This window comes from Cervus canadensis, chromosome 29 (genome assembly GCF_019320065.1).
Source record: "Cervus canadensis isolate Bull #8, Minnesota chromosome 29, ASM1932006v1, whole genome shotgun sequence".
Lineage (NCBI taxonomy): Eukaryota > Metazoa > Chordata > Mammalia > Artiodactyla > Cervidae > Cervus > Cervus canadensis.
This window is the reverse complement of record NC_057414.1, coordinates 26,105,775-26,166,722: the sequence shown is the minus strand read 5'-3', so window position 1 is coordinate 26,166,722 and position 60,948 is coordinate 26,105,775. Positions and strand designations below refer to the sequence as shown.

The 60,948-nt window shown below is 42.9% G+C and overlaps 3 protein-coding genes across 6 annotated transcripts in view; 1 reads left to right on the top strand and 2 right to left on the bottom strand.

Moving 5' to 3' along the window:
• Nucleotides 1-666: 666 nt before the first annotated feature.
• SPA17 (sperm autoantigenic protein 17) lies at nt 667-13,176 on the bottom strand. The gene is made up of 5 exons (XM_043451722.1): nt 13,042-13,176; nt 11,807-11,987; nt 6,230-6,300; nt 4,375-4,449; nt 667-980 (listed from the first exon to the last, which is right to left on the bottom strand). Exons 2-5 carry the CDS (start codon nt 11,958-11,960, stop codon nt 837-839), a joined length of 444 nt encoding a protein of 147 aa, XP_043307657.1. The 5' UTR covers nt 11,961-11,987; nt 13,042-13,176; the 3' UTR covers nt 667-836.
• Nucleotides 13,177-13,240: 64 nt separating this feature from the next.
• SIAE (sialic acid acetylesterase) lies at nt 13,241-49,273 on the top strand. 4 transcript variants are annotated; one of them, XM_043451720.1, is made up of 10 exons: nt 13,241-13,367; nt 17,752-17,913; nt 26,419-26,591; nt 34,852-34,990; nt 38,800-38,977; nt 40,615-40,724; nt 41,466-41,599; nt 45,361-45,518; nt 46,497-46,689; nt 48,607-49,273. In XM_043451720.1, the coding sequence occupies exons 1-10, from the start codon at nt 13,301-13,303 to the stop codon at nt 48,856-48,858; spliced, it is 1,566 nt and encodes a 521-aa protein (XP_043307655.1). In that variant the 5' UTR covers nt 13,241-13,300; the 3' UTR covers nt 48,859-49,273. The 4 variants fall into 4 exon arrangements, with proteins under 4 accessions (XP_043307655.1, XP_043307654.1, XP_043307653.1 ...); XM_043451719.1 differs by having other exon boundaries at nt 26,416-26,591; XM_043451718.1 differs by having other exon boundaries at nt 13,243-13,357.
• A 3,400-nt stretch (nt 49,274-52,673) lies between these two features.
• TBRG1 (transforming growth factor beta regulator 1) overlaps nt 52,674-60,948 on the bottom strand; it is a 10,857-nt gene continuing 2,582 nt past the window's right edge. The window contains exons 3-9 of the mRNA XM_043451721.1: nt 60,698-60,930; nt 59,974-60,110; nt 59,532-59,678; nt 55,862-55,959; nt 55,520-55,630; nt 54,990-55,132; nt 52,674-53,030 (exon numbers count right to left, since the gene is read on the bottom strand). Coding sequence (XP_043307656.1) covers nt 52,885-53,030; nt 54,990-55,132; nt 55,520-55,630; nt 55,862-55,959; nt 59,532-59,678; nt 59,974-60,110; nt 60,698-60,930 — 1,015 coding nt within the window. The 3' untranslated portion in view covers nt 52,674-52,884. The remainder of the gene's footprint in view (nt 53,031-54,989; nt 55,133-55,519; nt 55,631-55,861; nt 55,960-59,531; nt 59,679-59,973; nt 60,111-60,697; nt 60,931-60,948) is intronic.

Here is a 60,948-nt window from a genome sequence, read left to right as displayed (position 1 = left end):
AGCCTCAAAAAAGGAAAACTAAACTTTCCAAAAATAAGGCACTGAGAGCCTGAGTGGTTCACTGAAAAATAAAAGGCATAGGCTCCTGAGTTTGTGAAACATGTACTATCATTTACAATTTAAAGAAACTTGGGGAATTTTACCTAAAGAACAGAGCACCTATGACATGATGATAGATTTTGTTTTTTTGTAAATATTATATATTAGTCTAGTTCTGTGTAGTTCTGGAGAGCAAGACAAACAAAAAACTGCCAGCTACATGAGTGTTAAGAGCAGATGTTTACTGCTAAATCCCAGCCCATGAATTGTGCTCAATACATTTTTTTCAATAAAAGATTGTCTGCATGCATGACAAGTGAAAACCAATTAGTGAAACTTCCAGGGAGACAGGGTTTTTGACTCAGTTTATCTTTCAAATAAATTTGAGTTACTCAAAAACTAAATGGACAATTCCAGAAAGGCAGTGAAATTCTCTACTACTGGGAGTGAAACAAGAGACAAAGGACTATTTTTCAGGGATGTGATAGAGAATAGTTATTCATTAGATAATGGTTAGGTCAGACACTCTAAATCCATCTTTGTAACTCTAAATCCAAGGGTCTCTAGACATACACTTGGGAGAAGTATAAATAAGACTCATGATACCAGAGAAATCTTCAAGAGGCATGTGTTCAATGGCATGTTTATTAAACAAATGCTCACGACAGATTTTTCACAACAGCAACAAATGCTACTTCACTACATCAAATCTCACTTACTAAGAAAAAAAGACAATCACAACAAGGTTGATGGATTTGGATTCTTTTCTTGTTTTCTGTGGGGTAAAGCCAGTCTCCTCACTCGTTTTCCTCTGTTTTCTCCTCTTCAAGATCACTCGATTTCATTTTCTTTACCTCCTCTCTGGCTAAGTGTCCCCGGAAGGCTGCCTGGATTTTGAGAGCAGCATTCTCTTCCATGTCCTTGTCTTCTTCAGGAGATTCCTTCCCGGAAAGGAGAACAAGTAAGAGACTTTTAAACATCCCCCATATTTTGATGCCATAAAAATAAATGCCTAAATTTAATCAATTTAGGGATGTAACAGTCAAGATGGGTCGCTTCCTGAGGGAATTTTACATGTCATCACACTGTATATGTGCCAAATGCTGTCATTGTTGCTTAGTCACTAGCTTGTGTCCGACTCTTCGTGACCCCGTGGACTGTAGCCCTCCACGCTCCTCTGTCCATGGGGTTTCCTCGGCAAGAATACTGGAGTGGGTTGCCATTTCCTTCTCCAGGAGATCTGCCCAACTTAGGGACTGAACCCTTGTCTCCTGCATTGGCAGGCAGATTCTTTACTGCTGAACCACCAGGGAAGCCCCTATGTACCAAAGAGTGAATGCCAAGATAGTAGGCATTTTGTTTTGTCACTCTTTGATGTGTCTCTGCAATAAAAGATTGCTGTCAATTTTTTCCTCCCTGAAATAGCTCCTATTTAACAGCTTCTTATTTAACATTTTTTTTTGAGGGGGAAATAACTCAGAATCCTTGAAGCAGGGTAAAAATGCCAAGAAGAATAGTAAGTGTGCTGTTCAAAAGAATGGTGATTACACAAAATGGATTAAAGTATTCTTATATTCTCAATGATGAGCTAATCAGAACCATATATTTAAAATGAAATGCCACAGAGGAATCCATTTAATTCGACAAAATCAGTTTTAACATGATTAGTTGAATTTTTGTATATAGTTTTCTTCTTTAAAAAAAACAGGTATAATTTACAGATAGTGAAATGCACACATCTTCAGTGTACAGGTCAACATACAGCTTTTAATATGATTTTTAAATTTTAAAAGTGATACATATACATTTAAAAACTTCAGTACAGTGGTCGTGAAGGTTTCCTTCGTCTTATAAAGTTCTACACCTAAGAGGAAACCGTTATTACAGATAAAGTAAATATAACCTTATAAAATTTCTCTATATATCAAATGTAACCACATGGGTATATATTTGCCTTTTTATTTAAAGAAATGAGATCATGCTAATCACAATGTTCTGCAACTACTTTTTCCATGTGACAGTGAATCTTGGCTCTCTTTTTCTATGTTATTCACTACATAATTCTGCCCACTTTCTAATGGCATCATTGTATTCCATTGCATTGACGTACTTTGATTAATTTACTCATTTGCCTACTAATGGACCTGTGGGCTATTTAAACCCCTTCTCCCCCCATGACAAAGAGGCAAATCTAGCTCTTGAAATTTATTAAAATGGAAACAGATTGGTATAAAATCCTCTGAAATGATATCCTAACATGGGCAAATGAATTATGCTGAAGTCAAAAATCAATGGGATCGAAATTCAAAGTCAAAAAACCTGTGTAAGGGCATCTGTTAGAGATGTAAGGAAAGGATACTCCCTCCCTTATTTCCTGACCTCCTAGTGTATCTTATGCTCATGTTAAGCAGATGGAGTTGCACTGAAATGAATTATAAAGGTTATAGCAAAACTCATACCCCCCTGGGGAGGGGGATGCCCATTTTGGGTGTCAATTACTGGGTAATTAACTGGGACATTAATATATGAAAAGAAACTCGGAAGTCTGGCTTCAACACTGTAGACAGTGAGTTCTTCTCACTAGGCTTGGTCCTCTTCGATCTGGATGATGAAGCATATAGACAGTGATATGTTTATAGTAAATGTTTAACAAGTGGCTCTTCAGAAAAAAAATAGTCCTGATCTATAGTTTTTATGATGATCTTAATACTCCCACTGCAGCTGATTTCAAATATCAAAGTGATATTTGGGGTGGTTATATAAGCTGAATATAAGCATTTTGAGGGTGGACAGAGCCTAACCCACCATCGCTTGGATAGGCCGTCAGGCAGAATTTTGTAGAGTGAAACGCATGGAAGATGAGTAGCACTCACTGAGTGAAGCCATTTAATTTGACTGTAATAAGTAATTCCCCATGAGAATAATTTCCCCATAACAAAGTTCCTTTGTTATGTCTGAACCTTTGCCACTGTGTGGTGGGGACAGCCTCGATTAGTGAAAAGTTTCCCAAGTGGAAGAGGAATCTGAAGGATCAAGGCTTAGACTATGATTTCGGTCTGTTCTTCTCCTTGGGGAGATTTTCCCCATCTGTTGAGAATCTTGGAAAATAAGATTTTCTTTATAAGGGGAAGAATAGTTTTCTTTATAAGAGGCAGGGCTAAAAATGATCCAGCAGTTAGTACATCATTGTTGCTAGTTATCTAGAAAGCAAAATCATTATTTTCATTTCATTTTAGTTCAGTTCAGTTGCTCAGTCGTGTCCACCTCTTTGTGACCCCATGAACCGCAGCACGCCAGGCCTCCTTGTCCATCACCAACTCCCGGAGTCCACCCAAACCCATGTCCATTGAGTCGGTGATGCCATCCAACCATCTTATCCTCTGTTGTCCCCTTCTCCTCCTGCCCTCAATCTTTCCCAGCATCAGGTTCTTTTCAAATGAATCAGCTCTCTGCATCAGGTGGCTAAAGTATTGGAGTTTCAGCTTCAACATCAGTCCCTCCAATGAACACCCAGGACTGATCTCCTTTAGGATGGACTGGTTGGATCTCCTTGCAGTCCAAGGGACTCTCAAGAGTCTTCTCCAACACCACAGTTCAAAAGCATCAATTCTTTGGTGCTGAGCTTTCTTTATAGTCCAACTCTCACATCCATACATGACCACTGTATGGATCTAGCCTTGACTAGACGGACCTTTATTGACAAAGTAATGTCTCTGCTTTTTAATATGCTGTCTAGGTTGGTCATAACTTTCCTTCCAAGGAGCAAGCGTCTTTTAATTTCCTGGCTGCAATCACCATCTGCAGTGATTTTGGAGCCCCCAAAAAATAAAGTCAGTCACTGTTTCCACTGTTTCTCCATCTATTTGCCATGAAGTGATGGAACAGGATGCCATGATCTTAGTTTTCTGCATGTTGAGCTTTAAGCCAACTTTTTCACTCTCCTCTTTCACTTTCATCAAGAGGCTCTTTAGTTCTTCTTCACTTTCTGCCACAAGGGTGGTGTCATCTGCATATCTGAGGTGACTGATATTTCTTCCGGCAATCTTGATTCCAGCTTGTGCTTCTTCCAGCCCAGCGTTTCTCATGATGTACTCTGCATATAAGTTAAATAAGCAGGGTGACCATATACAGCCTTGACATACTCCTTTTCCTATTGGGAACCAGTCTGTTGTTCCATGTCCAGTTCTAACTGTTGCTTCCTGACCTGCATACAGGTTTCTCATTATTTTAGCAATATGGATAAGAGACTGGATTCATATTTGGAGTATAATTTTAAATTGAGTGAAGTCATTTTTTTGGGTAGGAACCCAACAGTACATGGAAAATATAACTTACTAAGGCTGTCTTCTCTTTCATAGATGTCTGTGAGTTTTCTTTTCCAGGCTCATGTTTTTCAGGTGATTCTTGCTCCTGGATAGAGGGGAGAGGTCCAGATAGGTAATGTGTCCAAAACAAAAAAGTCTTGGATCAAACTGTTTAAAGATGACTAAAGATTAAATTATTGATAAGTACTAGAGATTAAATACATATTATTTTTAAACAAGGAAAGCTGGTTGGATAAAAACAGAAAACTCTCAAGGGAATAGCATAAACAAATATTAAAGACCAAGGTACTGGTTAAAAAAAGTTTGACTTTCTGCCTTTGGAATGTGTGTAATATTGTTTTATATTAAAAACAAACCATTGTCTTATACTAAAACTTGATATGATGCTGTAACGAACCTTGAACAAAGAATAAAAAAGAGATGCCAATAGTTCCTCAAATAGGAATGAAATAAATCCTATTTTGTTCCATAATGTGTGGTCAAGTTGACCTTTTAATGAAGTTTGTAAATTAAAAACTAAGTCAAAGAAGTAAGTTTTGCTATGGGGAAGGATTTAAATAGAAAAAAAAGGAAACCAGTTCTATCTTGACATTGTTACTGAAATCTTCCTCCCGAAGAGCAGCACTGTTAATTCACAACCTATGGGAAGAGCTTCTTTAATTCATAAAACATAAATTTAAGGACTTATAAGCTCATCAAATAAAGCCTTTAGAATTCAAAAGGGAAGAAAAAACACTCTAAGGTTGCTGTGACTTAAGATTTAAAAATTTTCAACATTATTCCTTTGCTTTCAAAAAAACAGGAACACAGAGATTCTAGTTAGATGGAAATAAAAAGAACACCCCTGTGTCTGGCAAGCACAAATGGATGGAACTTCACTTTTGAACTCACAGAATAAGTCTCAGTGGGATTTGCCCAGAAAATCCCCCAATCTACTCTGTAACATCATCAAAATTGGACCTTTGCTTACTAATTCAAGTACCTGATGCTTCATGGCTAATGTATTATCATAGTTGTCTAAAGTAGTGCTTCTCAGACTATATCCAGATTCTGGCGTACCTACAAGTTACTCTGTGGATCCTGTTAAAATTTAACTTCTGATTTGGTAGACCTGGTGTAGAGCTTGAGACTGAATTTCCACCAAATTCCAAGTTGGTGCCAGAGATGCTGGATCACACATGGCCTTTCTCAACCAGTGTTCCTCACTGGAGTTACAGAACATAGAATGCTTTAAGTGATTATTTTCTCAATTTTCCCAAGGATGGTACAGAAACATAATCATTCTGGATACAAAGGAGAGACACTGATTCCTGACATGCAATGGATGCCTTGGGCTTAGGGCTTAATTATTTTGAGGAGCCTTGGTTGAGAAAGGCTGGTTCTGAGAATGCTACTGAGAAGAAGATGGGTTCAGACTCTGAATGGATTGGCTTAATAGAGAAGGCTCTATACCATCTTTAATTCTAATCAGTCTTTTGTAAGATATCACCAATAATGAATAATTGTTTTATGTGTTTTATTTTATGAAATAGCACACATTAATTCAACCACTGTTTATTGCACATCTGCTATTGATAAGCACTGTGATACTCAATAACATTTGCACAATAAGTGAAAGTAATTATTCTATCTCTTTCAAGTACATTTTTCCCGTTGATCATCTGTAAATTTAAGCTAAGTATGGTACATGATTCAGATACCTTAGAAAAGCATTTCTTTCCAGAAAGAATAGCACAATTAAAAAGATTTCATAAAATATTTGTAATGCCTTTCACAATACACATGATTATGGGTGATCCCAAGGATCTCTGTATTGGAGACAGGGAGAAGTATTAACCAAATCCAGAAGCTTATTGGGACCATACCTTGAATGCATGGTTGTTATAGAAGCGGTCATCAACCTTAGCCCCCCATTCTGCTGGATCAAAGCTGGTTTCTAAATAACAAAAATATAATTCCAGACTTACTTTGAAGTTCATTAAAGTACATGCAGACTAGTAACATAAAATGCTTTCTTTTTCAAATTATAGGTCCTTTATTGACCCTTGAAAATTCTATTGACATTGTAGAGAGCCTAGTGCTGTGGATATAACCAGTGATGACGAAGAATTAAACATCAGATGAACCCTTGAGGATATTTAGAAAGGCAGTTAAAAAACCTACTTGATGACTTTATAGAAGTTATAATAAAATGGGAGTGGTAGAGAACAAATGCCAATACTTACATATCAGTATAGAAATGTATTATTATATATTTATAGAAACTTATTATGTGTTAGTAAACATAAGAAAAATGTATAAAAATAAATGCTGAATAGTGAGGAAATTTGGAAAAATGAAAGCTGGGAGAAGTTTTTTCTTAAAAAAAAAGTGGGCATATTATGTAGTCAGGTAGAAGTATTTATATTTAAATAGAATTTTTCTTTAACTTTTCATTATGAAGTATTTCAGACTTAGAAAGTAGAGAGAATAATATAACAAATTGCCACGTGCACATTACTCAGATTCAATAATTACAAGCTCATGATTGATCTTATTTTATTTGTAACTTCATTCATTTTCCTGCCCTTTCTGATTATTTTCAAGCCAACCCCAAGCATCTTACTATTTCATCTATAAATACTTGCATCAGTATGCATCTCTGAGATATAAAGCCATAATGCCATTATCACACCTAAAAATAATAGCAATAATTTCTTAATATCATCAACTATCCAAATTCCTCCCATTATCTGGTATTGCTTGCGCTCAGTTGCTCAGTCATGTCCCACTCTTTGCGACCCCATTGACTGTAGCCTGTCAGGCTCCTCTGTCCAGGGAATTTTCCAGCCAAGACTACTGGAGTGGGTTGCCACTTCCTACTCTAGGGAATCTTCCCGACCCAGGGATCAAACCCATATCTCTCGCATCTCCTGCATGGGTAGTCATATTCCTTACTACTGAGCCACCTAGGAAGCCCCATTATCTAGTATTTTTATTTATTTATTTTTACTGTTGATTTGTTCAAATCAGGACCCAAACACACAACCTTTTGTAATGTCTTAAATCCCTTTTAATTGAAACCTCCCTATCTCCCACCCCACATTTTTTCCTTGCCATTTATTTATTGAGGAAATTAAGTCATTTTTCCTTTGGAGTTTTCCACAGTTTGGATATTTCTGATTCCATTCCCATTATGATTTTTAAACAAGTTCCTCTGCCTTTGAATTTCCTGTATATTTCCGGTTAGATCTACAGGTTTGATCTGATTCAGGTTTGATTTTTTTTTTCCCCAAGAATACTTTATAGTATAATATAGTATAGTATATAGTATAATTTATGGTATAATTCTGTTAGGAAATGTATATCTGGTTGTTTCTCTTTTTCATAGTTTTTATGGGCCTGTTGATAATGACTCGCTTAGATAATTTCTTTAGTGATTGCAAAATGGCAATGTTCTAATTTGATTATTACTTCTCTCTTTTTGGAGTATGCAGCCAAAAATACTTTACCTATTTGGTTACCCTGAAATACAGTTCTTACAGTAAAGGCAGGTTAGAGGTTTGACTATTTACCAATTTTTAGATTAATAAGTAAGTTCCTTAGGATCCTCTCAAGGAGTTTTCTGTTGTTTGTTTCGCTTTTCAGTAAATAATTATGAACTAATGAACATTTAAGAAATGGAATGAATTTCAATCCCCTGCATTTATTCATCTTACTGATGTTCTAATTGTCCAAAATTGTCCAGTATGAGCTTATTCAGGTGTTCAAATGTTCCTGAGTCCTATGGAAACAACTCTAATAATCTTTGATAGTTTTCTTACTTTCTGGTACATCAAGGTGATGAGGCTAATCTTGCATGTTTTCTGCCCAGTTCATGGGATTGGTTCGTTCTCCAGGAAGCCCTGGTTTTTGGAAAATGGTAGTTATAGGCCACAGTCTGGGGACCAAGGGCTCACGGGTACTGGGCTGGTCATTGTTTTGAGGACTTAAAAAAAAAGTGTATAGAGCTAGGAAATAACACTGTCACTTTTTAAAGAGAAAATCTACCATGAAGTCACTCTGACACTTTTCAATTCAAATTTAGAATTATAGGAGTTTATTAACTTCTTTCATTTTTATATTTGTATGTACTTTTTCTTACACTAAAAATCCTATTCCTAATAGGATAGTTAATTATTTGCTATGTCCTACAATGTATAAACAATGTATAAAAACTTCAAAATAACTATACTGGAATATTATTAACAGTGATAAATGAAAACAATTTAACATATTTTTTTAACATCATTTCATTTTTAGGCTATATCCATCAGGAATGCTCAAAGCACTGTGTTATGAAGTAACATAAAATAATTCTTTTCTCTGTGGTCATGTTACCCATGTTAGGTTCATTTATTTCATTTTACTTCTAAATTTAGAAATTGCTGAACAATTTTAATTCTATTTTTATAACTATGTTAAACATACATGATTTGATTTAAGATATAGTCAGAGGAGTCTAGCTTCTATGCTATTCTCTCCACTTTTCCTTCTCCTGGTAAGGGTAAAAAATAATTTTTAATAAGATTTATTCTCCATTTAAAAATGTAAGTGAACAAAAATGTAAGTGAACAGTTATGTGTTCATATCAATACCTCTGTTAGATAATTGGTACATACTAAACATATTTTCTTCTACCTTACTTTTTTCACTTAATATGCCCTGAAGATCACTCTATAGCATCATAGAAATCTTCCTCATTTCATTTTTGCTTGTTTTTTACAGCTGCACATTTATCAGTAGTGTAGACTTACTCAAGTTTATTTTAAAAAACCCCTATGATGAATATTTGGATTGCTTCCTCAAGTAACAATACAATGAAAACTGAATAAAATATGGGTCAAAGGTAAAAATAGATGTAATTTGGTAGATATTGCTAAGTCCCCTCCTTGGGATGGTTATCATTTTGCATCTCCTCCAGCAATGTATATGAGTGCTTATTTCCTCTAGTGTTGCCTACAATAGATTGGCACACGTTTGGCTTTTTGTCAACCTGATGAGTAGAGTTCTGTTGGCGGGTGGTGGGACTTCATTGTGGTTTTGGTTTGGGCTTCTGTTATTCTGTTATCATGGGTTATTTTGAGTACATTTTCATATGTTAAGGGTGAATCATTTGCACTTATTTTTGTGCAAATTGTCTGCTCATATCACTTGCCCATTTTTAATATAAGGTTGTTGTTTTCTTTTCATGACTTTGACAAGCTTTTTATTCACTACATTTATTAACCCACTGTAACAGAATTTGCAAATATTTTTTCCGTCATTTGTAGTTTTATTTTCCATGTGGTGATTTTTGTAAAAGTAAAAATCTATTTCTATGTTGCCAATTTTATCAATATTTTCTTTAATTGCTTTTGGATTTTTAAAGTATAGTAACTTAGCTAGCAAAAATTTTTCCTCTTTTATGTTACAGAGAAATTCATCCATGCTTTCTTCCAGTATTTGTATGGTTTCATTTTTAAAAATATTTAAATCTCTGATCAATTTGGAACTTTATCCTGGTATGTGATGTAAGAAATAGATCCAATTTAATCTTTTAACATCTTTATCTCAAGATCATTTAATAAAGGCCCACCTTTTCCCTAGAGGTTGGATACCACTTTATGTCATATACTAAAACATTTCCTGTCACAAAAAAATCTTCAAGATTAAGATGAGTAATTACCTATGAGGAATGCTGGCAAGGGAATTCTTGTACTCTGTGAGAGACTAGGCTAGAGGACTCTTTTCTGTCTTTTTGGAAAGGTTAAATTCTGATCCTTGTATGATCTCGTTTACAAGAGTGGAAATGGGTGTGGTACTTACATTTTTCAAAATAGCTTTACCCATTTTTTACTAGTTAGAAAGTTTGTATTCTGAGACCATTAATCTCAATCACCAGTTACTTTAATTATCATGATCTGGTGACAAATGACTCACATGGTTTTGTAATGGGATGTTTCTGAGGTCTAAAATCAAATAAACAAAGACTTTTTGTCATGAGTTTGTAAAATTAATGTTATAATAAGAAAATTAAAGTTCATTGCAATTCACCTCTTACTCTAAAGGATTTCTCTTAATAGCTTTTTTAGGCATTTAAGTCTCAGATTGGGTAACAAATATTCACACTGACCGGAAATGGAAAAGACCAGCAATTCAGAAAATTGGCAGAGATTCTGAGCTTGGTTAAGGTAGAGCAAAGAGGAGAAGGAGGTGGAGCTATGTAGTGTGTATGGGTGTTGTTTCAGTTCAGGCCTCATGGTGGGTTTCCTCCCTCTGTAAAACGATTAAAATGGAATGTTTACTTTTACGTGCTTGTGACTATTTCTTGTTTCTTGTTGTTTACTCACTAAGTTGTGTCTTTTTGCGACAGCATGAACTGTAGCTTGCCAGACTCCTCTGTCCAAAGGATTTCCCAGGCAATAATACTGGAGTGGGTGCCATTTCTTTCTCCAGGTGATCTTGCTGATGCAGGAATCGAAACCAGCATCTTGTGCATGAGCAGGAGGATTCTTTGCCTTTGAGCCACACCAGGGCACCTTTACTACTCTGCTGGAATACTGTTATCAAAAGTAATGATAACAGCTTAAACAAAATGGTTGTTCTAGTCAGGGTTTTTAATAGAAACTTATAGCTGAGAATTTGGAAATTTTATTTATGGAATTTTATTTATGAATCTTAGTCTTTGGACAGTATGGGACCTTGGAAATACAGAACCAGAATATACATTACTTTCCCTAGCTGGAAGTTCACTTTTCAAAGCATTTTTTCTCTGTACTTTTATTGAGGAACAGTTTCATACACCCCTGTGAATACCAACTTATTTAATCTAAGGAGTATAAATTTTTTTTTTTACAGCACTTAATAATACTTTCAAGTAAGGAGAGACAGGGAAGAAGACAGTCAACTGCCTGGGAGGCATAGGAACAATATTCAGGAAAAGAGCTAGGCTGGGTGTTCTCATGAGTTCCCCTTCCACCCCACGTGTCCATGAGAAATACAAAGAAGGTCTGGGTGATAAACTAGTAATCTTCAATAATGTGAAATAATGTGATTCAAGGCACCCGCGTGTGTTCTAAGCCACTTCAGTCGTGTCAGACTCTTTGCGACCCCATGGACTGTGGCTTGCCAGGTTCCTCTGTCCATGGGATACTACTAGAGTGGGTTGCCATGCCCTCTTCCAGGGGATCTTCCCAACTCAGGGATCAAACCCGTGTCTTTTAACTCTCCTGTATTACTGTATAAAGTTGGGTACTTTACCACTAGTGCCACCTGGGAAGCCCCTCAAAGGCTGTTTCAAATAACAAGAACTGTTAGTTGAAAACTCCCTGCCTCATAAAGGATTTCTGTGGAATGACACTGGTCTTAAGCAAGTCTCACCATAGTCAAACATTTAGTCTCTATCTCTCTCTTTTTTAAATGCCTATTTTTAAAAAGCTTACTTTCTCTTTTCTCTAGAAGATTCTCAAAATATGCTGCGGCAAAAGCTGGTATATTGTCCGGTTGCTCCCTCAGAATCTCGCGTGTGAGCCCTTCAAGAAGATTTCCAAATCCTTGTGGAATTCGGTAGTGGGTGTTGGAAAATGGAATCGACATCTCCTTGGGAGGAACTGTCTACTGTACCTAGAAATGCATGAAAGAGTACTGTCTTTAAATTTGTCTCATTTCTCTCAGATAATCATAACTAAGACCACAAATTATTTCTGAGACCCCAAATTTCTGGACTTCAATCCTTTCCCCCCCAGTACAACCCAAGTCCGTCCATTTCTTCCAAAGAGTTTTGAAATTTTCCATTATTAGAACATTAAAAATCATCTTAAAAAATTACAAAAATCACAGATTTTCAGTATGATACTAAGTACTTTCTCCTCTCTCCCTTTCCGCCTTTAAAAGGGTAATTTTTCCTATCCCACAGGAATTTAGAGAATGATTGCTAAAATTTCATCTTAAATTGCCAAAAAAACCCCTTTTAAGGTCTTAAAAAAAAAAAAGTCAGTCATTGAAACTAACTGGTCGAATGAATATGTTTCAGACTTAAGTCGTTCCCCTGGCTTCCACTTCTGAAGTATGACCTAGGATGCCTCGTTGAAGCATCTCTATACTTGTGGAAGAGGCAGTGCGGCGACAGAGCCAGCCTCAAAAGGTTTTGGGATTCTTACTTTTTTGTTTGTTTGTTTGGTTTTCTGTCTTAGCATACAAGGGCCAGACGAGGATAGCTGCTAAGCAGCGGTTGGGCTACTGAGTCTGCAAACAAGACTCAGGGACCTGGTCTGTTTGTGACAGAGTCACTGCCGAATAAGCCCGGAAGTCGTGGTAGGGGTCTCGGTGGGGGTCTAGAAGGTTTAATGAGGCCGAATATGGGGACTTTCTTCTTTCTCTTCTTCTTCTTTTTTTTTTTCCTGACGGAAGAGGAGGTGAAGCATTGAATCATTGGTTGTGAAGAGGAAGAAACCCTGGACCGATGTCTGGAGTGCAGGGCGGTCGGAGACGGACCACAGGTCTCCTGGGGGGGCGGGACGTCGAGGATCTGGGATTCCAGACTCGTAGAATGGGCTACTGGGTTCCCAGCCTGACTTCGGCTTCCCAGACTGCGGGAGGGGATCCTGAGAAAATACCAGAGACGAAGGGAAAAGGCGAGGTCTCTATTTCGGAGAGGAAATGGGGTAAACCGCCTCACCTCTCCGTTCTCTCAAAGCTGGAGCCGATGGTTCGGGTTGTTTTTTCTCGTTGCCGGGAAACCGTTTCCTCCCCGCCCCCGCTCTTTCCACTACGGTGGCCGAAGAGAGGCACGGGCCTGCCCGGCGGCCGCGGACGGCTTCGCGGACTGACTGGCCTGGGAAGGGCGGAGTCAGGCCTTTTCCGCCCCGCCCCGCGGCCCCGCCCTCGCTGGCGCCCGTGCCCCGAGGCCTGCGCGGCTGCGACGGCTTCTTGCCAACATGATTGCGTCGGAATTTGTCTTGGGTCTGGTGCTGCGGTTATTCCTGCAGGCCCACGTAAGTGCAGGTGAGGCGGCCGCGCTCGGCCCGACCCCTGCCCATCCGTCGGCCTGCGAGGACCGAGATTCCGCGTCCTCCGCAGGACCGCCCCCGGCGCCTGCTTCTCTAGGTCGGGAAAGGATCCCCTGGCAGGAACCGGGTTCTACGGCCCTGGCCTAGGTTGCAGGTGTCTGCTTCCTCCACTCCCTTCCACCGCCCTTATGACGCCTCGCGTGGGGCGACGAGAGAGTTGGGTTTATCTCAGGAAGGGAGAACTAGGTGTCCCAGACCGAGGCTCTCAGGGTCTTTAAAGAACTGTGGGGGAACTCGAAGGGGAGGGGGCGAAGCTAGTTAGATAATATTTGGAAACGGGTGACTGAGTCATCCGAAACGTTTCAGTGCTGCCCCCTCAGTGGTACCGTTGGGGAGGGTTTGCCCCGGGCTGGATTCCTTGGGGGAATTAACTTTTACTAGTTTAAGTGGTGATGATGGCTAAGACAGACAGCCCCCTCACCAGCTCGGAGTATTTAAGACTCAGCTTTGATTCCTGCTCGCGGGCATTGATAGTGGGATAATAGCCGTTTTCTTGGGGAAGAGGATGACTCACTCATTTTGACTGTTGTGCTAGTCATATCGTGTCGTTTGACCCCGAGCTGGACGCTGGGTCACAGGAGAGAAAGTTTAAGTGGGAGAACAGACGGCGTGCAGAAAAAGGACTGTTGCTCTATGTATGAATCCGCAAAGTACAGATGCAGACAAACTGCAGCTCATAAGTGGTTTTCGGGGTTTAACAGAGGCATAAACTAGCGCTCTGTATATCATTTTCTGATTCATCCCCACACAGTGACCTTTGAGTCAATATATGAAGTGGGGAGAAGGGAAAGAGGGCCAGTATTAGTTTCTATGTTAAAGGCTGTTAACTTTAATATCAGTATTTTATTTATCTTTGCCTTTGGGTCATATTGTTACATAACCTTCATTAACAATGACTTTTGTTTTTTTATTCATTGATGCTCTAGGTTTTCTTTCCTTGGTATTTGGTTGCATATCCTGACTTCTTCAAATCATTCCCTCTCTTTGTTTATCATGTAATATTTGAAATGTACATGAATATATGTAGCAGTGAAGCAATAAAATGAACACCCAAGGGCTTTACACACAATTTAAGAGCTAGAATGTTGCAGTTTTATTGAGACTTCAAGGATATTCCTCCCCCAGGGAGCTACTAGTTCTTCACCAGAAGTAACCACTGCCCTCATGTTGTCAGTAGACTTTTAATAACTACTTTTAACATCCCAGAACACTAATTCCTGTTTTTCTACTCTGACACCCAAATGAAGAAGAAATTGAAGACCTAAAACAAAAAATTGAAATGTCAAGTGTCTTGTAGTTGACAAAAGCAATGACCAGTCCCACCACTTTACCACCAATATCTAACTGTGGCAGAGTAGTGCTTGCAGTAATCTTGGAATCGGGTGGCTTGAGTTCTTGTCCTGTCCTGAACTACCTGTGTGATTTGGGGCCAAAGAAGTTTAACATCTGTCATGTGTCTAGTTCTCTGCCTGCCACAGTTAAGCTCCCCCATAGAATGTAAGCTTCCTGCTGGCAAGGAATTTTGTCTGCCTCCATTTCCCCCATCCCCCGCCCCAAATCTTTCCTTCTTGTATCCTCATTTCCTAAAATTGTGCCTGGCACGTAGTGCATGCTAAGTCGCTTCAGTCGTGTCCGACTCTTTGCGATGTAGCCCGCCAGGCTCCTCTGTCCATGGGATTCTCCAGGAAAGAATACTGGAGTGGGTTGCCATTTCCTTCTTCATGGCACATAGTTCAGTCGCTCAGTTGTGTCCAACTCTTTGTGACCCCATGAACCGCAGCACGCCAGGCCTCCCTGTCCGTCACCAACTCCCGGAGTCCACCCAAACCCATGTCCATTGAGTCGGTGATGCCATCCAACCATCTCATCCTCTGTCGTCCCCTTCTCCTCCTGCCCCCAGGAGGAGACCCTCCCAGCATCAGGGTCTTTTCAAATGAGTCAGCTCTCCGCATCAGGTGGCCAGAGTATTGGAGTTTCAGCCTCAACATCAGTCCTTCCAATGAACACCCAGGACTGATCTCCTTTAGGATGGACTGGTTGGATCTCCTTGCAGTCCAAGATACTCTCAAGAGTCTTCTCCAACACCACAGTTCAAAAGCATCAATTCTTTGGTGCTGAGCTTTCTTTATAGTCCAACTCTCACATCCATACATGACCACTGTATGGATCTAGCCTTGACTAGACAGACCTTGTTGACAAAGTAATGTCTCTGCTTTTAAATATGCTGTCTAGGTTGGTCATAACTTTCCCTCCAAGGAGTAAGCGTCTTTTAATTTCATGGCTGCAGTCACCATCTGCAGTGATTTTGGAGCCCAGAAAAATAAAGTCAGCAACTGTTTCCACTGTCTCCCATCTATTTGCCATGAAGTGAACATAGTGGGCAACTCCGAAATAAATAATATACAAACTATTTTAAAAAATTACCTAATCTACTTGGGTCTCAGTCTATTGATCAGTAAATAACATGATTCTACCCTAGGGTGTAAAAGATCCTTTGCATCTCTAAAATTCTGTAACTCAAAATAGAGTTGTGCACAAAGAGGTTCAACGAATATGTGTGGTCAAAAACAGACTAACCGAGGGGGTGGGGGAAGGTATTTTTCCCCAAACTTTGAGAAGGTGGCTACACACACCCAGAACCCCTCATTTGCATGGTCTCATGCCTGCAGCCAGCCCCCTCCAGTATTCTTGTCTGGAAAACTCTATGGACAGAGGAGCCTGCTGGGCTACAGTCCTCGGGGTCACAAAAGAGTCTGACACGACTTACTGACTAAACAACAACACCTGCAGCAACCGATTTTCTTCAATCCCTTCCCTACCCCATCCTCTTTCTGCTTAGCTCTTAGGCCTTGGGTTTTCAGGTTTTGTTCCATTTGAAGCACTTACCCAAGACTGGGCCTTCCCACGCATGCGCCTCTTCCCTTCCCTCCAGCAGGCTGCCAAAAGTGCTTATGCAATTCTAGACTGTTGTAGTCTCCACTTAGAGCATTTTGCTTCTGGTAGCTGTGCATCTCCAGCCCAATGGATCTTCTGGATGATCTTTGATTGTCATGTAGATTTTCTGGTGGAGCAAACTCCTAAGAGAGAGCTGAGGATGTCTAGGGACTGGGCTGTTATTTGAAGTGCAGGACAAATAGGCCACCAGGTCTGTGTAGGAGACCCATTAGTGATACTGCCCTGTTAAGTATAGCCCAAGGGGCTGTCATCATTTGGAGCTTCCGGGGAGAAAAAAAATGTCAACTTTGTTAGTTCTGATTCTCTTTCCTGTCTGTCATTTTTGTTTAAAACACTTGGAAAAAAAATCTTAATTTTGTTAATTATTTTGTTCTAGGGGGTTTTGGTCTGTTTTCCTCAGATAAAGTGGGATGTAAGTGAAAAAGTTTTTTTTTTTTTCCTTCTCTTATTAAGTTTTGATGAGGAATTCACTGAGATAATTTGGATAGATACTTGTTATTAATAAAATACTTCGATATAGGCTGGAGGTTAAAAATAGGAATGATCTCGTTAAAGTGAATTCTTATTCAGCCTTGTTAGTGACTGTCTAGAATAGAATCCACAGTTTCAAGGGCTTTTTCTCTTTTCATATAATTTAGCTTGCAAAATGGGCGAATTGCAAGGAAAGAAAGACCTTTGGTTCAGACACTTTGACCTTCTGTCTCTCACTGACCTTGTTTTTTTGCATCTTAATTGATTTGAATTTACCTTAGAAAGAGTCAGACTTGTCACATGTACTCATAAAGGTTTATTTAGAATTTTCAGTGGGTTGCCAAAAAAACAATAAGGAGAGTTATTTGAGGGAAATTGACACTGAGAGAATGGAAGACGGGAGATAAAGAGTAGAGAGAAAAGATTAGAAAGGGCTGTGATGGAGAGAGGCAGCCTCTTTATTCCAAGCTATGAGGAGTGGGAGTGGTAATGGAAAGTAGGGAAAGGAAGTGGTTTATTTTTCTCATAAATACCATCTGTGAGATGCATAAAAAGAGCGTGTTTGGTGATTTTGGGGGGAGAGAGTCAAGCGTTAGAGCCAGGCCTGAGAGCAAAGGATCATGAGGAGCTTTGAAGGGGAGGAGGGTTGCCGCAGGCTCTTTGAATTTTCCTTACTGGTCATCTTATTCTGTGATGCATACTGCTGGAAACTGGCCTTGTAATGCTGCTTACCTAATTAGGAGGAATAAGATCTGGTTTTAGAAAATTGAAAGGACAGGGTAACTTGGAATTCTCACATATTAAGACTGCGTGTTCCTCGCTGTTTCACCACATTCAATCTGGCACTGAATCTTTCCAATGATGCTCTTCTAAATGTTTGCTGAATTTTTCAGATGTTGGTTTTCGCTTTGCTTCATACATTGACGACTACATGGTGCTGCAGAAGGAGCCTGCAGGGGCAGTGATCTGGGGTTATGGCGCACCCAGAGCCACAGTGACGGTGACGCTGTGCCGGGATCAGGAACCCATCATGAAGAAAGTGACCAGTGTGAAAGGTAAGATAGGTCAGCCTCTGTTCAGCTTTGTCTTCTTCTGCCACCTGCTGGATGATGTGAAAATGAATGCTAATAGTCCAGCTCAGGTTACCCATCCATCATCCATCCAAGTCACTTGACATTTGAACTGAATCATGTGTAAAGGAGAGGTCGTCATACAGAGACGGTTAAGAACCTAAGCCCTGGGATTCACCGTTCCCATTCAGATCCTGTTTTCTTAATGTCTATATGCCCTTGGACATTTTATTTAACATTTCTGCGTCACAATTTCTTTATTTTAAAACAGTGATAAAAAATAATATTTAGGATTATTTTGAAGTTTAAATGAATTAACACATATCAAGTACTTCGAACAGTGCCTGGTGCATAAGTACAGAATAAGTGTTAGCTGTTGTTATTTCTGCGCTTCCCACTGGCTCAGTGGTAAAGAATCTGCCTGCCAGTGCAGGAGATGCAGGTTCGATCCTTGGGTCAAGAAGATCCCCTGGAGAAGGAAATGGCAACCCGCTCCTGTATCCTTGCCTAGGTTATCCCTTGGACAGAGGAGCCTGGCGGGCTACAGTCCATGAGGTCACAAAGAGTCAGACATAACCTAGTGACTAAACAACAACAACATTGTTATTGCTATCATTATTATTATATGTTATTTAGTCACTCACTCGGGTATTTACTGAGTCACTACTGGGTGTCAGATACAGGGTTAGGTATTGGTTATCCAGTGATGAGCAAAACAGAAAAGCTTGGAGGTTAGGGGAAGAAACAGAAAAATAATAATTACAGTGAGGTGTGATTCCACAGTGGGGAAGTATAGAGTACTGTGGGAGTGCTTAGGAGGGATAGTAAACTTTAACTATCCAGGGTCAAGAAGATCGCCTAGAGAAGGAAACAGCAATCCACTCCAGTATTCTTCATTGGAGAATCCCATGGATAGAGGAGCTTGGCAGGCTACAGTCCATGGGGTCGCAAGAGTTACACGTGACTTAGTGACTACACCACCACCACCACCCAGGCTTGTTTTGAAAGATGAGCAGAGCAAACCAAATAGAGGGAACAACCTGGGCAGAAGCATGGAGATGTGAGTGAGCCTGGGTTACTGGAGGTGGGACAGGCAGGTTTGTTTGTCTGGACCACTAGGGTGTGTGACTGATGGTGGATGGCAGGAGCTAAGGCTGGAAATGTAGGGAGGTTTGTTTGTCATTGCCAGGGAGTATATAGGCTACGTTGGATAGATGGCTTTTAAGCAGCAAAAGAACACAACCAGATCTGTATTTTAGAAAGATTACTGTGGCTCCACTGGGGAAGAAGAATTGGAGATGGATGAAATGAGAGGTAGGTTAGTAGGCTGTTAGGATATTCAGGCAATAGACAGGGAAGGCCTGACCCCAAATAGTGGCTGTGAGGATATTCAACAAGGTGAGAATTAGCAGTTAGCAGACTTCATGAGCAGAGAGGTCATACAGAGGAGTCTCTGCCTCGAAGAGATAAGGATGCATTACGTAGTGTGTGGAGGAGCTCAAAGTTCCAGGATGCAGGAAGGCGGGCTCAGGGCTGGGTCAAGCAGAGACCTGGTTTATTTCACCTTAACTGGAGGTCTCTATACAGCTCTGGGATGTTGAGGCGAGAGTCGGACAGGTGAGGAGGCTTCTCTGGGGCGGGTGGTGTTAATGTGGACGTTGGTGGCTTGAGAAGGGACTTGAATATACATGTGACAGCGAAGCTTGTGAAAATTTTATTGGCCCCTGAAAACAAAGATCACCTGATTAGCTTTGTCAATGTATGGGAGCAATATTCAATCCAGAGTGATGCAGACGCTGGTGCAGACCTTTAATAATTCATTTCCAGGGCCTTCCCTGGTGGCTCTGATAAAGAATTGCCTGTCAATGCAGGAGACACGGGTTCAATCCCTGAGCAGATGAGATCCCACATGTGATGGAGCAGCTAAGCCTGCGCACCACAACTATTGAGCCTGTGCCCTAGAGCCCGCACTCTGCAGCAAGAGAAGCCCCCCCAACGAGAAGCCCACGCACCGCAGCTGGAGAGTAGCCCCCATTTGCCGCAACTAGAGAAAGCCCTCACGGCAACGAAGACACAGGACAGCCAAAAATAAAAAAATAATTCATTTCTTTCAGCAAACATAAAAAAAGTATGTACAAAGTACTAGGCATAGATGCAAGGTAAGTACTTCTGGTTCTTGGGTTTTAACCAGACTTTTTAGCAGAAGAAGCTTATTGGGTGAAATTCAGAGAGCTGAAAGGGAAACTTAAGCTGATTGAGAAGGTGCTCTCTGTTAGATGTAAATGCTATTGGTAACTTGTAGGATCAACTGAAAATAAGAATTTGGGAGACTAGTAGTGCTTTCTTTTTCTGTTGCGTCATCTCAGAAATAAGCAATGTGGAGGACAGGTAGTGGTACTCTCAGTAAAATGACCTTGACTTAAAGATCTAAAGTATTGATGTAGCTTAATTAAGTTTTGGCTTCCCAGGTGCTTCAGTGGTAAAGAATCCGCCTGCCAGTACAGGAGATGCAGGTTTGATCCCTGGGTCAGGATTATTTTTAATTAATTATTTACTCTTTTAAAAAATTATTTAAATTTTTTTGACCATGCCCCACAGCATTGTGGGATCTTAGTTCCCCAACCAGGGACTGAACCTGCACACCCCCTAACCCACCTGCCCCCGCATTGGAAGCACAGAGTCTTAACTGCTGGACCACCAGGGACGTCCCAAGAATTGATGTAGTTTAAAAATAAGAAATGGGATTTCTTTGGTGCTAATAATTAACATTACCAATTAATACTTAGGAGCCAGAGATTGCACACTGCTGTAGAAACAGGGAAAGCATATGATATGTAGTATTTTGGTCTTAAAAATGTTCTTATGCATTATTTTTAGTTTTTTTACCCATTCATGGCTGCTGCAGGACCAATATTTGGAGTGACCAGAGGCAACGCAGGAGAGTAGGTGGTGACAAGAAGAAATAAAAGCTGATAATTAGGAGATGAGCCCCTCTCCTTCTTTAGTGAACCTGTTCACTTATCTTGAGTTCAATTCTGTAAATGTCAACTGAGGGCTTATTATTTATAATAAGCTGGAAACCCTAGAGAATACAAAGAAGAATGTAAGTAGTGTCCACCCTCCAGGAACTCACTCGCTCATGCCGTCCTTTCCTTTCCCATTTAGCAGTTTAGGTTCAGCTTCAGTTGCATCCCTGGAAAGTGATGCATCATTTGGAGTTTGGATGTATAGCAGCAACTGAAGGGAACCAAGTGATTCATGGACTATTGATGAGAATTTCACAGAAAAAGAGATTGTTGTTATTGATGGGGTCGGGAAGAGGGTAGATCTATTTGTTAGGCTCTCCACACTGGCATGGTAGAAAAGAAAGGTATGATAGTTTATACAGATCCATAAAATAACTTCAATGGACAGCTTGCTCTGTCCTGCCCATGAAGCAACATGGATAAAGTGTTATTTGGAATAAAAAAGTTATACATGTAGGAAATTTCACTGGGCAGTGAAGAAAATGTGTCTCAAAGGAGATGCTGTGGGGCATTTTGAAGGGTTGACTTCTATTTAGATTCTGATGACAACCCTGGGATTTTCAGCCAGATGACCTCATTTGGCCACTCTGTCCATCTCGTTAATGTTTAACTTATTACCTATAATCTCCTAAGTGCCCACAGCAAAGCGGAATTTAATGACATAAAGTGTTTTGTCCAGTAGACTGACACTTGAGCTTTGGGAAAATTGAGACCTGAGGGATGGCTGGGAATATGGTAAGGTTCTGGGCTTGTTTAAGGTATGTTGTCAGGTGACGCATAATGCTTCTTTCAGACACCAGAGTAAACTTGGGGCAAAGAGTCCGTATCCTCTCACTTGGACACACATAGGGGATGTACCTGCAGGTGATAAAATGAAGGTCTGTCTGCTTGAATTTGTCATCATGATTGAGGTAAAACAGAAAAACACAAAAAGCCTCAACCTCTTAGAAAGTCAGAAATCTGCACTAGTTTTCTATGTCACATAGTAAGTTACTGCCAACTTAGGTGCTTGAAACAACATACTTTTCCTATCTCTGTAGATCTGAAACTTGGCCATCGTTTAGCTGGGTTCTCTACTCAGAGTTTCAGAAGGTTGAAATCGAGGTGCTGGCTGAGCTGAGTTCTCATCTGGAGGCTCGACTAGGGAATGATTAACTTCCAGGCTCCGTCAGGTTGCTGGCAGAGTCCTGTCCTTGTGCCTGTAGAATTCATGGCCCCATCTCTGAAGCTTCACATCTCTGACCTCTAGACCCTACTTAAAGGGCTCACCTTCTTTAGGTCAGGCCCACCCAGGACAATCTCCCTTTGAGTTAACTTCAAGTCAACTGATGAGGGATTTTTCATTATACCTGCAAACCCCCTTTCTCCTTTCCAGGTAACATAACCTAATTATGAGGATGGCATCTAATCCCCTCTGCCATTTTCTGTTGACTAGAAGCTAATCATGAATTCTACCAGCACTTGAGGAACTCTGCAAGAGTGTGACTTATTGGGGGTCATCTTTGGCTGTGTCTGCCATAGCAGGCTATAGATTAAGGAACTTACAGGAACAGTTTTATTGATAGGAAAATATTTAAGCTTTTTTTTTTTTTTCATTTGTGGTGGTGGTAGAGGTGAACTTTATACAGAATAATGCAGGTCTGGAAGGGGTAGTTTGGGCAGTAAGGCCTCCTTTACCCCCAGGTCACTTCCACAAACCAGTGAGCCTGTCTGCGGTTGGTGGGGTGCCAGGGTTCTTTGGGGGAACAGTGACTGGGGGCTTCTTCCTGATCTAGGTTTTTCCTCTTGGAAAGGGAAGAGTTGTTGGATAATTTTCCTTTTTCTCTTCTTGGCTGCTGAGATTTGGCACAATAACCTGAAAAATAATTAACATCTGATGTGAATGGCAAAGAGGAAAAAAGCAAGATGTGCTTTATGACTAATCATGTCTCTAGACCCATTATTTTCTTTTTTTTTTTTTTTTTTTTCCTTTGATTTGTTGATTCTCCCCATTTTGAGGTGGGGGCTGGTCTGGGGGATGGAGAAAACATGGAGAGAGTTCTTTTCTTATGCCCGTGGCTGGAAAATGAAGAGAAGAGGGACAGTGAGAAATGGGCCACCAGATATGCTAGTGGTTGGGCAGGAAAACACAGAACCCCAGTCAGTTTGCGTGGCTTTCTTGTGAGTATAACCTGGCACTGGGGTTTGCTCTCTGCCCTTACTTGGTGATGCTCCCGTCACATGGTGGGCACAATGAAGGAAGGACATGTATCCTCCTGGATGGAAGAAGAAAGAATGGAGGAAGCAGATGCTTGATTGCAGGAAAAATGAGCATTTATAGAAACCCGGGCCTGGATTGGTAAGAGATATTACAAGACGGCAAGTGATGGGGGCCTAGAGGAAGGACCCAGAACAGCTGTTGCTCAGAAAGCCCACTGGGGTCAGCAAACGCCGGCTGAATAGTGGGCTTCAACTCTTGGTGGTCGGTCATGCAGTTTTATCACTTGGACTCAACTTAATGGACTTGGTGGGTCAGTGGTTTCTGAAATCTACAACTGGACTTCACTGGCCTACGGTCAGCTCCACTTTAAACAGCCAGCCCTAAATGGGTGGGCCAAGGCCAAATCAGCTCCTTGTGGACCGTCCCACCCTTGCTTTCAGTATAAGAAACAGTCTTCACAAGGGCTGCTCTCCTTTGTATACACTTTGTTGCTCAGGCGCTAAGTCATGTCTGACTCTGTGACCCCATGGACTGCAGCATCCCAGACTTCCCTGTCCTTCACTATCTCCCAGAGTTTGCTCAAACTCATGTCCATTGATTGAGTCAGTGATGTCATCCAACCGTCTCATCTTCTGTCTCCCCCTTCTCCTCCTGCCTTCAGTATTTCCCAGCATCAGGGTCTTTTCCAGTGAGTCACTTCTTGGCATCAGGTGGCCAAAGTGTTGGAGCTTGAGCTTCACCATCAGTCTTCCCAATGAGTATTCAGGGTTAATTTCCTTTAGGATTGACCGGTTTGATCTCCTTGAAGTCCAAGGGACTCTCAAGAGTCTTCTCCCGCCCATGGAAGTAAATCTGCATTGTTTTAAACTGATTGTTTCTGAGTTAGGTTGACCATTAATAACTTCTTTGTAGTGGAGCTGGTTTTTCCTGCCTTGTGTGGCTGTTAACTTTACTTGACCCTCATTGTGTCGGAGTTTTTCTTTTATGAAGCGGGAGAGGAAAGAGCTAGAAACTAAAAGAACTTGGGGACTAGAACAGAAGGAAGTTCTCAAGGTCTCTGAGGAAGTTGAGAGGTTTCCTAGGGGGAGTGGTTTGGAGGACAAGGCGCAGATCTCGACCCTGGTTCTCTTCAGACACTCTGGGCTCTAGGGGGAGTGCCTCCTCTGGCTGAGGTAGCGGGGTGGTGCTGTGCTTTGCCCAGCTTCCTCCCCCTTTCCTTCTTTGCCTTTTTATTGCTGGGCAGCAGACCTTTCCAGAAGCCTTGGTGAAGGTGGTTTTCCACACCAGCCATATTGCTTGGATGGAGACTAAGAGCAAACACGTAATTAATAGCAGTGACTGAGAATAGCATGTACCATAGTAGAAGGCTAGAAAAATAGCCCTGTCCTAGGTTTTCCCAGGATTGACCGCATTATCACAAATGAGTAACGTTGATGGCAGGAGGACAGAGCTCCGATAAGAAGCCTGGGAAGACCTTGGCAAGGCTGTGGTTGGGACAGATTGGAGAGTCTGCCTGCTCAGACGAGAGCGCCATACGGATCACCTCACACCTGTGCCGCGTGCAATCTGTGCTCGCTGCCCACTGTTTCCAAAACAGAGGTTTTTGTGCTTTAGATGCATTCTACATTTAATGTGTTGATGTCTGTGGCTATTGGCGGTGTAAAAACAATAGCAGACATTCAGTCCTGGGCTCAGTTGACCTCTCACGAGTGGGATTGGCAGACGCAGTCGGCTCTGCTTCTAAGAGAGGTGACCGTGAGCCCTTTCACTGTTGCCTAAGGGTTTTGGATATTTCTCCCAGACTCTGAGTAATCCTTTACCCATCTCCTGCCATGTGTCTGGACTTCTCCCCTTAGCTCTTACTGACTAGGAGGACCTTAGCATGTGGTACAGAGTAGGCACTTGGCTAGTATTTTTGTTTTTTAGTATTTTTATAATTGATATTTTTTTCTGGTTGGTACAATAACCTTGGCTTCCCAGGTGGCTCAGGTGGTAAAGAATCCTCCTGCCAAGCAGGAGACGTGGGTTCAATCCCTGGGTCAGGAAGATCCCCTGAGAAGGAATGGCATGAGAAGGAATGACGACCCACTCCAGTTTTCTTGCCTGGAGGATTCCGTGGACATAGGAGCCTGGCGGGTCCATGGGGTCGCAAAAGAGTCGGACATGACTTAGTGGACTCAACAACAATAACCTTAGGATGCCTCATTTGCAGTTCTTGCCATTCCTTTCCTTTGAATTGACATTGATCTGATGGGCACAAATTATCAATCAGTCCATATTCTTCAACATTACGCCAAGAATATTTCTTTTAAAATGATCATCTCTCTATTTTATCTGTTTTCTCCTTCCACTTCTTCAACTTTGTTCGTGTGGTTTGGTTCTCCTAGGCATAATTTTGCCACTTGGAAGATATTCTTCCTAAGTTTCTGAGTATGATGTTGGCAGTGGTGGTGGTGTGAGTGGGTGAGAGGTGGGAAGGTGGTAGGGGGGTGGTTCCTAAGGAATATGCTATGAATTTCTGAAATAGGGCCTTGGGTGGCTTTTCATCTCCTTAATTGAGTCTGAAAACATTAAGACTGGTAAATAACTCTGTGAAAATAATTAATTGGGCAAGTACAAATATCTTCTTCAAAGAGAGATGCATTTATTTGCCTCCTACTACTTCTTTGTGTCAGTTTATCCACTCACCTGTTTAACTGTAGATAGAAGAGCTCAGAACCACTGGTGTTTTTAATCCCCAAGACCAACACGGGGAGGAGGTGGGGGTGTTGATGACAAGGATGGTACCATCAAGTAAGTTTCAGATGATGAGTGGTTTTCTCTAACCTGTGCTCACATTTGATTGGATAGTTACAAGTTAGTTTGGGGCACTGTAAATCTATTAGATTATGATTATGTTGATTTTGACAGTTTGGTGGTATAGTAAGAATTCCCATCTTGCGTTTTTGTATTAAACTCCCTTGCATTTAATATCTGTATTTTTGTCTGTCCTCACTTAGAATTATAACTGGGCGATTTATTTTTCTTATAAATATTTCAGTTAAAAGTAAGGAGGGATTGGTACAGATTAAAGAGAGCCATGCTGCTGCTTTTGTTATTTCTGTTGACATGTCTAAAATTTGGCTGGTTTTCATAGCTTTGGATCCAGTTCATCACAGAAGAGGGGAATTGCCACAAATAAGTCTGATGCATGACTCTGGGCTTCAGTTTCATTTTGGTGGCTTGGTTCATTAATTCCTTGGAGCCGTGTTATTATTTCAGCAGACTCTAACACCTGGACGGTGGTACTGGATCCCATGAAGCCTGGTGGACCTTACGAAGTGATGGCACAGCAGACTCTTGGGAGGATAAACTTCACCCAGAGAGTTCATGATGTCTTGTTTGGAGACGTCTGGCTTTGCAGTGGGCAAAGTAACATGAAGATGACAGTTTCACAGGTAATTTGCAAAGTCTCAGTGATAATAATGTTGATGATGAAGAAGAAAAAGAAGGAAGAGGAAAGGGGCGAGGAGGAGAAGGAGGTAGAAGCCAAGATCTGTTCTAAGTGCTTTCTCTGCATATGCTAATTAATTCGGTTTAACAACTTCATAGGGTGAATACTTATAAGACATGCATATCTCACAGATGAGGACACTGGCCCAGCTGAGGTTAGGCTCCTGCCTAAGGTCACAGCATAACTGTGGAGCCAGGATGTGAATGTGACCCCAGATCTGGCTTTGTTAGTCATGGCCAGTATGCTGTCAGTGGGAGGGGCGCTCCTTTCTCACCTTCCTGGGCTAAAGGAGAAGCTAGACAGTATCTGATGGTAACCGAGATTTAATAGCAAATCGAGGGCCATGTAGCTTACTCTTCTTTTTGAATGGTCTTAGAAGATGAGCTTCTGGAGACAGCCTACGAGATCAAAACAATTAGATTTTGTTTTGATGCTGAGCGGCTAACACACTCTGTCTTTTGTTGCCATGGAGATTTAAAAATTGAGACTGAATGTTGGCTTTGCCTCTTACTAGTTGTATGGCTTGGAGCAAATCACTTGGTGTTTATGAAACTTTGCTTTTAAAACATGTTTTTAAAAACTGTGGTTAAAATGAATATAACATAATGTTTATCATTTTAACTGTTGGTAAGTGTACAGTTCAGCAGCATTAAATATATTCCCAATGCTTTGTGTATGCAGTCACCACTATCTGTCCCCAGAACTTTATCATCCATCTCTAACGTTTACTTCGTACCCGTTAAACAATAAATCCCCCTTTCTCCTTCCTCCTGCCACTGGTAACCTCTATCTTGCTTTCTCCCTCTGAATTTGCCTCTTCTCGGTACCTCCTAGAAGTGGAATCATACAATAGTTGTTCTGTATCTGACTTATCTTTCTAAGGATCATGCTTTCAAGGTCCATGCATGTAGTATATATCAAACTTTTGTCCCTTTTTATGGCTGACTTGTATTCCATTGTATAGACCACATTTTGTTTATCTATTCACCTGTGGATGAACACCTGGGTAGTTTCCACCTTTTGGTTATTGTGAGCGGTGTTCATAGCAATATTAAATCAATGCTATGAACATTGATTTACAGATAATCGGTTTCAGTTCCTGCTTTCAGTTCTTTTGGATATATGCCTATGAATGGAATTGCTGGGTTAGTTCTATATTTAACTTTTGAGGACCCGTCGAACCATTTTCCACAGTGGCTGTTCTATTTTACATTCCTACTAGCAATGCACAAAGGTTCTAATTGCCTTGCATCCTCACTGACAGGTATTGGGTTCCATTCTGATTATAGCCACATTAGTAGGCAAGAAGTGGTATCCTAATATGGTTTTGATTTGCATTTCTCTAACTACTAGTGATGTTGAGTATTACTTCATGTACTTATTAGCCATTTGTATGTCTTATTTGGAAAAATGTTTATTTAGCCCTTTTGCCCATTTTTAAATTGGGTTGCTTTTTGTTAAATTGTAGCAATTATTTATATCTTCTAGGTATTACTTGCTTGTCAGATGCATGATTTGTAAATATTTTGTCTCATTCTCTGGTTTGTCATTTCAGTTTTTGAGGGTGTCCTTTGATACATAAAAGTTCTCAATTTTTATGAAGTTCAGTTGATCTGTGTTTTCTTTTGTTGTTGTTTATGCTTTTGGTATCATCTTCTTGATACTGTTGCCAAGTCAAGTGACATGAAGATTTTTCCAGTGTTTCTTCTGAGAATATTTTAGTTTTAACTGTTAAGTTTAGGTCTTTGAGTCTTTTTGATCACTTTTTTATATATAGTGTAAGGTGAGGGTCTAACTTCATTCTTTTGCTAGTGGATATCCAGTTCTCCCAGCACCAATTGTTGAAAAGACGGTTCTTCCCCTACTGAATGGTTTTGGCACTTTTTTTCAGAAATTCATTTGGCTATATATATGAGGATTTATTTCTTGGCTTTTTAGTCTATTCCATTGGTCTCTATATCTCTCCTTATGGCAGTACCATGCTGGTTGAATTACTGTAGCTTTGTAGTAAGTTTCAAAGTTGGGACATGTAAGTCTCCTCCAAGAATTTCTTTTGTTAGTGTCAATTTTTCTCTGTTTTAGTCTTGGCCTTGTAGATTAATTTTTTCTTAAATTTTGAAAACTAGCATTTTTTTCTCCCTTATTGTAGCTATAGAGAGGTTTCACTAGGCTCTGTTTAAGCCTGATAGAAGATCAGGAGGAAGAGCACTGTAGGGGCTCCCAGGTAGGGATGGGCATACTCAGTAAACAGAAAATCAAGTGCAAACAGGGGGAATGCCAGCCTCTCGAAATGTTGTCAGTGAGGAAACTCAACTTGAAGTGTTCCTACCTCCATTGCTATTAGAGCAGTGAGTGAGTCTGACACGTAATGAGTGAGTCTCTTAAGTGAAGCAGGATAAAGAGGACATCAAAAGGGCTTCCCTGGTGGTCCAGTGGTTGAGGATCTGCTGCCAATGCAGGGGCCACGAGTTGGATCCCTGGTCTGGGTAGATCCCACATGCTGTGGAACAGCTAAGCCCGTGAGCCACAACAATGGAGCTTGTACTCTAGGTCCCAAGAGCCTCAACTGACTTTAGCCACTTGCCCTAAAGCCCATTCTCAAGAGAAGCCACCACAGTGATAAGCCCACACACCACATACACGCTACTAGAGAGTAGTCCCTGCTCTCCACAACTAGAGAAAGCCCGTGCACAGCAATGAAGACCCAGTGCAGCCAAACATAAATTAAAAAAAATTTTTTTTAAAGAAAAGGACATTGAAAAAGTCATCAAGGAAGCAAGCTTCTTTATTGTTTACTGGTACTCTAGCAAGACAAGAGTGATAGAACAGAAGCGTTGGGGCTCTGAGATTTCTTTCTGGAAACAACTCTGCTTTCTGATTTAACACAAAAACAGTCTAGAATAAAGGGAGTGGATTTCTGGATAGAGTGGGATGGTGTTTTTGCTTTTGGGCCTCAGAATTGTCCTTCTTTTGTTTAGTGCAAGCTATCTGATTTAAAAATAAAAGTAAGGGAAACCATTGCTGTTTCATTTATATTAGGATCAGGGCTGGACAGTAGCAAGTTCATAGTTACATTTAAAGTTTACCAGCTTAAAACACTGCTGAGAGATTAGAACATATTTTTTTTACCCACTTTCAGACCTCCAGAGAAATTCATGTGAATTAAGTCCTTTGACACATTTGAAATTAGGGTTGATTTTCTTTGCTTGTCTTTATTATCTGATTTTTCTATAAGAGTATGAAATAATTGTAATTTTTAAGACAAAGTTATAAAAACAAGAAACTGATATTCACTTAACTGATACCTTAAATATAAAAGGTTCAATTTATAATAAAGAGGCACATTATATAAATAATAATCTTAGGAATAAACAGTTTAATTTGCATTAGGGATCAGAACTAATATGTTTATACTTTGACATGCACTTATATTTGTTTCCATTAATAGGTTAAGATCTTGAAAAGATTATTATCTTCCCTAGTAGCTCTTTCTCTAAAACTCAGTTCCTCAAGTTGATTTTTATTTTCTTGCCTTTTTTTTTTACCATCTACTTCTTCATTTTTGAGGGATATTTAAGTTTGAGTTTTAAAAAAACTCTACAACTAGACCATGATCTCAATTAATCTTTTAAAAAAATGTGCAAAATTGAGCCCTTACACATATTTAAGATCTCTTGTTTTCCTTCTGTAGCTTCTGCCCCTTCTGGCTTCATTTTTTTAAAAAACCAGTTAATAATTAATGCTTTTAAAAATATTCTACTTTGGACATATCTATTTCCTTTCATTATTAGTTTTCTAATTTAAAAATCTAAATTCTTGCGTTTATGTCTTCCTAACCAATATTTTACTTAGTCTTGCTTTATATCCTGCTTAAATATATGGAAACCCTTTTAATTTAAATGTTTATTAAATTGGACTTAACTGGGCTCCATTTTAACATCAGTGAATAGAAGCAAAATTAAAGTTTCATCTCTTGATAGAAAGCATGGTTTTATATAGAAGTGGGATTGCTGTTAACTCATTAAGGAAAACAATATTTTCCTTAATGCTTTAATTGCAGTTCCCTGTTTGCACAGAGAGGCATGGACCAGATCTGTTTGTATCTGCACAGTCAGGTTCTCAACTGCACTCTGTGCCAGGGGATCTCATCCCATTTTCTGTCAAGCTAAGTCACAGTTTGATTGTTAAGACTGAACACATTTTTTCTGCCTGGAATTTACTCTTAAGCATCTTCTATATCAAACTAAGGCTATAAGCTCTGAGATACAGGAAAATAGAAAAAAGATTCCATCTGAAAAAGCCAAGTGTTAATTTTGTTTGTTTTAAAATCACGCGCTTAGTCTGCAAGACAGCATTTTAGGTGCTGACAGTACCAAAAGCCAGATTTTCTAGTTTCTTAACACTCTGTAGAACTTTGTTTTTGGATCATAAAGATGCTTGACATGACTCCTCCCTTATTCATTTTCCTCCCTTCCCCTGAAGACTCCCAACACACACACACACACACACACACAGACACAGACACACAGACACACAGACACACACACACACACACAGTGCCTCTCTCTTTCCCCTTCTCTCCCTCCATGTGACATTTCTGGGGAGACAAAATTTCCAGTATAACCAACCACTCTTCACAGTCAAATGAAGGAAATGGCAGATTGTGTGCCCATCTTGTTGTTAGGGTAAAGTGGAATTTTAAAATCGAGTGTTATTTATAACACCGAGTGAGATGTTTATAAATGGAGGAAAGTCTAAATGCTCATCTGTCACCTTCTAAGTCAGGGTACATCTTAAGACTTGGCTATTTCTAGTTAGGCTCAGAAGAAGATGGCCAGTGTTCGATGGGAAACCCGGTTTTCCGTATCTCGGCAGTCCCCACATTCCTGCTCTACAAATTGGGAAATTAAAATCCAGAAGAGAAGGGCTGGTGCCACAGTACAATGAAAGATTCCCAGGAGGTATGATGACTGGCTTATTTATAGTTATTCTCTCATCTTTTAATCTGCTGTGTTGTAATGTGGTAGAAGGTAAGGTGGCGCCTCTCTGGTGGTTGCATGGTAAAGAACCCGCCTGCCAAGGTAGGAGACACGGATTCAGTCCCTAGGTCGGAAGGATCTCCTGGGGAAGGGAGCAACCCACTCCAGTGTTCCTACCTAGGAAACACCAGGGACAGGGGAACCTGGTGTGGGCTACCAGTCCACGGGGCCGCAAAGAGTTAGACATGACTGAGTGACTGACACCCTCACTTCAAAAGCTGGTATTATTTTGTAAACTATTATTATACATGATAATTACACAGCCCATCACTGCCCTTCGGACACAACCGAGTGACTGAGCACACACCACACACCCATGCACACACACATGTGCCTTGCTCCCCTGTGCAGACCCCATGCCATGACTCTCTGAGGAAATAGATTCTTGACGTTTCTTCATTAATTCAAGAATGTGGTGTAAAGGTTACAAAATGAACACTGGCGAGCAGCTGCTTTGATGGTGAACCGTGGGTCCCCAGAGAGGTGGAGGGCTCTCCCCATCACTGCAGCCTTAATGATTTCAAATACCTTGGTCTTCATTTACATCCTCATTTCAATACTTGGTAGGAAAATAATTATACCGAGGTGTTTGATGAGATGAAATTTGATCTCAGCAGATGGAGGAAGGCTTCCCCTTTCATCAGCAGGGAAACCAAGTGTCATTTAAATGAAAATCTTCCTGAAATCTCTTTATTCCTAAGTTTGCTGCCAATATCCCCGAGGAAATGCTTCCATCAAAAGATGGCTTGGTGAGACCTACTGTAAGCACAGGGAACTCTCTGCTCAGTGTTAGGAGGCTGCCTGGATGGGAGAGGAGTTTGGGGGAGAATGGATACATGTATATGCATGGCTGAGTCCAGTGGCTCTGTTCGCCTGAAGGTACCACAACATTGTTCCTGAATCAGCTATACCCCAATACAAAATACAAAGTTTTTTTCTTTTGTTTTTTTTTTAAAGGCTGGTGATTCTGGGAAAGGATACCCATTTCAGAAGTAATTGTCATCAGGTCCAGCAACAATTCTCCCCACCCCCATTTTTTGCTAACACTTTCTGTGGCTTTTGAGTTTTGGCTTGAAATATCGCACACATGTGAGTTTGAAAATGGAAGTTTTCCAGCCAGAGCTTTGGATTCAGTTCCGTGTGTGCTGGTAACAATAGGGGACGATGCCACCCCCTCCCCCAGCTCAGCTGGCCTTGCCGATCTCTGGAGTGTTAGCAACGGGTCACCGCGCCACCTCCCGAGCTGGCCCTGAAGTTCCCAGTCGGTGCGGAAGCTGGTGTGGGTGGAGGGAGCGAAAGCAGTTTCATCCTCCGTTTCCATGGAAGCAGCATACGATCCTCAGCGCTCGGTGCTGAACTGAATTTCAAGGGAGGTGACTTTTTACAGGTACTTGCCGCTGAAAAATAACTTCCCTGCCAAAATATACTGAGTGCATTAGCCTGTTCTTCGTCTTCAGTGTTTATTCTGCATGAAGCTTGCCAGGCAGGATCCAGAAGGAGCAAGCCTGGACTTCTGTGGAATTTTCCTGAGACCGTGTGCAGAAGCCCAGTGACCCTGGCAGCCCGGAGCCACGTCACCCGGGGAGCGCTGCAAGCTGCAGCTCCGACTGGGACCAAAGGGCCGTTGCCTTTGCATCTGGCCGGCTTACTGGCCACAGCAGGCTCAGTGGCAAGTCAAAAGGCGATTCCAGGGGCCGCGCATCTCAATGCCATGCTCTGTGGGGGCACTGCGGCTGCTCCTGCCCGCTGGGCCGCAGGGCCAGCTGTATTCTCTGCGGTGGGCGGGAGGGAAGGCGAGCCAGCTGCACACCCCGTGGCCAGCGGCCAGTGGAGAGCGGCCCGGCCTCCCGCGGCCTCCACAGTCTTGCCTCAGCTGGAGCTCTGGTTCCCTGAGGCCAATGATAACTGGCCTTCTTGAGGCTCCTATTAGGCCTTTGTTTTGGGACGACCAGACTGTCCAGAGGGGTGGAGAGGAGACTAGTAAAAACAAACACTCATTAAAAAGCCAAACAATATTTTTATGACACATTCTTTTTTATTTTTTTAAAAATTTTTAATTGGAGGATAATTGCTTTAAATGTTGTGTCTGCTGTTGCACAAGGAGAATTGCCTGTAAGTATACTTACATCCCCTCCCTTTTGAGGCTGCCCCTTCCATCCCACCCATCTAGGTCATCACAGAGCACCGAGCTAAGCGCCCCGTGCCGGACAGCAGCTTCCCACCAGGTACCTGTTTTACACATGGTGGTGTAAATGCTACTCTCTCAATTCATCCTCCTCCACCCCATTTTTTAAAAAAATAAAAACATGCCTACTCAACGATCAGGATTGAAGGAAATAGTACTTAAGTGTGAGCCCTGAGAGGAAAAATGCTTGATAGGTAAACAAAGAAACCCTTAGGTGTAGCACACAGATTCATGTCCAGAGGAACCCTAAGCCAGTCCTGTCACATTCTTGGCAGCTGGTGAGGTTTCATCCAGTGGTTTGGGAAAAAATGATGTGCCTTTGGATAGACCCTTCTCTTTTTCTGGTTTCTTGGGACTGATCTCAACAATCACCCTGAACCCCACCTTCCAAACTTCTGGGCCTGCTGTGCTTTTCTTGGGCAATTTTCCAGGACTGAGATGAGAAGATAAGTGTGTTGAGGCTGATTTCAGGATGTTTCAGGCTTTCAAAAATCGTTTCTCAATTGTGTTTCTTTTTAATACACATCCCTTATGGGGTATGGATTACATAAACCTACCTCTCCATGGCCTTTTTGGCTTCATTTTTTTTTCAAAGAAGATAATGCCATGGCTTTAATGGATACTTTTTCTGAATAGAAGTATTTTACTTTCAAGGTGTTGATCTTTTTTAGCCCAAACCCACTCACAGCGCCTCTCATCCAATACAGACTTGTCCTTGAGATTGCAGATGTCATGGTGTTCCCACCTTCTTTGAGGATATGACTTATCATAGTGTCTGTGGGTCAAAGTGGATCCAGGCGATCTGGACCAGCCCATCATCGGTTTCGATTATGCATTCGGTTTCTGTATCCTGAAGGTGCAGAAGGAGCTGCAGGCGGGGGTGGGGGTGGGTGGGTGCAGTAGCATTTATGAGGGGGCAGCAGCAGCATCAACCATCCACTTGGTTGGCGGAAGAAATGACGTCCCTGCTTCTTTTCCAGGTATTTAATGCCACAGGCGAGCTATCGAACACGGCTGCCTATCAGTCTGTCCGCATCCTCTCCGTGTCTTCCACCCAGGCTCAGCAGGAACTGGAGGACCTCGCCAAGGTTGACCTGCGATGGTCCAAGCCCACCTCGAGTAAGTGATGGCTGGAGCACATGCCAGCTCCTCTGTGAGTGGTCGGCGCCCTGCGTGGCATCTGTGAGCCTGAATTGGGTTCTGTTGTGTCTGTCAGAATTTGCTCATCCTTTTACTCATTTCTTATTGACCTCCCCACCCCGCTGGTTCTTGGTGGCTCAGTGGTAAAGAATCTGCTTGCAATGTAGGAGATGCAGGTTCGATCCCTGGGACAGGAAGATCCCCTGGAGTAGAAAATGACAACCCACTCCAGTATTCTTAGGTGGGAAATCCCATGGACAGAGGAGCCTGATGGGCTACAGTCCATGGGGTCGCAAGAGTCAGACATGACTGAGCAACCGAACCACCACCACCCACTTCCTGATGGTACTCGTTTCATGCGTTCCTTCCCAGGACTCCACAGTGAATCTTGCCCCCTTGCTCTGAGCAGATGGCGCTTCCTCCAGCTTCATCGGCCTCAAGGAAGCCACTCAGCACAAACTCCACCAGCATCTCCTCAGCGCCCGACGTTCTCCTCTCCTCTTTCTTCCTCCTTTTCTGTGTCTGAACACAGCTGACTGTTTCCCTCAAGGCTGCCTCTGACGCAGGCTCTTACCTTCTCCAGGGCCTGCTCTTCACTGTTTACCCCACCGTCCAGCCTGCAGGGAACCTTTACTCCAGGCTGCTCTGCTCAGGTCTCTGTTCTAGGTCCCGAGGGTGCTGCTGTGATCAGGACCCAGTCCCCCACCCTCAGGGCATCACTTATCTTTAAGGAAACCAGGCGAAGCTGAGCAAAACACACCCCTTTCTCCTGGAACCGCTCCTGTCTCCTTTGCTTTGTTAAACCTTCTTAGAACATCTTTCCATTCTTTTCACTGCCTTCCTGCATGTGCACTCTTTGTTGTTGTTCATTCTCTAAGTCGCGTCTGACTCTGCGTCCCTATGGACTGCAGCACGCCTGGCTTCCCTGCCCTTCACCATCTCCCAGAGTTTGCTCAGACTTATGTTCATTGAGTTCGTGATGCCGTCCAGCCATCTCATCCTCTGTTGTTCCTACTCTTTAACCATTTATGATCTGGCTGCTGTGTCCAGGTCAACAACTGGTTCCCCCAAGGTTTCCACTGTTCTTCTGTGATGTGCTCTGGACAGCCCGTGGCGTCGGCTCTGCTGACCGCTGCTCCTAGAAGCTGCCCCTCCCTCTGAGCTTGTGAGGTGCTTCCTCTCCCTCATGCTCCCTCTCTGTCTGCACCGTGCCTGTTTCTTTGCTTTCTCCAATCCCTTCCTCCTGAAGGGAGGTCCCTTGTGCTGTTTATAGTCCCTTTTTTCACCTGTACGTGCTTTACCTTGGTAACCTCAGTTACTCCTACATTTTCAAGTATTCATTCATTCAGCAAATATCTGGGTGCCTTTTGCGTGCTCGGCGCTATCCTAAGTGCTGGGGGTGATAGCAGAGAATAAAGCAGGCAGGCACGCCTGGTCTCTTGGATGGAGCTTACAGTCTAGTGGGAGAGTACAGAAAATGAATAAGAAAATTAGTAAGTTATAAACGAAGTATTGTACTATTCAGTACCACACTGTCTGAACTTTCCCTTTAAGAACTCAGGAACTGAATAGATTTGGGTAAAAATTTTTTAATGAATCCTTTGGTCTAGGAACTCTTCCTGCATGTCCTCCAAAACTCAGGAATCAATTAGATTCGGATAAGGTATTATACCTTGCTATCGGTTCCCTTTCAGTCTCTGAACTCAGAGACTCGAATGTTTGAACATCAAGGGATAGGTTAGATGGTGGTACATGCTGAGAAATAAGTTACATAAAATACTTATCCAGGGCAGGGGCAGTACTGCTGGGGCTGGGGTGGGCTGGTGGTTTCTCTCTGAAAGAGTGGCCGTGGAGGTCCCACCTGAGAAAGGCAGCATTTCCGTAATAACTTGACAGAGGTGAGGCCACCCAGGTGTCTGGGGAAGAGCCTGGTAGTTGACCTACTGTCCTCATGTCTCTGACTGCGGTTGGGAAAGGTCTCTGATTTTTTTTTTTTTTTGGCTGTGCTGGGTATTCACTGCAGCACACAGGCTTCTCTACTTTGGCTCATGGGCTTAGTTGCTCTGTGGCACGTGGGATCTCAGTTCCCCAACCCAGGGATCGAACCCACGTCCCCTGTGTTGCAAGGTAGATTCTCAACCACTGGACCACCAGGGAAGTCCCCAGGGTCTCTGATTTTTAAAGACTCTTATATTGAGCTTGGACCTCTCTGGATAATTCAGGACAGTCGCCCCCTCTTCAGGTCCTTACTCTCGAAACATCTGTGATGTCCCTTTAGCCACATACGGTTCACTCACAGGGTCCAGGCCTTAGACTGGAGACACCTTTGCTCCCCACCACACATGATCATTCCCACGCCTTTCCAAGTGGTTTTCCACTTTCTTTACTCCAACCTCCCCTTCAGTTATCTCTTACACTATTCTCCTTCTGTAACTGATACTCTACTCAAATACTTGAGAAGCTTTCCAGTTCTGCATGTCTCTGTATGTATTGTTTCTTCTGCCCAGAATGCTAGCTCTGCTTACTGCACTCCTGTCTCCCAAGGTCTCCCCACCTTCCTCCCCTCCCTCTTAATTACCTTCTCCCTCTGCCTCCCCATCAGCGAATCCACCCTTATTCCAGCCACCACTGCCACCCAACACCAGCCCACAAACATTCACTGAGTCCGCACTGGGTCCCAGGTGCCGAGCATACAGAAATCCTAATGGTTTAGCGAGGTGAGGGAAAGCCCAGGCACAGAGCAGGACCAGAGCACAGGGAATGAGTCCGCCTTTCCTGGGCGTGTTCCGATCTGCCTTTCATTTGCTATTCTTTACTTTGCTGTTAGAACTCCTTAACCCACTTTTGTACTTCTTAAAGCACTAAACCATATTTTGCCATATATTTGACTCTGCTGAATATTTGTCTTATTCTGTAGGATAGAAGACCTCTGAAGAGAGGTTCCATGTCTTTCCTTTTCCTTTTCATTTATATATCACAATCATCTAGAAGTCCCTGGCACCTGGTAGGTACTCAGTCCATTTTAATTGATTTGAAACTGATTTTTAACCCCTTCTATCACACTTTCCATGTTTCGAGAGCCAGGAATGAGTTGTTTGGATCTTTCACGTGCCAAGGCAGTGACTTACACCTCGTGGTTCTTTCACAGCTGTTGGGTTGGGTTGATCCCACCAGTTGTGTGTGTGCCTGTTCCCTTGTTCAGCAGCCTTCTTCTGATGTGGAAATCACCCATTCTGGTCTATGTTGGTTCCTGGGCTGTATGAATGAATGAGCTCGATGGTGCTGAACTCGGAAATGCTGGTTTTGGTTTCTGTTGCTTTCCTTTTCGGCCAAACTCCCCATCACTTGTTTGTTCTTGTCTTCATTACCATGGCTATAAGCTTGGATATAAACCACCCAGAAAAAATATACCTTTCTTCTGGACATTCTCTGTGCTTGTTTGTCCCCTTCCACAGAGCTAAGTGGGGATGGATACTGGGTAAGAGTGTAGGTGGGGGTGGAATGGGGCCGGCAGCCTTTCTGCCCCTCACATGTTGCAGAGGGGTATCAATATTCCTAGGTTCTCAGGGCCCTGCACGTGGCGGGGAAGCCTCCTTGCCTGGCCAGAGAGCCTTTGGCTTTCTGCTAGCCAGCCAGCAGCCTCTCCGTCTTCTCCTGCCCTTGGAAAGTCTTAGAAAGGAATGCAAGGCCTGACCCACACCCAAGCTTCTCACCTAGGTCTACGCAGGAGCTCCAGGCAATGTCCACCTACTTTCCCCCTGACCGTCTCTGTCTGTTTCTCTGAACAGAAAACTTAGGCCACGGCAACTTCACGTACATGTCAGCAGTGTGCTGGCTCTTCGGGCGTTTCCTATATGACACCCTGCGGTATCCTGTGGGGCTGCTCTCCTCCTCGTGGAACGGGACACCCATTGAAGCCTGGTCGTCTAGAAGGTCCCTTGAAGCCTGTGGGGTCCCGAGGTCAGGGTAAGAAAGCGTCCTCCAGTCCAGGAGAAAGCCTGCCAGGAAATTCTGTGAGAGAGAAGGATCATGGTCTCCTTGGGGAAGTCGAATATGAGCTGAATGTACAGATATGTGTTAAATGTATGTGACTTACTCAGGTGTTATTTTCACTGTCATCACCACCACAGTCATTTGACAGTATGTCAAGAAGTAATTATGACCCTTTTCCTTAATAATAGGGATAGATAATTTTTTTTTAAGTTTTTTTTTTTAATTTATTTTTTTAATCAGATATTTTTAATTTTTGTATTGGGATATAGCTAGTTAACAGATACTATTGTGATGGCTTCAGGTAGACAGGAAAGGGACTCAGTATACATGTATCTGTTCTCCCCCAAACTCCCCTCCTGTCCAGGCTGCTTCTTAACATTGAGCCGAGTTCCTTGTGCTATGCTGTGCTCATTATCCATTTTAAATACAGCAGTGTGTATACATCCCAAACTCCCTAACTATCAATAGGGATAAGTTAATACTTAATAGAAGCTTTCTAAATGCCAGATACTGTCATAAGCACTTTATATAATATTAACTCATTTAATGCAACACTCTCTTGAAGTGTAGGTCCTATTAACACATGAGGATAAAGGGACTAATTCGGAGAGAGGTTTGGTGACTTGCTTGGGAACACGACTAGTAAGTGATGGAGTCTGGTGTCAGTGCTCTTAACCGCTGTGAGAATAAACACAGTCTAACAGTTTGGAAGAACACGGTATCCATGTCATCAGAAAAGGGTATCGGAAGACTGATGGTGAAAGCACACTCAGGAAAAGCTGGATCAGGAAGAAGAGTGGGTCGGGGCACAGGGAGAGAAGAGGCTCGTTGATAACTTCTTGACGCTAATGTTGCCATAGAGATGGACAGTACGTGAGCTGCTTCCACAGAACTTGTCTCATCAGTTCTGGCAAGAGCATGCATTTGAGCTCCTGGTGTGTCTTGGGTAAAGGCCTGCCTGCTGGGGAGTAAAGTCATCCTGCTTTGAAACAGAAAGACTTACTCTCAGTAGAGGTGGAAGAATCTAAAGCCAGGCTTCCCAGACCTCAGGGGGCACGGCAGGGACAATACCAAGGGGCCATGCGGGTGCTCACACACCGCCGCTCCAAGAGAAATTCACACAAGAATTCCACAGAGGCAACTTAGGGCCATGTTCCAAGTCATCAGAAAACGTGCCTTCTGACCTGGCCATCTCATTTCTGGGAATTTAGCTTAAGGAAATAATGAAGACTGTATGTAATGATTCAGCTCTCAGGAAGATAATCATGGCATTGCTTATAAAAGCAAAGAACTTAACCTCAGTGTCCATTCAGTGAGTGCTGGTTAAGCAAACTTTTTGCCTGTGTGATAGACTCATTAACACCTGCTCACTCTGCCCCCTGCCCCCGACCCTGGTCTCAATCCCTAGATGGAAACGGGGATGGTGCCACTGAACTCCCAGAGAGCCGACTGACACATGTTTTCATGGAAACAGAGTGGTTGACTTGAACTCTGAGCTGCTTTCATTAGGGGTTTGCCCCAAGTGAAGCTGGATAGATACCTAGCTCAGGGATGATCATGGGATCAGTCACTGGTTCTCTCCTGACACTTGTGTGTCTTCCTCATTTTAGGTCCATGCCATCTGACCTTCAGTTTGGTCCGAGTGCACACTCTGTTCTCTGGAATGCCATGATCCATCCACTCCGTAACATGACACTGAAGGGGGTGATATGGTACCAGGGTGAGTGTTCAGTTTCCTGGTTTTCCATTGTATCGTTAGCTGTTGCCACATAACAAACCACCCTGGAACTTAGTGACTGCAAACCCTTGTAATTTTATTTGGCTCCCTGGTCTTTGAGTTAGCAGGGCAGTGTTTCTGTCGGGGCTGCTCTGGCTCATTTCTGCTGGGATCTCCTGTGTGTCTTTGGCAGCCTGGCAGGTTGTCTGGTGGCTGGATGGCCTAGGATGGCCTCTACCTCATGTCTGTTGGCTGGGGCTCCTGGTTCTCATGTGGCCTCTCGTCCTTCAACAAGCTGTGATAGTGATGGTTTATTGCTCAGTTGTATCTGGCTCCTTGTGACTCCATGTTGCTCACCAGCCTCCTCTGTCCATGGGATTCTCCAGGCAAGAATACTGGAGTGGGTTGCCATTTCCTCCTCCAGGGCATCTTCCCGACCCAGGGATTGAACCCTGGTCTCCTGCATTGCAGGTGGATTCTTTACTGACTGAGCCACCATGGAAGATCTTCAGCAAGCTAGTTCAGCCTTATTTATCATTTACATGGCAGTGTCAGGCTTCCAAGTGTATGAAGAGAGAACAAACTCCAGAGCCCATTTGCTTTTGCAATCATGTTTGCTGATGGCCCATTGGCCAGAGCAAGCCCAAGGCCAGTCCAGGGGGACCTCAGGATAGAGGCTTGGGAACAATGTGGGGGCATCTTGCATCTACCCCAACTTCCTCTCACAGTTTGGACTGTTTTCAGGGGAGTCCAATGTAAACTTTAACAGGGACTTGTACAATTGTACATTCCCTCTGCTCATTGACGACTGGCGCCAGACCTTCCACGATGGCTCCCAGGGGCAGACGGAGCGCCTCTTCCCATTTGGATTTGTCCAGGTAGGTGCCGAGAGGAAGAGGGCTTGTGGGCTTTGGTGGGGGAGGTGCTGCTAAGACCTCTTCCCTGGAATCCATGTTCCTTTTTTTTTTCCCTCATCGCCTGCCTGCTGGTCAAAAACTGAACGTAGCTTAATCCATCTCAGCTCACTGACACGACAATTAAATCTTAAAATAATTAATAACTAACCAGTATTTGGGCTTCCCAGGTAGCTCAGTGGTAAAGAATCTGCCTGCAATGCAGGAGATGTTGGTTGGGTCAGGAATATCCCCTGGAGAAGGAAATGGCTAGCCACTCTAGTATTCTTACCTGGGAAATCCCATGGAGAGAGGAGCCTGGTGGGCTACAGTTCATGGGGTCACAAAGAGTCAGACACGACAGAAGCAACTTAGCACGCACAAAACCAAGTTCTTGAGTGTCTCACCTCGCCTGTTCACATGACCCCTCCAGGACCTAGACGCCCTAGCGGGGCAGTAGTTCTGACTTTTCTGGAACATAGGAATTCAGCAAGTAAGGTGTGACAAAAACGAGGCCCACCTCACAGCATAGGCACGGTTTGAGTTGGACACCCCTGTCTGTAGGCGTCTGCCTCTGGTAGCCCACAGATACTTCCCTCTCACCATCCCCCCTGGCCTCCCCCCACCCCGTTCCTCTACCCTGCCTGAGTTCACAGGCCTTTTTTTGGGTATAAGATTTTTATAGACCTGCTTTCCACTTATAATTACTTTACAATCATTTCCTTTCTCCTTTCTTACATTTGTTTTGACTTTGAACGAGAATATTCTGCTCATTATTTTCAAAATAGCAACGCCTGTCACCACTTCTGTATTACTGTTGGTAGAAACTACATTTGGTGCTTGGAGGTACTTTTTTTGCCTCTCAGCCTGTGTACATGGTGGTTGGAATGTGACTTCAATCAACTCAGGCCAAAAATACGTTTAAGTGTTTATTATATGCCACAGACTGTGTGAGCTACTAGAAATATACAGCCGGAAGCAGAGAGACCTGCTCCTTGTCCCGAAGCCCTGGTTTAGCAGAAGTGCCTTAGCCTCGGGTGCCAGCTTTATCATCATCAACAGTATGTTGGGTGCTTGTGAAAAACTGGGACTGTAAATGTTTAACTTCAAAGGGAACTGTCAAATACAACAGTTTAATGGTTCTGAGCGTAGTCTGGGGATTTGAATCTCAGCTCTGGCACTTCCTTTGACTGTGTGATTTGGAGTAAGACATCAAACCTCTTTGTTATTTTAAGTGTTAAATGAGCTAGTCCATGTAAAGCTTGGCACAAGTGAGAAAATGCCCGTGTTTATTATTATTAATGAGAGAAGTCGGAAAATCTGGAGGGACAGTTGGTCTGTAAAGCAGGATGAATTGGCTTGACGAAAGGGCCGCATGTGAAACCATGGTGGCCGTAACTGGAGCATACAGTTAGAGGGGGGACGCGAGCTCTGTGGGGAGGGCAGGGCTACACCACGTGTCTGCGAGTTTAACACTGACGTGTGATCTGAGGCATGGGGAGAGAGAGGAGCCGGAGTTCAGGACTGGAGACCCTATTATTGTTGTTGTTCAGTTGCTAACTTGTGTCCAACTCTTTGTGACCACATGGACTGCAGCACGCCAGGCTCCTCTGTCCTCCACTGTCTCCCGGAGTTTGCTCAAATTCAGGTCCATTGAGTCGGTTATGCCATCCAGCCATCTCATCCTCTGTGCTTTCTTCTCCTCCTACCTTCAATCTTTCCCAGCATCAGGATCTTTTCTAAAGAGTCAGCTCTTCACATCAGGTGGCCAGAGTATTGGAGCTTTAGCTTTAGCATCAGTCCTTCCAGAGACTATTCAGGGTTGATTTCCTTCAGGGTTGACTGGTTTGATCTTCTTGCAGTCTAAGGGGCTCTCGAGAGTCTCCCCCGGCACCACAGTTCAAAAGCATCAGTTCTTTGGCAGCCAGCCTTCTTTATGGTCCAGCTCTCATGACACGACTTACCAGAGTCTCGAGGGAGTATATGCTTTTTCCGAAGGATTTTGGAGGAACAGTGAACCAGACTACAAGCCACAGATGCTATTGTAAAATCCTGCAAATGCAGCCACTTTTTATATTCTTTGGCTGTGACATGCCTTCTTTAGCAGCAGTGTTTCTCCTAATCCCTGCAAGTTCCCTGCTTTATCTCAGGGAAAAAACCCAGGAATTTCCTGTGGGTGTAGAGTCTGCGGGCGCCCCCATGTGGTCAGTCTGTGGTAGTACAGCTGACGAAGTAGTGGGGAACGACTGCAGGAATTCTCAGCCAACTGCCATTTTGAAACAACTTCCTTGGCTTGAGTGGCTCTTGGTAGCATTTCTCCCTCAGTCCTTCAGGCTGGAACTGCCCCTAGACTCTTCCAGGGGGTTCTTGCAGGGATCCGCATCATGGCGCCCATTGGCGCACATGGCCCCACTTTCAGCCTTCTCTCTCGGGTGTTGTGTGGGAAGCAGCGGGGTTACTGTGGATCTTTTTATTGCCACTCTCTAGTTTTCATGACATTTCACTGCGAAGCTCCACCACCTTTTATCACTTCGTGTGTTAAGGCCAATTTGCATAGGAGAGTTTAATAAGAATCAGTGGTGGGGAAAATGTACTCTTTCTTTGAGTGGGAGAAACCACACGACCAGCTGGCAACAGGGCATGGCTGCTGGAACGTGCGAAGGACTGGGGTCTTTGATGAAGTCTGCTGTGTGCTCAAGGGTAGATGCTGAAGCTGAAGCTCCAATACTTTGGCCACCTGATGTGAAGAGCCGGCTCTTTGGAAAAGACCCTGATGCTGGAAAAGATTGAAGGCAAAAGGAGAAGGGGGTGATAGAGGATGAGATGGTTAGAAAGCATCACTGACTCAGTGGACATCAATTTGACCAAACTCTGGAAGATAGTGAAGGACAGAGGAGCCTGGTATGCTGCAGTCCATGGGGTTGCCAAGAGTCGGACACGACTTAGCAACAAGGGCAGAGTCCTCTCCACTTTCCTACAGAGCTTTGCCCTGTGTTGTACACAGATGTACAATAGGTCAGTGACCTACTGCTTTCCAACAGACGACCTCAGAATTTTGGGGCTTACAACAGCAGCCCCTGCGTTGGCTCCTCATTCCATGGGTTGGCCAGGCAGGGAGAGGTGGTCCCCCAGAGCGGCTCATCTCTGCTCTGGGACATTAGCCAGGCTTGCTCGTGTATCTGCAGTTGGAACTGAAGGATCCAGAATTCACGTGACTGGCCCCTCAGCTGGCAAGGCTGGGGCATGAACGCCTCTCTCCTCATGACCTTCCAGTTCCCAAGGCCGCTGTCTCCACACTTCTTCAGCAGGGTAGCGGCACTTCTGTTCTGTGGCCACCTCAGGGTTCTGAGAAGACAAAACCAGAAGGCAAGCACTCCTGAGGCAGAGACTCAGTAGCTGCTCACCGTCACCTCAGCTGCATGCTGTTTGTCAGAGCAGATCACAGGCTTAGCCCAGGTTCAGTGCGAGGAGAAATAGACTCCAGGTCTTGCTGCGAGGAGGGGACTGGAGGGGCGGAGTTCCACCCCGGCTTGTGGGATGAGCGGTTCAGCCACGAGGGTGAGAGACTCGGTAAGAACGTGTTGGATCAGCCCGTGGGCGAGTGAGTGAAGCAGAAGCAGGGTCTGCTTGTGAAAGACTCCAGTGTAGGTTTCTTTTCAAAATTTTTTTCTTAATGTTTTTCTAGCTTTTCTGAAGTGTAGGTTTCTGATGCAGTGAAGTTCTGATGCACAGTGTCTGCTTTCTAGTTATCTTCCTATTTGTTTGATGAAGCCCTGGATGATGGACTTCCCCAGATCCGTTGGCATCAGACAGCCGACTTTGGCTACGTCCCCAACCAAAGGATGCCCAACACCTTCATGGCTGCCTCCGTGGATCTCTGTGACAGGAACTCACCTTTTGGCAGGTGGGTGCTTCTCGGGCTTTGCTTGAACAGTAATATGTGTTCTCTGTGGCCTTCTCTTGATGTTCATTTGTGAGGGGACCTAAGGAAGGGACCCTCGAAGCATGATTTATCTATCATTCATACCCTGGATGTGCTACAGTAACTAAAACCCCTCCCCTCTCCTGGGCCTTGATGCCACCGAACCTTATTTCGTGTTGACACTCCATGTCCAAAGAAGGTCCACCGAGGGGCTTTGCTGTCATCATCATTCACAGATCCAGAGTGCCAGAGGCTCCGGGGCATCTGTGCTTCCATAGCTGCCTGACGGTCTCATATTCGCAGCTGGATGCTTCCACCTGAAGCAACACAAGTCTCTTTTGCTCACATTGCACTGGCCACGGCAAGTCCCATGGCCATGTCTATTTTCAGTAAGAGCAGGAAGTGGAATTCTACCACAGACTCAGAGGAGGACTACCGGGACAGTGGTGAACAGCCCCGATGACTACGGCCTACTAGCTGTAGGATACCAGGGAATGTCAGTGTGACATGGAGCCCAATGCAGAGCGTCCCGATTATAGCAGGAGCTTGAATGAATATTTGTTTTTTGAAAGAATGAATGTTTGTTAAGTGAACACATAAAACCTGGAGGGGGCCAAGTAATGAAAAACTGATTCAGATGAAACACTCTGAGAACTTTGAGTGCTTGCAACAGTCTTAGGAGAGCTCTCCTTGGTTAGTTCCAAAGTCTCCCCTCCCTCCTCCTCTTCCCTTATTCCTCCCTTCCAAGCCATCAGTTATTTCAGGGTTGTTGACGCATAGAAGACTGGTCTGTGGTTACAATTCACCATTTCTCTTAGGCTGACTAGCCACAGATCACTGGCTATTAGATTCAGTCTCACCTTCTTAAAGGGTTCTTTGTATAAGAGTTCCTTTTTTTTTCCAAATATGACTATTGTTGAGCCCAAACCTGAAGTTCTCTCCCTGTTCTTCGTCCTGTAGCATACACCCTCGAGATAAGCAGACGGTGGCCTACAGGCTGCACTTGGGGGCCCGTGCCTTGGCTTATGGGGAGAAGTTGATCTTTCAAGGACCACTGCCTCAGAAGATAGAACTCCTGGCCGACACGGGGCTGATCAACCTCACATATTCCCAGCCAATCAAGGTGCAGAGGCGTGACGACAAGATATTTGAGGTGAGAGTTGCAGAAAACAATAGGGGTTCATCCTGTGTGGGGATCAGGATTTCCTCCACACCGAGGCTCATCTCTAATTATATACGAGGCAGGTCTTGGTTGGTCAGGGGCTAAGTTTATCTCAGAGTGACAAGTAAGCAGCTCTTGTTTCATTCACTTAGAGGCAATTTTGATGGGACAAAAGCTAATTTAAAAATTAAATCAATATTAAATAAAAATATATAGACATGTTATAAATCTATTTTTATTTTATAAAAATATATAATTTTATATTTAAAATTTATAAAATAAATCGAACAAATAAGTAACTTAAAATAAAAAATTATTAAAATTAATTAACAAATTAATTTAAGAGTTCGTATTAAAAAGATATGCCTTTTGTATTTTCCCTCCCAGAGCAACCATTTTTGCTCAGGACAGGTAGCATTATTTGTGGGTACCTATTTGAAAGGAAAGGATCCTGGCTGCAGAACATTTCCCTCATCCTTGGACATCTTTTTTTTGTCACACTATCCTAAATTCTGATTTTGAGTTTAATCTCTCCTTTAAAAGATTTAAGTGTGGTGATTTGCAGCTTAGTTTGAATTACTGTAATGGGCTTCCCTGGTAGCTCAGGTGGTAAAGAATCTGCCTGCAATGTGGGAGACCTGGGATCCATCCCTGGGTTGGGAAGATCCCTTGGAGAAGGGAAATGCTACCCATTCCAGTATTCTGGCCTGGAGAATTCCATGGACTGTAGTCTGTGGGGCTGCAAAGAGTCAGACATGGCGGGGCGACTTTCACTTTGACTGTAATGGAACTTGCTTCTAACACCTGGTGAGGATCATTTCACTGCGGAACTGGGGTTGTTGATGAAACAGCTTATTTAGGAGTCTCCTAAGGTTGAAGCTTCCCTGGTGGCTCGGTGGTAAAGAATCTCCCTGCCGATGCAGGAGACTTGGGTTGAATGCCTAGGTGGGGGATTCTGATCCCCAAGAGAAGGAAATGGCAACCCACTTCCAGTGTTCTTGCCTGGGAAATCCCACGGACAGAGGAGCCTGGTGGGCTACAGTCCATGGGGTCACAGAGAGTCGAACACAACTGAGCAACTCAACAACAAGGCCAGGGTGGTGGCTGGAGGCATCCCCAGGTGGAATATTTAAATGAGTGTCTTTGGGAGTCCTGGGGGGCGGTGAGTGAAAAGAGGGCATTGGAGGGACAATGAAAGAATGCAGAAGACAAACTGTAATTACACAAGAGTTCCTGGGGCTGTTCCTGCTCTGGAATCCCCCTGCCTAGGTGCTTACTTACCACCTAACTCCACTTAGCTTCCCTGGAGGCTGGGTTTTAGGTGAGTCCCAGCTCCCTGGAATCTGTGCATTCGAGTTCCCCTCTGTAGTCAGCTGCTGGCAGTCTGCCCACTGCCTGGCCCTGGAGGCTTGAGTTGGGGCCAGGACAGATTTGAACCTTTGGGAAGTGGGTATGTTAACACTCCCTTCACCAGAATCGCTTTCTGACTTGAGGACAGCTGACCGTCCACAGTTCCATGTGCCCCTTCATCTTCCCCCAGCTCCCCTGGGAGTCCGAGAGCAGCCCAGAGGCTGGCCTGCTCCCCCAGACTCCGGTCTGACTGGTGGGAGGACCACAGAAGACTGCTCAGGGGAGCGTTTCCTAAGTGCTTCATGTCTCCATGCTGTCTTGTCTGTCTCAGTAACTTGCTGTTTTATTTCTTCATCACAGCTGTTTATCTTGTGAACTTTTATTATTGATCTGTGGCTGTGATAACCAGACCCAGTTTGTCCTGGTTATTGTAGAAAACTCGTCCTTGGCCAAGAGCAGCCCCATCTCTCCCTTCAGTCTTGTCTGCAGAGCAGTCCCATCTCTTGGCACATCCTCCCAGCTATCCTAACCATTCCTGTTCGTGACTCTCCTGTTTAGGTCTCCTGTTGCAGTGACCACCAGTGCAAGTGGCTTCCGGCTCCCATGGACACCTTCTCCACCCAGACCCTGGCCCTGAACATCACGTCTTGTCATGACACCCCAGCTGCTCTTCGGTATGCCTGGACCCCATGGCCTTGTGAATATAAGCAGTGTCCCCTGTACCACCCCACCAGTACCCTGCCAGCTCCTCCCTTCATTGCTCTCATTACAAACCCGAGCCCTGGCTATCGCAGCAGGACTGCTAAATGATTTCATAGCAGTGTAATCATGTCTTAGACACAAGTGTGGATCCTTTAGATTTGGGTATTTAAGAGTTTAAATGACAACTACTGATTTTTAATGGAAATTAATCAAACTGCCTCATTGACAGCACCCGGCTAGCACATGGCTGTTTCCATATTCTAAGATGCCAGGGTGGTAGGCAGATGGAACGCTTGCCTTATGTCCTCAGCCAGGCCAGGTATCCATATTAGACTAATTACCAACTACAAACAAGTTGAACCTGTCATTCACTTCCTTCATTATCTGGAGTGAACAGTCTTTAACACTTTTGTGTTACCTCTAGACTGTGGAAACTCAGGATTGGAAGAGATTTCAAGGCCATGGAGGCTGACTAGCATTTACATGTTTGTTTTTTAATAAAATCTGACAAGTGGTTATCAAATTTCTGTAGAGTTTCCATTTACACTTCCCAACAGTTTTTCCTCACGTGGAACTGAAATGTTTCTTTTGGTACACAACAGTCTTTCAGAGAATTGAAGATGGCCCTGTTTTGTGCTAAGCCAAAACCAATTCTGTTCCTTCAGTCTAAATGATAATGTGAACGTTTAAAACAAAGAAACCACAACCACGCGCTGGGATTTTGGGAGGTGTGAAGGGACAGCCAAGAGGTGGCAAGAGAGAGGGCGAGGTGGAGCAGCGCGTGCAGGAACCACGTGACTGCAGAGGTCACAGAGCGGTAGATAGCGATATCGGGCTCTTGACAGGTAAGAGGTTTAACAATGAAAATAATCCAGCTGGGAGAACAAAGAGAGTCTTAAAATAAAGCTACATGATAAGCATTTAGAAAAATAATCCAGATGGGACAAATGTGAAAGAGGGCTTTGGTGTATACTGTTGAGAATCATAATGGTGTTTCCTGGCTGATTAAAAACAGCTGATGGCATTTGATAATTGTCACCTATTAAGAAGCTGGAAATAAAAGTATCATCCTGAGTCATGGGTACACACTAATCTCTAGACAAAACTGCATTTGGAACAGGCTTGCAAACTGTCCTTTGAAGCTGAGAAAGGAGCGAGATTTATCTGCGAGTAGTTTCCATTGTCTTAATGTGAAAAACAAGCGCAGAAGCACAGGCAGCACTCCCCACACCTGCCCCAAGGCGTCCTAGTGTAACTGAACCGCAGGAGTGCTTTGTTAGTGCCAGGATTTTATTTAAAATTTTATTTATTTTTAAATTTTTTGGCTGTGCCACACAGCAAGCAGAATCTTAATTCCCCGACCAAGGATTGAACCCGTGCCCCCTGCAGTGCAGTCTTAACCACTGGACTACCAGGGAAGCCCCAGTACCAAGATTTTAGTTAGCAAAAACCAAACCAGCTATGCAGCATGCAAGGAACTTTGGCTCCTTTGAGGACTTCTAGCGTACAATTAACTTCTGATACTTGCACCTTGGTCTCTGACTCATTTGACCTCACAGAAACCACAAACCCTGCACCAACTCCTGAGGAAAAAAATGAATCTACTGTCTACCCCCAACATAAGAGGCGCTCAGTAGCTGTTCTAACCTGGAAGGAGCAAGAGACGGCCAAGAGCTCTAGGCCCATGTTCCCTTCACTCCTAGTAACCTAGGGCACACCATATAACCAGTTAGGTTTAGGTAGTGGATATCTTAATGCAAAGTCATGTGAAAATTAATTTATTTTTAATGGTTGAATAACTTAAAACATTCTGTAGAAATTCAGTTTATTTTCCAACTGAAAATAATACTGTTTGAAAGTGAAATTTATGATCACTGTAGAAGACTTGGATGCTAAAGAAGAGTATAAGCAAGTAAAAATCACTCCCAAATTCATCATCTGGACACAGTGTTTTGGTGAACATCACTTGATTTGTTTGGGTCACATTTTACATACCACTACACGGGTATATTATTTTGTAATTGGTGTTTTTGACTTATTCTAACAAAATAACTTACTTAGGTAAAGTGAAAAGAGATTTCATTTGCTTCAGTTTGTGGGTGCCCCATACTTTAACCAATTTGCTATTAGTGGACATAGAGGGTTTTAAACTAATACTGTGATAACTGTTAATGTCAATGTCATTCTGCACTTAATCTCTTAGGGTCCTTAATGTGGACTAACAGGTTTAAGGATAAATACATTTAACATTTTAATACCTACAGCTTAACCCTTCCAAAGGATTCAACAGTTGACATTCCCACCAAGGCAGAGTCCGGTATTTCTGCCCTATTCTCACCAACATTGAATGTTGTCAAACTTAAGAAATCTTTAACAATCCAATAGATGAAAAAAATTTTAGGTGTATAGCTACAACAGTGTTTTTCAAGTTATTTAAAACAATGATCCATAGTAAAAACACTTTGTATCATATATCCCCATGTGCATCATGTGAATGGGAGATAAACACCTATATACACAGTATAGTTGAATTCAACCTTTCAACATGCAATGCATTCCAGTATGTTGTCTTCTAACTTAATTTTAAAAAGACGTGGGTCTTGACTGACTGCCAAAGTTGAAACAACTAACAAGGTTGAGCTTCTAGGGAAGCTACAAATGGATACTTATTAAAGTAAGTTAGCCCATGCACTAACTTATGGGCTTCCCTTGTGGCTCAGCTGGTAAGGAATCCACCTTCAATACAGAAGACCTGGGATCGATCCCTGGGTTGGGACGATCCCCTGGAGAAGGGAAAGGCTACCCACTCCAGTATTCTGGCCTAGAGAATTCCATGGACTGTATAGTCCATGGGGTCACAAAGAGTCGGACATGACTGAGTGACTTTCACTTCATGCACTAACTTATAAAAACTCTTTTTAATGTCTTTCTTAAAATGAAGCTCACTGTGAACTTGTGATTAACTCGGGCTGTAACAGAATGGAAAAATATAGATTATGCAGCAGATACCATTTCTGTGTTAAGTGCAAATGGGTTCTGGCATCTGATGCAGAGAAATAAAATGAAAAACATGCAACAGTTTTGAGTGATCTCCTTTCTATCCCTGATTTGCTATTATCCAGATTTTATTACATTTTTGCACTGTAAAAGTTATACAAACTTGTAAGACCATAACTAAGAGTCATAAAATTAACATTAGTCACTTCAGCTTCTGATACGTTATGGTGGCCAGTGTGATGTGCACTAAAGGCTGCATTTGATCCGTCCCTCGGCTGCCCAGATACAGTCCCATAAAGTGCCAGGCCGTTTGTTTTCTCCCCGTTAGTGGCGATGGATTGTAGCACAGCGACAACTCAGCTCTCACCACTCCTTCCCCGTCCTTCTACCTCTGGCCTCCTTTGGTTCCCTCCATTCCAGCCAGCCCTGGTTCCTGACTGGATGATAGTGAATCATCACACAAGGTACTGTGGAGGTGAACTGGCTGGGTTTCAGTGACAGGGTAAGCCTCTACCTTAATGCTTTAAGTGGAGTCCAGAAAATTCTGTTACATAGAATGCAGTGTTATTACACGACTAATGAACTGATGGGGTGAGTCTGTTATGGAGGATGGGAACCAATCATGTTATTTGTGTTAATGTGTGGCTTCAATGTATTCAGTGGAGCCACAAAGGGGATGTAGACAAGGCTAGAGATGACTTTTTGGATCCTCTTGTGAAATGTGAAAAAGAACAGTGGGCTTTGGACTGGACCTTCCAGCTTGGGGATGAGTAGTATCTGATTCTGATCACACCAACATGAAGATAAAGCAGCTGCAGGGGCTGAGACTTACAGTCAACGACCCAGGCTCAGAATAAGGGCGGAGGGTTGTCAGAAGGTGTAAGATTCTGATGATATCGTGATGACAACAAGATGAAAATAAGCAGAACTGTCAACAGAAATTTATTACTAAAAATAAAACAGTTGAAGTTTTTCCCAGGAAAGCTGTCACCATGGGAACCTCTGTGACAAAATGTGTTAATTTACTATCTTCTTCACTCCTGAGTTGCTGCCTTCTTCTATATAATCTAAGTGTTACTTAGTTTAAGCTAAAATACCCATCCTGATAAGAATGATGTGGTATCGATCCCTTTTACTTCAGTCCGAAGACTGAGATGGGCTACATGGCGACGGAGACTTCAGGTGCTGTAGGTGAGCATCTACCAACGGTTCATGGGTCAGAAACATGGGTTGGTAAGAAGACACAAAGGCTGTGGGCTGAAGCTCCGGGAGGTCCAAGGATCCTGGAGAAAAAAATTCCTTGAGTTCCACTGCTGCCTGGGAATCTTAGGAGACTGGCTTGATCAGACACATACATATCCTTTTAATTCTTTCAACTCCTTCACATCTGTCAGCCCAATTCTGACCTTGTCTGATGAGACAGGACAGATGTTTACTTTTACAATGATGCAAACTGGCTGAAATACAGCAATTGGTGCTGGGAAAGCTGGAGAGTCACATGTAAATCAATCACAACCCCACACCCTACACAAAAATAAACTCAAAATGGCTTAAAGATTTTATATAAGACATGACACCATAAAAGTCCTAGAAGAGAACACAGACAAAACATATGACATAAATTGTATGTTTTCTTAGGTCAGTCTCCCAAGGCATAAGAAATAAAAGCAAAAATAAACAAATGGGATCCAATCAAACTTAAAAGTTTTTGCACAGCAAAGGAAACCGTGAAACAAAAAGACAACCTATGGACTAGGAAAAAATATTTACAAATGATGTGACTGACCATAGTTTTGTTTTGAAAACATACTAATAGCTCATACAATTAAAAAAAAAAACCCAACTGAAAATGAGCAGAACGTCTAAATAGACATTTCTCCAAAGAAGAAATACAAATGTCCAATAGGCACATGGAAAGATGCTCATCATCCCTAATTATTACAGAAATGCAAATCAAAACTACAATGAGGTACCACCTCACGTTAGTCAGAATGGTCATCATTAAAAAGTCTACAAAATAATAAATGTTGGAGACTGGGGAAAAAGGAACCCTTCTACACTGTTGATAGAATGTAAGTTGGTGCAACCACTGTGGAAAACAGTATGGAGGTTCCTCAAAAAACTAGAGTTATAAATATGATCCAGCAATACCACGCCTGAGCATATACCCAGACAAAACTCTAATCCAAAAAGATATGTGCACCCCTATGTTCATAGCAACATAATAGCCAAGTCACTGACAGATGAATGAATGAAGATGTGGTATGTAAACATATATACACATACATACATACAATGGGATATGTCAGCAATTAAAAAAAAATGAAATAACGCCATTTGCAGCAACATGGATGGACAGAGGTTATACAAAAGTCAGAAAGAGAAAGACAAATACCATATGATATTGCTTAAATGCGGAATATAAAATACAACACAAATGAATATACCCACAAAACAAAAACAGACTCACAGAGAACAGACTTGTGGCTGCCAAGGGAGAGGAAAGGACTGGGAGTTTGGGATGAGTAGACCAGACATGCAGACTAGTATATACATGAATAAGACGTATGGGTATCTTGTGGATGGATGGATAAAAAACCATCCATGATGGATAAAAAACAAGGTACTAGTGTATAGCACAGGGAATTATAGTCAATATCAAGCAACAAAACATAAAAGAATATAAAGTATATATGTATAACTGAATCAGTACAGCAGAAATTAACAGTGTAAATCAACTAAAATAAAATGTTAAAAAAAGAAAGAAAAAAAAAACTGTGGCTGAAATAGATTAAGTAACTTGCCTAAGGTTACAGAGCACAGTAGGCAAAGACAGAGAAGTTAATTCTTCTCTCATTTCCAGTCCAGAGCTCTCCCTATATGACTACTCCCATGCTGGATCCCCTGATCACTCCACTCATTTGTGGGGGGAGTCCATGGAGCACAGGCAGGACCAAGGCCACGGATCTCCTCACTACATGTGATGTTTCCCACAGTAAACTTCCCCTGAGAGTTCTGCTGAGGACTTATCTAGCTTAGAAAATGAGCTGCCCTAAGCTCCTCGTGAGCCACCCCAGGATCTCAGCCATGCCTTGAGACTTCTGCTAGGGCTACCTGTGGCTGGAGCAGGGAAAGCCTTTGTCACTCACTGCCCAGGTCAGTGGGATACTCAGCGATGAAGGAAGAGGGTAGCTTAAAAATGGTCAACTTGCAAACCAGAAGGGAAAAATAAAAAAAGATACCTTGTAGAATGGGATCACTATGATCTTCATCAAAGCTATGTCTCTGAAAGGCTTCAAAGCTTGTAGCTATGTCATTCTCTAGCTGTTCTTGTGGTGGCGGGCTGTCTCCAGGTTTGCACACGTCAAACTTCACCCACTGGTAACTGCAGGGCCAAAGGGAACATTATTGAGTCATCTTTTGGCTGTTAACAATCCATTCGTCCCTCCAAAGGGATCAGGTATTTTTTTCCTTAGGTCTCTCCCATATATATCTGAAAAACATATCAACTAACTAAAATTGAAAAGCAGACAGACAGGCATCTCTAGTGACACTTATTCTGCAGGACTTCCCCATCCGTTTGCTGTCGTGATGCACACAAATGATAAGACCTCCAGGACAGCGGGGTACCGTCCACAGAAGACAATACTGTGCCTTAGGTACAGAAGCAGCTCAATAAATAGAGGAACAAGCAGAGCAGTGACCACCAGTTTAGTCCCTGGCCCACAGATCATGGAGCTTCTTTCAAGGAAATGGATTCGATCCCACTTACTTGACACATTTCCGAGCTCCTGGACAACTCTGGATCAGGTTGTGGATGGTTGGATGAGAAAACCCAAAAAAGTCAGCTCCGGACGGATGCAGGTCGGATATTAGTTTTCCCCTAAATGGAAGAGAGAGAATTTTTGCTTGAGAGCTGAGAGATGAGTATGAACACACAGAGCAGTCTTTCCTGACTTGGCGAGTTTGGAGACTGTAGCTGCCAAGATAGGCCAAGGACACAGGCTAGCTTTCTATATAATAAGGGATCTCTACTCATTAAAAACGAGAGAGAAGGTCTCACTGTACCCCAACTGACCTTTCTAGCCTGCTTTCCAGTTATTGGTCAACTTACATAGCCTCACTGATGGTCTTGAGCAGCTCTGCGTGACAGGCGTCAGCGGAGGAGCTGATGATAGCATTCTGGGGGTCGTCTTCAGGAACAATTTCAAACTGAGAAAGATAAAGGAGCAATGAGCCCAGTCTTCAGGGAGAAGGTGGCAGAGTCACACTGCTGCTACTGCTATTCTTCACTCTGGAACCTGAAGCAAGGTGTACCTCTTGTTTAACAGTGTCTTGGCTGTTAGACACTCCAAGCCACAAAACAAAGGAAGGCTTTCAGCTGTTTGATTCTACACCGTTTGTTTAACTACTGTCCTGAGGGCAGTGCTTAATTTTTCCATATCTTTCCAGATGCTTTCTTATCCACTAACATATTTATAAGCTATAAATACAGATGATATTTTAAAACAAATGAGATTGTTCTCCACATAATCTTATGTTGATTTTACACTATCTAGGAAGAGATCTAGGCCATTTTGACTAAAAATCCCCATTTCACTTTATCTGTAAAATATCTTGATTGTTTATAAAAAGAAACTGTTAGATCAAGATTCTACTAATACTGAAGAATTTTTGCCAGCAAAGTATTTTGTAACAAGTGCGATCTAGCCAACAATTCCCTGATGAGTTTTCTATACTGTTTAAAGACTTCTGGCAAAAAAAAAAAAAAAAAAAGAAAATTAAATTCTTTTCTGTAACAGGTTCTATATTTAGTCAGTTAAATTCCGTGACCAACTGGTTTTCTATAAAGTTCAATTAAGCAGTTTCCAGTCTTTCAAAGTTTAATCAAATTATTCCACACAGGATTAATCTATTTTCTGTATATCTCTCTCTATATATACCCACACACATACACACTATATGTATTTATATATAGTATATATATGTTTACAATTATGTGCATTTATAATTTTTTTTTTTTTTTTAGAATCCAAAACAAACCTTACCGAGTAGCTTCTACTACTGTTAGTTTTCTTCTGTGGTTATAATTTCATTTGATTCAATCTTCCTATGTCAAATTTCAGAGCTCTTTCTATTTTGTCAATAATAAATTATCTTGTGAGTAGTTTCAGTCAGAATGGTTTTGTTATTTCAATGACATACGTTGCAAATTTAACATTCTGATGGTTTATATTGATTTCTCAGCTAATTCATGAAAAAACTGTGAAAAATTATCTTCAAATATTTCAGGGCTGCTCTTCTGATATTGATCACGCCAATTCCAATCTTTTATATTGTGTGTACACTTATATATCCTATCTGAGCAAAGCACAGTTAAAAGCCTAAAATGTATTATTTTGGTCTTGGGATCTTTCTCTACTTCATTCTTTTAAGTGTTGTATAATATTACACAAGGTGGATATATCTTAATTTTTAACCATTCTCCTACTGATGGATATTTAGGCTACTTTTAAATTCTTGCTATTGCAAATAATGTCGCAATTATACTGTTATATCTAACTCTTCTGTTCACATTTGCGCATTTCTCTAAGACATTCTATAATATCTAGAAGTATCCTGGATCAAAGATTCACACATTAAAATTGTTGATACTACCCCAGCAGCCTTCCAAAAAAAGAAACTTTCAATTTTCACTCCTACTAATGCCATTTGTACTTGTTTTCCTACACACTGGCCAACATTTGCTATTATCTATCTGATATTTGAGTATGAGAAAAATAAGATCTTTTTGTTTTATTTTCATCTCCCTAACTACAAGTGATGTCTGCTCTCATCGACCATCTGCACTGTTTCTGTGAAATACCTGTTTTTTTTTTTCTTCCTCATCTGATTGCTTTTATATCTTAGACTACAAGAACACTATCTGGATTTTAATCCACTGTGATATGTTTTCTTCCTGTTTGTTGCTTGAGTTTTAACTTTGATTATGGTGGTTTTTGTCATTCAGAAGTGTTTAAAATTTTAATAGTCAAATCTGTTACTATTTTCCATTATAGCTTCTACTTTTCACATCTTGCTAAAGAAAACCTTTCACCTCACCCTAGGACTATAAAAGTATTGTTCTATGTTTTAACATATTATAGTATAGAACATTCTATGAAGCTAAAGCAAATAAAAGTCATATTGGCATTTATAGTCAAATAGATGAAACAGAACTGTCTGGAAACACAACAAAGTATTACACGTATTTATACATTAAAGGTGTCACTTGATGTCACTTAGGGAAAATAATGAAAGCTCAGTCTGTGGAATTTTCTAGGCCAGAATACTGGAGTGGGTAGCCTTTCCCTTCTCCAGGGGATCTTCCCAACCCAGGGATCAAAACCACGTCTCCCGCACTAGACGCAGATTCTTTACCAGCTGAACCACAAGCAAAGCCCACTTCACTTCACTTCAAAGATGTCACTTGATATCAGTTAGGGAAAAAAATGAAAGCTCACAAAGTACCTGAAAATTCTGTCTGGATGGACTAATGGCTTAATAAAAGAAACAAAAAACCCTACAGAATCTGTGTTTTTAAAAATATTTCAGCATTTGTCTTTCAGGGCTCCCTTGGTGGCTCAGATGGTTAAGAATCTGCCTGCAATGCAAGAGACCCAGGTTCAATCCCTGGGTTGGGAAGATCCTCTGGAAAAGGAAATGGCAACCCACTCCAGTATTCTTGCCTGGAGAATCCCATGGACAGAGGATCCTAGTGGGCTACTATTCATGGGATGGTAAAGAGTTGGACACGACTGAGCAACTAACACTTTCAGAGGGAATTAAGGACCGGCTTGTTGGTTGCCATTTACATTCTATTAGGATTCTGATTAGACTTTCCTTACATACATAGATTTGTTATAAACACTGCTACGACATCAAGTCTGTCTGTTCTGTCTAAAGAGAAATGCTGCATGGCCAAGGTCATCAGAACTCTCAGCTGCATTTAAGAGCCTTCTAACAAGGATAGGAGGGATGCAGTATTATCCACAAGTGGCAGACAGGCTCTCAGCTTCTGCTCAAAGCTTCCACCCCATTTTCCAGCCATCTGTATCATCATCAGACAGCGAAGCCTGCAACTCTGACAACAGTCTATCTTCCCCAAGGATCAGAGGACATGGTGTAGGAAAATGAACCATCTTGAACCACGTACTGAGAGGACGTGCAGTCAGGGACTTCCCTGGTAGTCCAGTGGTTAAGAGTCTGCCTGCCAATGCAGGGGACATGGGCTCAGTCCCTGGTCCCAGAAGATCTCACATGACGTGCAGCAGCTAAGCCCATGCGCCACAACTATTGAGCCTGCATGCCTAGAGCCCATGCTCCTCAAGAAGAGAAGCCACCACAATGAGAAGCCCGTGCGCAGCAATGAAGACCCAGTGCAGCTGAACATAAATGAATAAATTAAAAAAGAAAGAGAGCATGTGCAGTCAAAAGTGAATATGTAGTTTCTCTGCTGCCTCCATTTTAGTTCCACCTGAACTGGCAGAGTGTCACACTAATCTTCCATGAGTGTAAGCATACATTTCACACAGGAGCAGTCTGGTCAGGCCTCACATGGTCACCACTAACGTGAGGAGCAGAACAGTTCGGGGGAAGGGGTGTCAGTCGGGGAATCACACGGATGCAGATTCATATCCCGGCTCCATCAGTTACTGGCAGAGTGCCTGTCACAGAGAAGGTTCTCAGAAAAAGAGGGGGGAAAAAAACAAACAAAACCCAGCAGTTATCCTTAGGGCGGGTACCTGAGGCTGCGTGCCACCATCTTTGATCTGACAGGTATACAGGCACTCCTGGTCTGGACTCCGCATGCTGGCATAGACCCGAGTGCTGCAGTAGCCCACGGGGTAGATTGCAGTCTCGTCATGGAAGCCAGGTCGGTCGGTGATGATCTAGAAAAGAAAAGATCCCCCCAACTTGCCACTGAGGTCGCCAGAGAACCTAAAAACCCAGGGTACTGTGGAAGCCTCTAAAACCATCTTGGGGCTGCAAAGAGTGACTCAGATCAGACAGACAGAGCTCAGGATGTGTAGCCGATGAAAACAATCTGCTTTCCTAGGGACTGGAGGTTTTCAGGGGTTGCTCTGGATCAGCAAGGGACTGCTGCTAATGGGAAAAGGGAGGGAAGACTCAACCCCACTCCCGAATCTCTGCTTCTCCTTTCTCTTGGTTGCTGGGCTCACTCACCTCCCCCAGGCTATACACTGTTAGGCCCCCCAGTCCGATGGGGAACACAGGCCGTCCTGAGGGGTCCAGGGCAATGGGCTGAACCGGCTTGCGAGCACCTGCCTCCATTTTCTTTTTCTTGGATGTTTTCTTCAGAACTGAAACGCAAATCTGGGGTCACCCACTTTAGGCCCCTCCCAATGCTGAGGGGAAGGGAAAAAATTTACAGGATGCTAAGAGCAATGAGCCAATCCTGGTTTTACGCACACACTGAAAGCGCACATGGGGCTCTTCCTCAAAGCCCTGTTCATCTTTCTAACCCACCCACCTGGCTGTAACCAATTTCAGCCTCAGTGCTTAGGATCTAGAAGCCTTATATTTTGTAAGGCCTCTGGCTTCACTTATAAGGTCAGCAATTTCCCAAGCCATCTGTGTGCTCAAAGGCCACCGAGCCCATTTCCCTGCCTCTAGGAAAGACTGAACTGGAGGCTCCCAGACAGTTGGGAGTGTAGGAGAAGTGGGGGAGACCCTGAACTGCTCCCGTTATGTTTAATCAGGTCTCACTGTGAGTCCTCTACCTGGAGTGGCTTGAAGACACTTGGTTTTCACGGGCTTTTACCAGGGGTGCTTAAGGACCAGTGAGACTTTACATCATCTCTGTGGCCGAGTGTCTACCAGTCAGGACCAGGTTCTTGTCATTAGTTGCTGAGCCACCAGGACAACTGATATCCTCTCCCCAAGGTACCTTCCAGTTTGTTGTTCTCTTTGCCTTTTTCTTTTTTCTCCTTCTTGGATTTCTTCCCAAATGGTTCCTCAGCCCCAGTGGTTGGCCCAGAAACCGGCCCAGCTCCCTGGAGGGTTCCCACAGAGCTGGCCACACTGTAAGTCAGGGGCAAACTGGAGGTGTGGGAAGGAGCTGCAGCCTGTACGTCCCCTTCAGTTAGGGCCTGCAGCTGGAGGAGCTTCTTCAGCAAGTACCTGAGGTTGGGGAGGAAA

What these genes read in the sequence shown, in the direction of transcription:
- SPA17 (XM_043451722.1), bottom strand. Translation starts at nt 11,960, where the DNA reads ATGTCGATTCCATTTTCCAACACCCACTACCGAATTCCACAAGGATTT. An exon ending in TCTTCTAGAGAAAAGAGAAA is followed by an intron (nt 6,301 to 11,806) that starts GTAAGCTTTTTA and finishes TTTGTTATTTAG; the next exon opens with AAACCAGCTTTGATCCAGCA. An exon ending in ATAACAACCATGCATTCAAG is followed by an intron (nt 4,450 to 6,229) that starts GTATGGTCCCAA and finishes CCCTCTATCCAG; the next exon opens with GAGCAAGAATCACCTGAAAA.
- SIAE (XM_043451719.1), top strand. Translation starts at nt 13,301, where the DNA reads ATGATTGCGTCGGAATTTGTCTTGGGTCTGGTGCTGCGGTTATTCCTG. An exon ending in GCAGGCCCACGTAAGTGCAG is followed by an intron (nt 13,368 to 17,751) that starts GTGAGGCGGCCG and finishes TGAATTTTTCAG; the next exon opens with ATGTTGGTTTTCGCTTTGCT. An exon ending in GGGGGTGATATGGTACCAGG is followed by an intron (nt 40,725 to 41,465) that starts GTGAGTGTTCAG and finishes GACTGTTTTCAG; the next exon opens with GGGAGTCCAATGTAAACTTT.